The sequence below is a fragment of the Paroedura picta genome, chromosome 7 (genome assembly GCF_049243985.1).
Source record: "Paroedura picta isolate Pp20150507F chromosome 7, Ppicta_v3.0, whole genome shotgun sequence".
NCBI lineage: Eukaryota > Metazoa > Chordata > Lepidosauria > Squamata > Gekkonidae > Paroedura > Paroedura picta.
In genome coordinates, this window is record NC_135375.1 from 55,877,759 (window position 1) to 55,949,847 (window position 72,089).

At 40.1% G+C, this 72,089-nt stretch overlaps 2 long non-coding RNA genes across 2 annotated transcripts; both read left to right on the forward strand.

Moving 5' to 3' along the window:
- Positions 1–591: 591 nt before the first annotated feature.
- Positions 592–6,326, forward strand: LOC143840946 (uncharacterized). Its single transcript, XR_013232485.1, has 3 exons — positions 592–654; positions 2,167–2,281; positions 3,216–6,326. It is a non-coding gene; the product is annotated as an uncharacterized LOC143840946 (long non-coding RNA).
- Positions 6,327–6,332: 6 nt separating this feature from the next.
- LOC143840944 (uncharacterized) lies at positions 6,333–17,524 on the forward strand. The gene is made up of 2 exons (XR_013232484.1): positions 6,333–12,676; positions 14,432–17,524. It is a non-coding gene; the product is annotated as an uncharacterized LOC143840944 (long non-coding RNA).
- The last annotated feature ends 54,565 nt before the right edge of the window (positions 17,525–72,089 follow it).

Consider the following 72,089-nt stretch of genomic DNA (forward strand, 5'->3'; position numbering starts at 1 on the left):
AGTCACCTTCCACCCCAATTAGCCTCTGAATTGATTTAGTGAGGGAAAAACATCTATTACTGAACAGTCCCACAGATTTGTGTGGTACTATTTCAATACTTTTGGGGGGAGGGATGTAGAAAAAGGACTTTTTATGGTCAGGAATGATGGATATAATAAGGTAGCAAATAATAGCCTTATGTAAGCTGGGAGTCTCATGTGCAGTTTGGTAAGCACTGGTTTGACAAAACTGCATATGAGGAATTTGCTAATAAGGTGTTTGCCGAATATTCATTTCCATGCCATCTCCTTGTTTCTGGGAGAGATTTATTCACGATGAGCTGCTTGGAATGAATGCAGCAATGCGCCAAAAAAGTTTTTTTCTTTCTGCAAGCTGGCAAATATCAATTAAGATTTTAAAGTGAAGCCTGCTTCTTAAACAAGCCCCCCCCCCATGTCTCAGTTGATTAAATGGCAAGTTTTCTCTCTTTGTAAGAAGAAGGAAAATAAACATGCTGGCAAGAAGTCTACTGGTGGGAGGGCTCGTGTGGGAGAAGGGGGAGGAGATTCTCTGAGAGGACAGTTTACAAGGTAGCAACAGTTGTAGTCCTGTAGTCAGAAGAAGGAGCTCCAACAACAACAAAAGAGCAGAAATGTCCATGGACACATTTTAAGGTGGATTTGTTTAATTTATTATTGCTAGTACAAATGCTGTTTATCTAAGATGGAGTTTATTTTAGCTAATATTGGATCAATACAGCTATTTTCTGGCTGTAATGTAAATAAGCTGCTCAAGGTAAGAAGTTCAGCATGAATAAACAAGAATTGCAAACAATACGGTCACATTGCAGTAAAATACAAATGCTGATTAGGCTTCAGTTCCGTGAAATGCTTCTAACAGAAAGCACATTGATTGCCATGTCCCTTTTCAATTATGCTAGTTTTAAAAGTATGCTTAAGTTATCTTTGACAACTTTTGAGCTTAATGTTTAAAGATCCACTAATCATCATAATGAGTAAGTAGGATACAACCACACATTTAAAATCTATTTTCTGTGAGTTTAAAACCAATCTTGAAATGTCATTGTTATTCACATGTTGGTTTCTGCATTGGTGGTCATTAATAGAACCAAGCCTGTTTCTGTGTGACAATGTAGTGCTTTGGGGTGGGGCGAAGGGGAGAAGATGAGTTTGAAGTGACATGTTTGCTTTCCCAATTGTGGGTTGAACAGAAAGACATAAGGCTGATCATGAGAAAATGAAAGGTAGAGAACTTAACTGTATAAAATAAATTATGCATAAACATTGTTTGACTTTCACCATTTGTTGCTGGGAATGGAATGAAGTGAAGGGGGAAACTGTAGTATGGTGATTAGAGCATCAGATTAGACATCAGATTAAGATCTGTGAGACCCATATTTGAACCCTCATTCTGTCATGGATGCTGTCATGGATGACCTTGGGCCAGTTGCACACTCTCAGCTTACCCTACTTCACAGGGTTGTTGAAGGGTAAATTAGAGGAGAGGAGAATGATATAAACCATTTCAGATCCCGACTGGGTAAAAAGGCTGGGGTATAATGAAGTACATGACTTTATCTCATTGGAGCAAGGCATTTACAGCAGGACTTCCTGGTAAGCAAAGTCCATTTTTATTGGTGCCTCCTTCCTTCAGCAGCTCCCTAAATTACTTATGTGGGTTAGTAAATATTCCAGAACTGTGTGGCAGGTAAAGTGGGAGTCTAAAGTAAGAAAAAGTACTTAGCAGGAATCTTCCTTTCCTTGGGTTTTAGAGTGGTGTAGTGGTTCGGAGCACTGACTTCTAATGTGGCAAACTGGGTTTGATTCCCTGCTCCTCCACATGCAGCCAGCTGGGTGACCTTGGGCTTGTCACAACAGTGATAGAGCTGTTCTGACCAAGCAGTCATATCAGGGCTCTCTCAGTCTCAGCTACCTCCCAGGGTATAGGGAGAAGAAAGGAAAGGTGATTGTAAGCTGCTTTGAGACTCCTGGTAGAGAAAAGCAGCATATATAAAAAACAACTCTTCTTTTTATTGAGCATGGGATTCTAGAAGACTTGGAGTGAGCTTTGGAAATGCAAGAAAGTACCATTTTCCCCTTTCTCATGGAGTCTTCCAGCTCATGTGACATATTTATTCATATAAACATCATTTTACCTTTCTTCAGACATGTGAGTATCACAGCTTCATGATATGCATTGGACATGCACCTCTGGAGAAGTACCAACCACCAGTGCCAGTTCTTCAGGATTATGTTCAGCAGACAGTTACAGGAAGAAGAAGTAATTAATAATCTCTTCTATGAACTCTTTCCATTGACAGGAATATTGGATTCAGCTCATTGTCTATCAAGGCCCCAATGACTTGCACCTATAATAGACAGAGGCTACTGGATAAGATCCATTATGTTTTATTTCGTTTCATACATGTAATAAAATGTATATCACTAGCAATAAGTAATATTTAGACAACCACATCTGTGCCATTTTTAAGATTTAGGACTACCAAATTATAAATGTTTTCTTTGAGATACCATCAGCTAGTGAAGAGAGTAGAAAAAAATATTCAGCAGGTTTGTGAATTTAAGCAGTTTATTCAGTCAGAACAGTTAGCCCATGTTTTCTTCAAACAGTGTAATCTTTCAATGTGGAAATTCCATGCACATATTTTCTATTTCTTGTCAATCATAGTAACATTTTATTGATTTTGGAAGACCTTTCTGATTCAATATAGTTTGTATAAAGTATTATGTTTCTTTAAGGCTGTGTCCACTGCTAGGCAGGGACAAAGGGTCTGTATATCCTGGTTGGCAAAGATTTAAGGTGTCACTCATTCATGATGGGGTTGCACTCAACTGGACCATTTCCGCATTAGGAGACATACCTTCTTTTAGGCTCATTTTTGATTTCCTAAAAATGCTGCAAGTTGATTCTAGTCTTTCTGCATTTGGGCTTTTCTCTCCTTATTGCACAGTCTGAAATTCGTTACATGCTTTCCTTACTGAGCCCGATGAAGGCAGCCTCCCATCATGCTTTGCTCTCTTCCCCTTTTCAAAAAAGGTGAAGTTTTTTTGCAAAATGGTTCTTGTGTGCACTTTTGTTTTCATTGGATCCCTTAATCCCACCATTCTGCACCCTTGCTTGCCTCCCATTCTTCTCCCCCAAAGTGTCGTGAATGTAACCTGGGTTTTAACGTTATAACATTATATCATTACAGGGAAAATAGCCTGTTGAATCCAGGAATGCAACGAACGCTAGTGGAGGGCCCTGATGGAGGAGCGGGCTTCAACCCTACCTCAAGTCATTGCTGGCGGCTGGGGCTACGTGGGCGGAGGCAGCAGGCACATAACACCGGAGGCACTGGAGGCACGTGGTGTGCTGGTGGCTGGGGTGAGGGTATTGAGGTGCAGGGTGGGCAAGCCTGTAGCCCTGGTGGAGAGTGGGCCGACATCTCTGGATGTGGGTGGGCTGCCGCGGCCACTAATGGGCATGGCAGCCAAAGCAGGGCAGTGGAGGAGCGGTGTCCTTGGCAGCCAGGCAGTGACCAACTTCTGGAGGTAGGCGCTCCAGGGGCTGGCCCAATCTGGTCATACCCAGCTTTGTTGGGCATGGCCGGATTGGCCCATGTGGGCAGAAGCACAGTCCGGACATCATCCAGGACAGTGCTCTTCCCAAAGGGGCCTTTCCCGAATATTAGGGAGAACAATGGTAAGGATAATAGTGCTATGCAAAACTTTTAAAACTATTTTTTTTAATTCAAAATTTATTCACTCCTTTTTTTAAAAAAAGGTTAGATTTTTCAGAAGAGGGACGGGTGAGGAAGGGAGGGGGGAAGGGAGGATTGCAAGGAGGAAAGGGGTGTGCCCAAAGAAATGGTGAGTGGGGGAAAAGAAACCTGATTGCATGCATTTCCAAATTGGGCAGCCCCAAATTAGACCCTGTTAGATCTCATTTGAAGAGATGAAAAGCAATTTTCTGGGGATTCTTTGGTTGGTGAACAAGTGAAGGGACAGTTTGGGAATGCATCTGAAGAAACAAATTTTAGTGTGGAAATGAATGAAAAAATTGACCCTTTGAAAATCCATATCTGAACAATATTGTTAGTGCTCAAATAGTCCTTGAAGGAATAGGTCCATAGTCTGGTAGTCTGGGTATGCTCTTAGATACAGCTCTGCTTCTCGAAAACCAACTGGGAATGCCCTTTACTAGCTTTGACATTTTAACCAGCTGTGGTCTTTCCTGGGCAGAAAAGATCTGTCCAACTGTGGTCCATGTGTTCTATGTGGGGCTGTCCTTGAGAATTATTTAATCGATGGAGGGACCATATCATTCTAGTCGAGCCCTCCCATCTTCTGAGATTAGTTAGATGCCAACTTTGGAGAGGGCCTTCCCAGTTATGAGACCAAAGCTCTGGTACTCTCTCTGCATGGAGATTTGTTTGGCCTCTTCTGTTGCTATCTTGCAGCAGGTGATTTTAATGGCTTTGACATGTGGCTTTATCATGTGTTAAATTGTTAGCTATCTTAGTGGCTTTGTAAGAGCAGAAAAGGAGAATGCAATTTTTGTAAATAAATAATAAAAGAAGAAAAGGAAGAAGAGGAGGAGCTGGGGTTTTGTACCATACTTTTTATGACCCAAAGGAGTTTCAAAGTGGCTTACAATCACCTACCATACCTCCCAAAAGACAACCTGTGAGGTAAATGAGGCTGAGAGAGCTCTAGAACTATGACTGGTTCAAGGTCACCCAGTTGGTTGCATGTGGAGGAGTGGGAGATCAAACCCAGTTCTCCAGATGAGAGTCCATTGACCTCTAGACCAAGCTCATGAACACAGAGGTTATATCCCTGGCTTCCCTCAGAATCCAGGGAGCCTGGAGGTCCCCGATAGTGTCATGACCCCTCAAAACAACTTTCTTGGGAATTCAAGATACTGTCTAAGAAAAAGAAGAAAAAGAAAGATCCTCAGTCATTGACTCCTTCCACCAATAAATTTATAATCTAACCCATTATCTACACAAATTCTAAATTCCTACTTCATTTTTTATCCATCCTTTCTTCCAGGTAGTTCAGATCTGTATTTGTGGTTACTCTTTCCTTATTTTTTCTTTACAACGTTTCCTCGCTGTTGTTACCTTACACCAGCATACTCTGGCACTTTTAGCATGTTTTCCTCATCCTATATCCAATACTGGAAAAGAGCTGAGTTGGGGAAAAACAAGGTAGGTTACTCCCGTCCCTGCATCCACATGCTCCATTGTAGTTTTAAAAATTAGAAATACATGTGGATCTTTCTGTCATGTCTAGTTGGACCCCAAAATGTCTTCTGGATAACAATGTCATGAGGCTGTTTCTTTATGAAAAGTATGCTGACATTAAAGTACATTAAAATGCAACAGCCTGAACCCAGATCTGTATATGGCAATCTACCTGGTCATAATCATACAACATAGATGGTGCATTTGCAGATTATGTTCTCTACTGTAGCCCAAAATATATTCAACTATCTTGTTAGATTATTCCATATATGCATTTACTGGATATGATTCAATTGCTGTCTGGTGTGGGAAAGAGAAAGACATTTGCTGAGTAACTAAAACTTAAGAGTTCTTTGATCTTTTCACTGATCTTGGAAAGATACATTACTACGATGAACATTCATTGAACAAGAAAAAAATTGTGTGGGAAAACTTCAAAGGACTGTCAGTCATGCTTGATGTGCTGCCTCACAAGGTCTTAATTGCCCATGAAAATAATGCCATCTGATCTATTATGATCTCCACCAATACCATAAGAACCCACCATCTAACAGCTTTGTGAAAAGAGTTTACAACCTTATGAATGACCACTGGGTTATCCTGCACAGACTTATATGTATGTGGAAAGTATGAGAAAAGTGACAAAAAAGGAGATGACTTGTAATTCAGAATGACTGATCAGAATGACTTTTAGGAGAATAGTTTGATTTCTACATACCGTATACAAGCTGAGCTTTTCAGCCCTTTTTTTAAAGCTGAAAAATTCCCCCTCGGCTTACATGTGGGTATAAAAAAAAAGCCGCCAGACAAAACAGGAGGGTGGGGTGGGAGAAACTTAACTGAAGAAGCAGGAAGCTCTGAAGCCTCTGTCTCAGAAGGAAAACAGAGAGCAGGAGGAGGAAATGCCCCTAGAGGAAGAAATTGAAAGTGGATGGAACAGAACACCCAGCTAAGAAGAAGGGAATCGGATAAGAAGAAGGATTGGATATAAAAAGGCAAGAGAGGTCAAAGGGAAAGAGGGAGGAGGAGGGGAAAGAGGGAGGAGGAGGGTGGGAAGAAAAGGGGAAAAAAAGATCCTGCCCGGAAGGGAAGGGAAGGAGAGGGAAGGGAAGGGGAAAAGCCACTATCCAAACACCAGCCTCAGCTTATTGTTGTTGTTATTAGGTGCGAAGTCATGTCCGAGCCGTGACCCCATGGACAATGATCCTCCAGGCCTTCCTGTCCTCTACCATTCCTCGAAGTCCATTTAAGTTTGCACCAGCTGCTTCAGTGACTCCATCCATCCACCTCATTCTCTGTCGTCCCCTTCTTCTTTTGCCCTCAATCGCTCGCAGCATTAGGCTCTTCTCCAGTGAGTCCTTCCTTCTCATGAGATGTCAGAAGTATTTGAGTTTCATCTTCAGGATCTGGCCTTCTAAGGAGCAGTCCGGGCTGATCTCCTCTAGGACTGACTGGTTTGTTCGCCTTGCAGTCCAAGGGACTCGCAAGAGTCTTCTCCAGCACCAAAGTTGAAAAGCCTCAATTCTTTGACACTCAGCCTTCCTTATGGTCCAGCTTTCACAGCCATACATTACAACTGGGAAGACCATAGCCTTGACTAGACGCACTTTTGTTGGCAGGGTGATGTCTCCACTTTTTAGGATGCTGTCTCGATTTGCCATAGCTTTCCTCCCCAGGAGGAAGCGTCTTTTAATTTCTTTGCTGCAGTCCCCATCTGCAGTGATCTTGGATCCCAGGAAAATAAAATCTGTCACTACCTCTATTTCTTCCCCATCTGTTTGCCAGGAATTGAGAGGGCCGGATGCCATGATCTTCATTTTCTTGATGTTGAGTTTCAAGCCAACTTTTGCACTCTCCTCCTTCACCCGCATCAACAGGCTCTTCAGTTCCTCTTCACTTTCTGCCATTAGAGTGGTATCATCTCCATATCTTAGGTTGTTGATATTTCTCCTTACAATCTTTATCCCAATTTGTGACTCATGTAACCCCGCCTTTCTCATGACATGCTTCGCATACAAGTAAAATAGTCAAGGAGACAGTATACAGCCTTGCCGAACTCCTTTCTCAGTTTTGAACTAATCAGTGATTCCATGCCTGGTTCTCACTGTTACTTCTTGACCTGCATATAGGTTTCTCAAGAGACAAATAAGATGCTCTGGTATTCCCATCTCTTTAAGAACTTGCCGCAGTTTGTTGTGCTCCACGTAATCAAAGGCTTTAGCATACGCAATGAAGCAGAAGTAGATGTTCTTCTGAAACTCCCTAGCTTTCTCCATGATCCAGCGTATGTTGGCAATTTGATCTCTAGTTCCTCTGCCTCTTCAAAATCCTGCCTGTACTTCTGGAAGTTCTTGGTCCACATATTGCTCGAGCCTAGCTTGTAGGATTTTGAGCATAACTTTGCTAGCATGAGAAATGAGTGCAATGGTGCGGTAGTTTGAACATTCTTTGGCATTGCCCTTCTTTGGGATTGGAATGTAAACTGACCTTTTCCAATCCTGTGTCCACTGTTGAGTTTTCCAAATTTGCTGGCATATTGAGTGTAGCACTTTTACTGCATCGTCTTTTAAGATTTTGAATAGTTCAACTGGAATGCTGTCACCTCCACTAGCTTTATTGTTGCTCAGACTTCCTAAGGCCCATTTGACTTCACATTCCAGGATGTCTGGCTCCAGGTCAGTGACTACCCCCTCGTGGCTATCAGATACATTAAGCTTGTCCTTGTATAGTTCTTCTGTATAATTTTGCCACCTTTGTTTAATCTCTTCTGCTTCTGTTAGGTCCCAACCCTTTTGGCCCTTTATCATACCCGTCTTTGCATGAAATGTTCTCTTCATATCTCCAATTTTTTTTTGAAGTGATCTCTGTTCCTCCGTATTCTATTGTTTTCTTCTATTTGTTTGCACTGTTCATTTAAGAAGGCATTCTTACCTCTTCTAGCTATTCTCTGGAATTCAGAATTCAGTTGGGTGTATCTTTTTCTTTCTCCCTTGCTTTTCACTTCCCTTCTCTCCTCAGATATTTGTAAAAGCTTCCTCAGACAGCCTTTTGCTTTCTTGCTTTTCTTTTTCTTTGAGATAATTTTAGTTGCTACCTCTTGTACAATGTTGCGAACCTCCGTCCATAGTTCTTCATGCACTCTGTCTATCAGATCTAATTCCTTAAATCTATTTGTCACCTCTACTGTATATTCATTAGGGAATATTAGGGAATTATATTCATTCACTAATTCCTAAAATGTCGATGTCCAGTCTTGTCATCTCTTGTTTAACCACGTCCAGCTTGCCTTGATTCATGGATTTGATATTCCAGGTTCCTATGGAATAAAAGTCTTTACAGCATCAGACTGTCTTTTCGCCACCAGTTCCCTCCACAACTGAGCGTCCTTTCGGCTTTGGCCCAGTCGCTTCATTCATTCTGGTGCTACTCGTACTAACTGTCTGCTCATCCTCAGTAGCATATTGGACACCTTCCAACCTGAGGGGCTCATCTTCCGGCGTCATATCGTTTTGCCTTTTGAACCTGTCCATAGAGTTTTCATGGCAAAATACTGGTTTGCCATTTCCTTCTCCAGTGGATCACCTTTTGTCAGAGCTCTGACCTGTCCATCTTGGGTAGTCCTGCACGGCATAGTTCATAGTTTCACTGAGCTACGGAAGCCCCTTTGCCACGACAAGGCAGCGATCCTTGGTTGGCTTATATGTGAGTCAATAAGGTTTCCCAGCATTTTGTGGTGAAATTAGGTCCCTTGGCTCATATTCGGGTCGGCTTATATGCGAGTATGCTAGTTGGAATTACTAACAACAGTTATGATTATTGATGGAATGTCATTTGGTTGGATCCTGTCTAAAATGCATGCATGAAAGCAGAATTTCCTTGATTTACTCCTGAATATCCCTTGAATTTCTGCACCTAGAAGATGGGTACCCCTAGGAACAACATGGGGAGAGCTTTATGGGAAATTTCATTTCCATGTAACTAGTTAAGCATAATCTGTGCATGCTATTTTCATATGATACTCTTTCATACAAATGCACTATTTCCCCATAAAAATACATACTGTTATCATATTTTGCTATATATTTATGTAAATACATGTTTCCCCCCTGCAAGCAGCAGCATGTTTATCACATCAAATGTCTGTTCAATTCTCCATTTTTAAAGGTCTTTTACAGGTCTTTAAAAAGTTAATAATTACTCCTAGGGGTTATTGATACAAAGGACTGTCACTCAGTGCTGTTCTTCCTGATCTCAGTAGTGAGAAAATCTTGCTTTCCCATAGTGGGCGAATATCTGTCTGCCTGTCTGTCCTTCCGTCTATCCACCCCCTCCCTCTCTCATCATTTCCAGGAAGCCAATTCCAGGGAAAGGGTAAAGGTATGTTATACTTTTTTAAACTCATTGAGGTCAATGGGCTTGGAAAGGTATAATTTCTATCAAGAATTGTGCCATTTGTTTCCTGTTTTCTTGTGATTTTCTGTTCCAAAGTGAGGGGAGTGCCCAGACATTTGTAGGACAGTGATAATTTTAGTCAATTTGATTTTTAAATTTCTCTTGCCCAAAAGACATTAAAAAGATATTTCCTTTTCTTTCTTTAATGTTAGGCTCTGTTTTCTACTTATCCTTATGAAATTGTACTATCTACAATTAATTTTGTAATTTATTTGTAATCTGTTGTCTTGTTACATTTTTCTCTTGCTTCTCTCTCTTATATTTTCTACCAGTTCCTTTTTTTCTAATTTGGCTGAAGTATAATTAGGTGTGCATTAATCTTTTGTTTTCAGTCAGCTCATTTGATTGGTGCTTGTGAAGAATTTGTTTCCATGGTAACAAGCACTTGTAGGGGGAAACTATTAAGTGTGTGATTTAGGCTGTTGCCACTAAGCTTAATTGTATGTAAAATATGGTAAAGTTTGGACAGCTGAGAAAGATAAGATTTTGGAGTGCTGGATAAAACAATGTGCACATTCTTTCATTGTAAGAATATTTCTATACAGTCAAATACGGCTTCCATTCAGCTTTCATTTTTGGTATCTGAGGCAAAATGATCTATGATAGGATTCATGGTGATTAGTAATACAATTCATGATCTGTCGAAAAGCTTATGATATTCATGTTAATAAGACTCCAAAAATGTATTTTAATAATTTTGATATAGCATTATAGAGTTCTTCATGTTCTTCATTTTAGTATTATTGTTATTGCATTGTGGTTTGGGTATTCAGTTCAAACTTGATGGCAACGTTGTAATATATAAATTTACTGGGATAAAAAACACTTTCCTTTTGCTTGTGTGAGGCTAATTTCTGCTGTGATTTTCCCCATATGACATCCTTCACCATTTCCATCTAAACCTCAGGTGATCTCTGTGGCAGCACACAGGGAGTTGCAGCAGGAGGAAGAGGTGGTAAGGTCACATTTTATGAACAAAGTTTGTTGTGGAGTTGTCAGATCTAAGTTAATATGTTGCACAACCCAGCATATTTTATTATGGATTTGTTAAACACCCATCAAGTCACTTCCCACTCATGGCAATACTATGAATTAATGCCCTTCCAAACATCCTATCCCTAATAGCCTTGCTCGGGTCTCACAAACTGAGGGCCATGGATTTCTTTATTGAGTCAATCCACCTCAAGTTGGTTCTCTCTGCTGTCTTGGACTTTTCTGAACATTATTTTCTTTTCCAGTGACTCTTGTCATCTCATAATGTGACCAAAGTATGATAGCCTCAGTTTAGTCATTTTAGCTTCTAGGGAGGTTTCAGGCTTGATTTGGTCTAGAACTCACATATCTTACTATGCCTTGCTATTCAGCTATACTGGACATTTTTACATGCAACATTTCTCAGAGTTTCCAACAATACATATTAAATTTTTCATTTTACTGGTTTGTATGTGGGTCTACAATGGTTTGTTATATGGAAGAACAGACATTTCAAGATAAATTGTGCTTTTAAAAAAATGGGAACTATAGAATGTCTTTCCTCTTTGTGAATTGCTAGTGAATAATCAGTTCATGGAACTTTATCTATCTATAAGACCTGAATTTGTTCCCTGTAAGAGTGTATTGGTCCTTGGGGCTGAAAAGAAGCCACTGTTGACAGTAGAGCTTAAATCAGTGTGGTGAGCTTTACTACAGGTAATTTTTCTGTTGTAGACACATAATGGCCATGCTGCTGAGCATTTTACTAACCACCTACTGTTGTAAGTTACTGTTTTTGAAAAAAAACTTAATTTGAAGCAATCAGCTCTTAAAAACTGTTCTGCAAAGGAAGTTGTGCAGGAAGAACAGATTTAGAAATCTTCTTAAATTCTTATATACTATTAAAACACACAATAGCTTATCTAAGCTTATATTGTCCCAGGTCAGTAGGCATAAAATAGGTTATGACTTCTTTGTTTTAATTCCCACAGGATGTGCAAGATGGGCACTAGGCACATTTCATGAGACTACAAAATGCCTTGGGCCACCAGTGGCAGGAAACTGAGTTGCTTTTGCTGTAGGGAGTATTCAGTATGCACATTTTCCTATTAGAATCCACAAAACATACATGCCGCTGGCAGTGTTGTGAAATCTAAAGCTTTTCTTCATAACAATGGTTTGTTTGGGTAACTGCTGGGACAGCAGTTTGCATCAGGAAGCATAAACAGCCTGCTGACCATTCACTCCTATTTCTTTGCATTCTAACACTTACCTTCCGGCAGTTTTTCCCAAAAGTTCATGTAATGCAGTTTTGGTAGCCATACATTCTAAGTTTAGAATTCAGAATTAATATATTCATGACGATGTGCTGATCTTTTTAAAATCCACTTTGCAATGCACTAAATATGATTTGGTATTTATAATCCTATCCTAAGCTGAATTATACCCTTCTAAGCCTCTGGATTTCAAATGGTGTACCTGTGGTTAGGACAGCACATTAATTGCTTGTTGCTCTGAATGCAGGTTTTTGTATATATAAAAAGTAAAAGATTGTTTACTCCCTCACTCACACACTTGAGTGTTGGTGTGTTATTCACCTGGTGGTCTTGAATATTGTTAGTTATCAAGTCTAAGGAGATAAAATGAAATATACACATGTTGAATAATTAAATTAAGCAACTGTGCTAAAAATCTGCTGAAGATTCAGAAATGAAATAATTTCCTTTTATTTAACTTGACTTCTAGGGAACAGTTACATCCCTTCTTGAAAACATCTTGGTTGTCAAAAGGTATGGTTAGAACAAACGTTTTAAGAGACTCTGACACTTTACAGTATCTGGACAGAATGGGATGGATCTACTAGAAGAGTTCACAGATGAGGTTGGCAGAGGGGAACTGTTCCTACCTTCTCTTTCCCCAAGCATTCTGCCACTAGTTTGGAAATTCTTCACTGCGGGTTGGAGAACCTCACATTCAAAATGAGTCAAAGGAGAAATCAGGTAAAATTCTTCTCTTTTCTCCTTTAGTTAATGGCTTACAGATGTGGAAGAAAGAAATACAGACAATTTAACATGATTCCCTTCCCCTTAGGGCAAACCCCTCCCCCCCTCAGCAGTTCATTTTTCTTGCAAAGCTTTGCCAATCAGAGACAAATTTTAGGACAAATGATTGGTGGCCTGATAAAAGCAGAAGAGGATGGAGAGGTCTACTCTGCCAACAATTCTGCAATCTTGGTGTAGTGGTTAGCAGACTTCTAATCTGGTGAGGTGGGTTTGATTCCACACACTCCCCCACATGCAACCAGATGGGTGACCTTAGGCTGATAAAACTGTTCTACCCAAGCAGTAATATCAGGGCTCTCTCAGCCTCACCCACATCACAGGGTGTCTGTTGCGGGAAGAGAAAAGAGAAGGCGATTGTAAGCCACTTTGAGTAGAGAAAAGCAGCATATTAAAAAAAATGATTTCTTCTTCTTCTTCTTCTTCTTCTTCTTCTTCTTCTTCTTCTTCTTCTTCTTCTTCTTCTTCTTCTTCTTCTTCTTCTTCTTCTTCCAGTGCATTATAAAACAGAAATGATTAACTTCTGCATTATATACAACCCTCCCACCCCCCCAGCCACTTCAAGGTATGTTGTCAATCTAAGCAATTTTGCCATCTCATATTAGCTTGTAAACAACAACAACAAAGTTAACTGAAAATAATGTACAATTGTATAGGAAATAATTTTCTTTTGATTGCTTTAATTAAATATATCGTATTAATTACTTGTGAGTGATCATAGCTCCATGACAGAATGCATTTTAATGGCTATTGCAACTAATCTCTTTTCTAAACAATTCCAACCCCCCCTGTGGCATAGATAAATGCTGAATATATTATTCCTGGACTACATGTTAACAATGTATACATGAACCAGGATTTAAACACAAACAATGCATTTCTACTCAACAACTATTGTTAGCTTAACATATCTGTGTTATCACTCAATGTGCCTATAAAACAGACACTATGTTGATCAGATATGCTTTTGAGTTTTGTCTAGAAAGATCACAAAGGAGACCTCCTGCAGACGTTAGTCTGTCAACCTTATGTTCACAGTTCCCCCCATCTGTATTGATATAGATAGCTATTCCTGCTGACCAAAAACATACTTCATTTCTTAAATAGGCTAAGGCTGTGAAGTTTAAGCTTCAACAGAGTTATTAGTTTTTCAAGTGTCAGCTTGAAACTGTGTCTGCTATGACAGACTAACATGGCTACCCCTCTGGAATTAATTACTTAAATTAGATCAAACCTTCACCAGGGTTAGCCTGGAAGATTGTTTTCAACACCAGGGCAGAATTCAGGAAGGAAAAATACTTCTAAATATCCATGGAATATCTTTGGTTCAGCAAAGAATAAATACAGTCTCCAATTTCTCTACACTCTCAATAATTCAGAAGCAGGTGCCTAGTTAGCATTTTGTATAAAGGGGCTGAACACAAAACCCCTGTCATTTAGTAAAAACAACTAAAACTCTTTCTGCTCCTCATTTTATCTTTCTTCTTTCAACTACACATTTTTCAAATATATTTTTGGAATTATGTACCCAAACAGTGTAAAAAAGCAATTTCATTTTGAAATGTTTATTAATTAATTATATTTGTATACCACCCTCCCCTGAAGCTGGATACATTATCCATCCATCAAAGAATGTGCAGACATTTAAAGAAAGCTCTTTTCTTACCCAAACTCCTGCTATCCTTTATTTCACAGATGCTTCCATTGTACCTCCTAGTAGGATTTCTCAGGCAGAATGGGCTGGACTGGAAAAAGAAGCGGTCATGTAATTTGCATTTAACATGGACTTTTGTGGGTTGAAAATTCAGGGGAAAATCAAGACATTCAGTCAACACAATTTATGTAATTTTCTTTGCATTACTCATCCTTATCCATGGTTCCTCTATATATTTGTGAAACAGCCTTGGGGGTGGAACATGCCCGGATGTCCAAGTTGGAATAGGGTCAATCAGGGTGCAGTCAGCAACGCTCATTCCCTCCTATCGCTCCTGCTGCAAAGGAGGCAGAGAAAGACACAGAGAGAGCTGCCCCAAGCTGCTGACCAGCCCTGCTTCCCTCCTAAGAATGAACCCTAAGTACCTGCTATGGCTCTTGCTGCCACAGAGAGAGACACACAGAGAGAGCTGCTGCGACGGAGGGAGAGAGAGAGACAGACCGAGAGAGCTGTCCCAAACTGCACACCAGCCCTGCTTCCCTCCTCCAAACCAGCCCTGATTACCTGCTATGCCTCCTGCTGCGAGGCACACCGAGAGACATGCAGCAAGAGGGAGAGAAAGAGACACAGAGAGGGATCTGCACCTCCCAGTGTCCCCTGGGTCCTAGCGCCCATTGTATTCCTGGTTGCAATGGACTTTCTTGCTAATTTAATTATGAAACTATATAGGAAATTGTGAGAAGGGATTGTTTCACCATAAACCATCAGATTAGCAGTGGAAAAAAAGTTTTTTTTTTTTTTTGCAGTTCTGGGCTTTTATACGCAGATGAAGAAAACGTTTTTTATATTCTCCTTTCCCCTACCTGAAGGAGTCTCAAGGCTGCATACAATCACCTCCCTTTTATCACATCCTGATCACCAGGAATCTGGGCCAGTGCAGCACTTGTCTGGTTACAGGACTAATTTCCAATTCCGGACAATGTCAGCATCAGTCTGAGGCAGTCCCAGGCCTGGCATGATGCAGGCCCTCATTTGCCCCATGGCAAGGGAACACAGATATGTTCACTTTGCATCAGGAAGCCTTTATCTCAGTACGATGCCTGAGTGCCGTTTGTGCAGCTTGTGCAGAGAACTTGAACCTATCGAATGTAGGGTTGTCATAAAAAAGGAATAACTATACCAGTCCATTTAAAGCACTACATTTTTAAAAGATGTACATATCAGGTCAGGGAATCTTGTCCAAAAGCCATGACTGGTTGCAACTCAGATTTGTTTGGGTGTAATATGTGAATGTCCATGTAAATAATATTAGATCCATTTTTATTCTACACTTCTTCCAAGAATCTCAGGGTGCTGTGCATGTTTTCCCATCATTTCAGTCCTCACAACAACACTGTGACTATGTTTAGACTATGAAGGAGCAACTGACCCAATATCAATCACTGAGCTTCGTAGCTCAGGGTATTTGTCCATCTGTTTAGTACCTTTTTATACTATCCATTCCCCAAGACTTTAGGAGTACATGCTCCTCTCTTTCATATTTTATGTACTAGTAGTAAAGCCCGTTGTGAGCTATAATACAATGGGCGCTCGTTTATGGTTTGGTGTGGGTTTAGTGCCTCACTTGGAAGCTGGCAACCCTAAGAAGAGGTCTCTCTGTGCGCAACAGTCCTGACCCAAGTCAGGTTCAAGCGTATCTAGGAAATGTGGACTTCTAGAATCTATACCTATCTGGCAACCTTACCTCCTATCTGCAATGTTTTCTTGACCTGGAATATGCCAGGGGACACTATGGGAAGGCATTATACCTACTATGTGGGGCCTGGAAATCTCCTGGAATTACTGCTCATCTCCAGACTTTAAAGATCAACTCCCCAGGCAAAAATGACTGCTTTGGAGGAAAGAATCTGTAGCATTGCACCTCACTGAGATTTAGGGATGACAGCCCCCAGGTGAGATATGAGGATCCTCCATCTCCAGGCAGTTAGGCTGAAGGGGAAAGTTCTCCTGTCTCATGTGCACCCCTTCAAAAGTGATGAACATGGCCACCGACACCCCTTGGCTAGTACAGTCTGTCAGTTGACTGCTCTTCTTAAGCCTGAGGCCTACTGCTCACAACTGCAGTTCCTGTTGATGTCTGTGGATCACTTAGAGACAGGCTATGTGAGACATCTCTGAGGACTTGTATAGGAGAATGGCTCTAGGGGGCACTAGAAGGTAAACAAAGAGGGACTCACTGCTTTCCTCCACCACCTCCAGCCAGCCAACAGACAGCTACAACCCAGATGCCAACCATCTGCTGAAAAGACACCCTGTGATCTTCATCATACAGTGGTTTAGAAAAGTGGCCTGCTGTAATTTGGGCTCCCCATCCTGTGATCAGTACCTAGGAAGAAGATGGAAAATAGTATTTTCTGAACCAAATTCATGATGCTTGATCTTTCTTTGCTTTTCGCTATGATTTGTCAAAAGACTCCTATGCAAATAAATTTTTTATTATTTATTTTTATGTATTATATACTGCCCTCCCTTGAGGTTCAGGGCTGTTTACATAAAACAGGGAGTAATGCAGATAATTCACTAGTTGTAAACAATAATAATACAGTGATTAGAAATAGAACAATATAATAGAACAGTAGAACCATGGTAAGAACAGCATACTGACACCCCATGGGTTGGATGAATTGGTGGTGGATTTCATGGGAGGGAGGCTTGGGGGCCAGTGGGATGTGGCTGGTTCAGGTCGACCTCAACCAAATGCCTGGCAGAGGAGCTTTCTTTTGCAGGCCAGGCAGAACTGTTCAAGTTCCATCAGGGCCTTGATCTCCTCTGGGAGCTTGTTCCACCAGGTGGGGGCCAGGATGGAGAAAGCTCCAGGCCTGGTTGAGGTCAAGTGAGCTTCCTTGGGGCCAGGGCTTTCCCTCCTCATGGGTAAGCAGTTTTTTCTTAATCTGTTTAAATATTTTCTCTTATTCTCAGTTATTTTTAGGCTTATTATTTTCCTCTCTGTTTTATGAGTGGTTATTGTATTAGAATTTCCTGAACTACTGTGGTTTTAATGATATAGTAAACAATTTTTTTGTATTCAGTTTTGTATTTGCATGTACTGTATTACAAATAAAAAATGAACTTGACTTGACTTGGTACAGCTTTGAACCAAACAAAGAATAATATTTAGTTCCCATTTGTTATTTTAAGTGCTTCTAAGATAATTAAATAGGTTTTGGACAGAGTATTAAATGATTGAATAAACCTGATTTCTACTTCAGTAGCATGTTTTAATAGAAAAAAACATTTCCCCAAATCATTGCAGTATTTAAAGTTTATGGAACATCTATACTCCAGATTTAAACTTCTTCAATAGTAACTTATTTTCACTAAAGATTTCAGAAATTGTGACTCTGTAAGACGGGATACATATATCAGAACCATCACAATTTTTATTTTCCTTCTCTGGGGGTGATGGAAACCATGACAAACTGGTACAAAGCCAGATTATAAATTTAGAGGTAAATGCGTCCATGTGCACATGACCATTATCAAATCCTTTAAGAAAAAGAAAATGTCACACCAATATCTATTATACTGCATATTTAGTTTTATTATAAAGCTCTCTGCATTGTTTTAGATTACGTGCAAGTTGGATGGCAATGTAGAATTGTTCCATAGCAAGCTAAGACCTCACAGCACTTTTAAGCTTTCACTTCAATGTGATCATCCAGGCACTATGTAGAGATGATGATTTTATTATTTCTTCCCCTCATGAATACATAAATGAACAACAAGTTCAACAAATAAGAGTTTCCTACTGGGCATGTCAAACAAATCATTCCGTACAGTGCTTTGAATTCCAATCAATCATTCTCAGTGCCATTTGTTCTTCAGTGGTCTCTGTTTTAACAATGTCAGCATTGGAAGAGTTATAAATGGGCTTAAAACAGAATGGTCAGAATCATAGGGTATGAGGATCCTTCATGTCTATTAGTATTCTGGACCTGTCTGCTTTCTCTGGGTAATATTGTTTGGATCGAATTAAGGCACTCTTATTATTTCTTTAGGTGATTTCCCATATTTGAGATTATCAGAAGATTAGCAATTATGTTTTAATCACTGTATTGGTGACAGCATATGTTTTGAAGTTAATGTTTTAGAGTAATTCAGTAAAGTAGGACTAAAAGAGTAATATCTTGTTTTGATGGTTAATGTCTCTGGTTTCTAATTTTGTAAGACTTTGAAAGGTCAGTAGCTGCCCACAAGCCTTTATTTTTGAATTGGACAAGGAAATGTGACTGCAGATATTTTGATTTTGGATATCTGACCCTTGATTTTGAACTGGTGAGTTTTTAGGGTGGGGTTCATGAAATCAGCTCTTCAAGAAAGTAAACGGAAAAGCACAAGTAGACATGCACAGTGAATAGGTTTCCCTTAATGCTACTAGACACAAACAACCCACCCCTAGTTTGCCTAATGTTTAGGAGAGCAAAGCATAAAAAGCCTTATCATACCGTTAATATTTCAGGCACAATGCTGTATATGTGGTCAGTATTCACTGGCTCATATGCAAAATAGTATTTAATAAACAAAGTCAAAGGTAGTGAGGGAAAGATGCTATTGATATGCTAAAAGCATTTTATTCTTCAATATTACTTCACATGTCTTACAGCTGAGTCTGAGCTTCACAGCAATCTAGGGCTATGCCATAGATCAGTTTTTCTCAACATTTTTACCATTGAGAAACCCCTAAAACATTCTGCAGGCTTCAAGAAACTGCAAAAGTGGTGTGATCATGTAGAATATCGTTGGGAAACATAGCTGTATACACGACCACCCAGGGACCCTCCTCTTCCCACCTCCTCCAGTCCCCTCACTGGCCATTTTGGAAATGGGAGGCAGGTCAACATGGCCATGTATTGCCATATCACCCAATAAATATTTAACAATTTTTAAAAAAAAGATAAAAAGATAACTAACTCCCACCCATTCAGGAAACCCTTCCAGGACTGTCAAGAGTTTCATGAAACCCTGGCTGAGAAAGCCTGCCATAGATGTCCTTTTCTGGTTTAAGTGGAATAGGCTATATTTTTTCTTTTATTCTTGTAATGGTTGGTTGGGCAATCCTAGATTTAACTACTGTTTTTCTAGGGGCAAAAGGTGTCTCTGAAGTCAGTTCTTATGTACACTTGCTGGTGAAGGTGGAGGCTGTATGTCAGCCAGGTAATTCATGGGGAGCTGGATGGACACCAATACAGTGTATGGTTTCTACACATGGAGAAGTTATCATTGAATACTTTATTTTGAAAACCTCTCTCTGTATTACAGATTTCAGCCCTCCTTGTTTAATCAGAAGCTGTACAATACATTTAATTCACTTTAGGAAACATTTATGGACATAAGGACACCAGTCTCCCGGGGGGACCTGGGGCTCCCCTGTTATTATAGCTCATCTCCAGATTAAAAAGATCACTTCCTTAGGACAAAATGAATGCTTTTGGAGGGTAGACTCTACAACATTGTACTCCACTGAGGTCCCACTGAAATCCCAAACACTCCTGCATCCCCCCCCCCAAGTCTTCAGTTATTTCCCATTCCAGAGCTGGCAACCCTATATGCACATGGTATACTTTGTAACATTTTTATTTTAAAACCTATCAGTTGTTTTCCTGCCAGTGACTACTACTACATCGGAGTCAAATATAGCATTAGGTTCTCTCAATGGATTTCATCTCTGACTCCTGTGGATGACTCCATGCACCTAGAAATTGTGACGTTGTGAATAGACATTGTGAATACTGTGTAGTGAGGGAAAAATTTGCACGTGTGCAGTGTTAGCAGTCCTGACATTCAGAGAGCTGGTTATCCTTGGACCAGATTTATTAGATCCTCTCCAAATCTTGTTTTTCTGTAGTGAGTGCTGGTGGCTTGCACTCTACCAACAAAGAGGGTGGCCTCAAATCTGTATAAATATTACTTCAGTTAATTTTCTTCCCAAATATTCTAACATCACAGTAGACAGACAAACAGACGAAAGAAGTTTATGGAACTGAGCACAACAGAAGGACAGAAGGAATTGGACGTGAAGGACTCAGAGCCAGATGGTTTGTCACTTCGGTCCATGGACAGTCTGGATAAAATGTGCTTTGCATATATTACCTTATAATACAAAAGGACTAAAGGCTTTGTTTTTATGAACAAGTTAAAGCTAGGAATCCAGTGATGTATATGACATATCTTTGGAAATATTGCCCTCAATGCCGCTGCCTGGCTAAATGGCCTGGTGAACCATTTGGTCACAGTCTGTAGATCTGAGATTGCCACTTAAGAGTTGGGTAACTAGCAAAACACAGCTTATACTCCATCCACAGAAAAACTGGATACATCTAGTTTGCACAAGTTCTTAATTGCCATGTTTGCAACAATTGCCTATGATAGCTCAGCTAAATTTTTATACTGAAACATGGAATGCACTGAACTGTCCTTGTGTACTGTTTATCTTCTAACCCTTTTCCAGGTATAGTAAATGACGTATTTGTTTGTTTGGGTTTTTTTTTAAAGAAGGTTGAATTCTTTTTCATGTCTAAAATGGTTCATATTAAGGCTTTCATAATACCCTTCAGTTTCTGTGTTAAATTGATGTTTAAATTGGAATAAAAATACAAACCTTGGCAGCTGAGATAATTCACTTCATCTGGTGGCCAGCTATGTTAACAATCACATCATATGCCAGCACTTACACGAGATGAAAGGAGTCCCTGGGGCACTGGAACTGCATTTTAGAAGCAGAGTGAAAATACAGTTATAGTCTGTTTCATCATTTTATTCTGTAAAATGATAAATTATTTTAACTGGAATCTGAAAGGTTATGTTGTGGGTTATTGAGGGCAGATTGGTTTTGGAAAACTGAATGTCAATTGTTGATCAGTATTCTGGACAGGAAGTGTTCAGCACAATGTCAGCAAATTGTCTTTTATTCCAGCATATTGAGCACTTGGAGGAAATGGCATATTGTTAGCATATGAATCACATCAAAGCCTAACATTGCATGATAGATTTCAGCCTCCTGAGATAAAATGCAAGGACTTTGCTCAGTAGATTTAAATACCTCCCCTGTTTGCTTAAGTTCAGAAGCCCAGAGGAACTGGTTGGCCAGTGGGAGACATGATGCTGGACTAGATAAACCATTGGTCTGATCCAGCAGGGCTCTTCTTATGTTCTGTAGTCAAGCAGGCCATGGTAGTCTTCATATCCTTGTGTAGGGTATAATATATAGCACGACTTTTCTTCTTGATCTTCCATATCCCATAGAATTTGTATATCACCTCCACCTACTACCAGGAACAGACAGATTCTAAAAGGAAAATTATCTATGCAGTGCGGAAATACATAAGTTATGAGTCAAAATGAATGATCAAACAAGGAGAACAAATACTGCCTGTAGTAATGTCAGAACATATGTTACTGTGATTGTTGTTTTGCTTATGTATGGAGATTATGTTAGGGGATTACAGAGTTTCAAACAGGGTATGTATTTGGCTCAGCTGAACTGAAAACCACCTAAAAATAACTTATTGGTATTTGGGGGGGGGGGGGTATTAATTCTGCTGATTTTTTTTTTATAATTTTAAACTATCAAAAATGGCCAAGCCCAGAAAACTCTGAAAATATTTGAGCTTTTTCAAAACCACCAGATAGCTGCAGTTGAAGTGCATTTAGAATTCAGAATGAATTCTCAGCTTGGAGAAGGCATTTAAAGGGACTATGAGCTCTTTAAATGATTTCAGAGTTCACTCATGCCAGTGCTGCAGCTTGCAAAAAACAATTGAATTTCAAAGGGACCACATCTCCTTTCAAGTTTAAATGCCTTCTCCCCAATTGAAACAATGGGGGCACCTTCTTTGGAGTTCCAAAGGATTGGTCCAATCCTCTGGTCCAATCTTTTTCAAACATATAAATTTATTTATTTGATCAATTTGTATACTACCCCTCTCAAATTTTCTGTCTCAGGCTGGTGAACACCAATGTGCATCAATAAAAACAATAAAATTATAATAAACAATAAAATATATGCATGATCGATAACACTAAAACCATTTTCAAAAACATTAAAATGATAATTTAAGCAGTTATCAGCAACCAGTGGTTGATACAGTAGTTTAAAAGATAGTAACTGTAGGCATAGAATGTCACTAGGAGGTGGGAGTTGGGGTGGCGGTGGAAACAAGGGACAGATGGGAGGCCCAATTAATTGTTGTTGATGGGTTTGATGAGGTTTTTTTTGAGGAGAGAAACCAACAGTTATGTTGCAAATTTGATGCCTGTGTCTCACTGCCCTCCAGTGCCCCAGAAACCCCCAGATCAATTTTCCACTATAGCCTATAGGGACCATTGATCATAATGGTCCCCATAGGCTATAATGGAGATGAAAATATTTGGGATTCCAAAATATTTATCATCATCATAATCATTATGATTTATTGCCCACCACTCACGGCAAAGCCGGCTCGAGGCAGGTTACAAGATAAAATAAGTAAAATACAAATCCCCTACCCCCCCCCAAAAAAAACAGAACAATTAATAAAATACAAACCCAGCAAGAACATGACAGCAGACCATCCAAATCCAAATACCATGATGGTAGTGGGATTGGGAATATTAAGAAATACTGATTTTTTTTTGTCCAATATACCTGAATCTGAAAAATCCCAGTTTTTTTTTTAATACCGCTAGCTAGAAGCTCTGTGGATATATCTTTCTGAAGAGATTGGGAAGAATCCCTCAGCAGGGCCAGAGGACAGATTAAAAGGTGATCTGAGGCATTAATAGAAACCTGCCAGGCCAATCTGGACATTCTCCAGCAGTAAGTCTCTGAGCTACTGGCAGGAATGTAGGAATAGGGTAAACTGGCCTTTCAATTTGAATGGTGACAGTTACTATTAGAGTTTCATCTTGGCAACAATCCTTTACTGGGGGGCAATGGCATATTCAATTGATTTGCAGGGTTTTTTAAAAATCTACTGAAGGCTGAAGTCTTTCCAGGAACCTGGCTGACAACCTGATGAGGCTTACAAATTTGGGGGTTTTATTGGGTCATCACAGACAGCACTTCATACTACTAGATGTGGGACAACAAAGCCAAAGCATGCAGTAACCTTCAGATAGGAGTTTTAATGTGTAGATTACATCTCAGTGTAGTTTGCCAGTGACTTACTTTATGATAACAGCCACCATAGAGAGCAGTTTTAATATAGTAGAAAAAAATGTGAAAATTTTGAATATCTAAATGTTGCCATACTTTGTAATTGCTTCATATTTTCTGTTTGAGTATGTGGTATGCCAGTTAGAATTAGTTTTTTCAGCACTCAGAATTGTAGAGTTTATTTTTATTTTATTAAAATACTAGTAATCAAGCCCGCTATAATAAAAATACAGTGGGCGCTAGGCAAGGGAGCCCCCGGCAGCTGCGCGGAGCGCGGCTGCCGGGGACTCCCTTGGCAGGCGGCCTGACGTGGTGAGAGGCGCTTTGTGCCTCTCGCCGTGTCAGGCCGCCGGCAAGGGAACAACTGTGAGCCGTGCTCTGCGCGGCTCCCAGTTGCTTCATTGTCGGCAGGGCGGGAATCGGCCGGGCCAATTGGCAGGCGCTTTGCGCCTGCCGATTGGCCCAGCCGATGGTCTGTCCGGAGGAAGGGGCCAATCGGCACCCTTCCTCATCCCGGACAGAGCCCGCCCTAACTCCTCCCACTAAGCCCTTACGGCTTTATTTAGTCCGCGGCGCCCGCGGCACAGCGGGCTGTGTTAAGATATTTGTACCCTGACTTTCCACAGTTCAAGGCAGCTGTACAAATTATTAATTACATGCATCTAAAATATACACATTTCTACATCACTTCCTGGCTTGTGCAGATACACGGCTTTTCTACTACTAGTGTCACCAAACTCGTTAAATTGAGTTAAGGGGGAATTTGTTTTAGGGCTGTGCTTCCATTTGCCAATTTCTTCTGCCAGGATGCCAGTATTCCTGGTATAATATGTGACAAGGATTATCTAAAAAATAAATGTGGGGACAAATGAGAAAGGGTTATAAAACGATTCTGCTGCTTTCTTTTCTTGTCTTGATGTTACAAACAAGTTAACAAAATAAGGGCTTTCTTTTCATGTTCTCCTGATAATGAGAAAATCATTCTCTGTCGGGGGTTGCTTCAAGACTGAGGTGAAATCTGCTTGGAACGTTGCACTTGTATGCATCCCAGGCTCTGAATCTGTTATGACTGGACCTTAGCAAACAGAACTATTCCCTCCATTGGCTCTTATTGTTTAAATCAGCAGGTGACCAAAGAGGACAAGATTACTGCTCACTGATGTGTTGAGAAAGCCACAATCTTGTCAGTTCTGGTCCCTGCTGACATGATGAATGGAACCAAGACAAGAGAGAAGTGGAATAGCAAATACATCTTTTCTGTATGAAACCCTCAAGCCAAGATTGTTATCTAAATATCTGTGGAACTTGAAATAAGGTGATGTTACAGTCTTTTATGGGGTGCTTACAGCACCTTTTAGGTCTTCTTTGCAACTCCCAATAACTGCTTTTAAAAATGTGTTAGGGATGGCTTGTCATGTATGACATTTGGATGGGGAGGGAGGGGGGCCAGGTCAGAATGAACAGTATTGTAAATGGAAATTATGCAACCCCAAGAATAAAAGGCATCAAATCCAAACCACAGTTCTTTCATGGTGACAACTTTTATTCACACATTTTTAAAAGATCATCTGAGTAGATTCTTTAAAAAGTGGGTGCTCGTTGGTTCTGATACATGGGGTGCATACGAGGCCTCCTCCATCCCACACAGCATTTTTTTAAAACGACTTTGTCTGTTTTTTAGAGAAAATAATGAACCTGATCATGTTTCCATGCTCTGATAACTTCCAGGCTTGACCACTAACTGATTTGTTGATTTACTTTGTGTATGTAACACCTTTGTCCTCAGTGGGGTCCCAAAGCAGCCTGCATCATTCCCTCTTCCATTTTATCCCCACAAGACCCTTCAGGCTGAGAGTGTATGACTGGAACAAGGTCATCTAGCAGTCAGGGTTTCCAGTCTGTATTTTGCTGTATTTCACCACATAAGGGCAGGCATTTCCAAGGGGTTAATGATATAAAGATGCTATTTTTCTCTCCAGTCTGCCTATTTTGTACTACAGACCCAGCCATTTAAAAACTCTTGTTCTTCATCTGCACTCTGAGACTGGATATAAGCTAAAAATGGTCTGATAGGTAGAGGAAAGGGATTTGCAGGGGAGGGGAACTGACCTCCTGCTGGTTCTTTCCTGCAAATGCCTACTTCCACATTTCGATTCAAGTCTGGAAATATGTATAATGTGTATATTTCCCCATCTGGCATGTACGTTTAGCCACATTGTGATAAGTACAGCACCAAATGGTCATGACATTTGTGAATAAGCCACCATGGATCAAAATTGGAGAAAGAACATTTTGTTAAGACCTCAAGCAATGCTTTGCAACCATAACAGTTTACAAACATTGTTACTGCCTAATCAAATGATCAAAAAGCAAGAGATACATGTCTGTGTGTGAACTGCCAAACTTCTTTCCTTGTAGAAGTCACCAAATGTGAACATAAGTTTGGAATTCAAAATTATTGTTCAGCCCCTTATGTTCAATTAACAGCTATTCTATGTATGCTCTGATCTAGAACCTTCTGTGTTCCTCATGAGGCTTTCTGAATTTTAAAATGACATATTTCATGAATCAATAAACTTTAAATAGCACTGCCCTCTTGAGCACCTGGTTATTGGACAATAGCATGTTCAATGTCTTTTGATGACATTAAAAGTGATGCCTACTACAGACGCTCATGGAAAGGCTATTAAAGTTAAGAGCCTATCAGCATTTCCATTATGAGACTTGATTTTAAGGGGCTTATAACTGTGCCTCTTTACAATGTACCAATGTCAGCCTTAAGTATGCCACACAAGCTGATCTTGGCTTTTGTAATGTTAGATATATCAGCCCCCCCCCCCCCCGGAACTGTCAGGGTTTTCTCTTATACAAAGGCAATTCTCTTATACAATTTTTCAGGCAATTGCTTCTATGTGTGGGTTTGCTTTTCTTTATTGAAATGTTTTAAATAAATGCTTTTAATAGAATTTTAATATATTATTTGCCGAATTTTTAGTTTTGATTAATGGTGATTTTGAATAATTCTAGATTCTAGATTCCATTGACTTGTAGGCGGGCCTGATGGGTGGAAGGAGGACACTGAGACATGAATGGCTTGAAAATGGCCACAGCTTTTATTTTCCAATGAGTTGGCATCAAAATAGGCACAGCTGAAGAGAGCCTGACCCAATGGTGTTAATTGCTGTCCTAAGGTCCCAGCGCATGATCATGTCTCCTGCTTCCTCCCAGGGTGATAGGTCACCCATAGATGCTGGGCCACCTGCAAAAATAAGTGTTCCAACCTAATGTGCCAGAAAGAGGCCTCCTCTGACACATAGGCCACTTGGCTCAGTGAACATCCAGCCTCCCCATCCAGGTTGGCCTAACTCGCTCCAAGCTGCCTCTCGAATGAAGCCCCAACTCATCAATGCACCCATCGAACTCCCTAAGAGGCTCTCTCACCGTACCATTTCCACCCCACAAAAGCTGTGACAAAAAGATATGAACAATCTTAACAGCAGATTAATGGTAACACCAACTTTATAACAGGGTGGGTAAGTCGGTGGATGGGATCCGACCGTTCGCTACCTCGATGCCTGGGGGAAAGAGGGAGGTGCAAGCATTGTCTGAGCCCACACACATCTCTTTCCCCCTTCCCCCACCCTCCCTGATTGCTGAGGATGCCTGGCGTCCCCTTCCATCCCCTTCCAAAAGTATAATATATAATTAGCTGACAAAATCTTTTGATCACAATATGCTATAATGCTGGGAGATAGATTCTAGGAGCTTTGTATTGGTAGTCTGATGAAATAGTCATAGAAATCAACTATGATCAGGCATATTTGCATTCAATATCACACTAAGTCACTTTGTTGTGTGACCTTGGCTACACATTTTTATTGTACAATAAAAATGAAATAATTTACAGTGAGATAATGGCTCAGTTCAAACATAAAATCAAACCATGAGTTAATTTAACTATGCTTAATTTATGAGCCTCTTGTGGCATGAGCCTCTTGTGGCGCAGAGTGGTAAGGCAGCCGCCTGAAAGCTTTGCCCATGAGGCTGGGAGTTCAATCCCAGCAGCCGGCTCAAGGTTGACTCAGCCTTCCATCCTTCCGAGGTCGGTAAAATGAGTACCCAGCTTGCTGGGGGGTAAACGGTAATGACTGGGGAAGGCACTGGCAAACCACCCCGTATTGAGTCTGCCATGAAAACGCTAGAGGGCGTCACCCCAAGGGTCAGACATGACCCGGTGCTTGCACAGGGGATACCTTTACCTTTACCTTTACCTTTAATTTGTGAAAGACATCATGGATATTATGGTCAGGAACAATAGGTACCCTCAAACTTGGTCAGCCACACTCCACAGAGCACACCAAGCAGCAATTTCCTGTGCAAGAAAGAAATTTTCCAGGAACATAAACATGTATTTTAACTTTCTTGAAAGATGTCTGCATCCCACACAACACATATGCAACAAGAATACATATGGTCACTATAAAGAACATGTCTGCCTTTTCTTTAAAAAGATGAAATGTATAATCACAATTTTATATTTCAAATACTCAAATTTTACAGTGTATTTACTATGTTCAGAATATGTTACATGGGAAAATATGTCATTTGGTAATGAAATGTGGAAATGATCTGGGAATGAAACATACACAGAACCAAATGTAGCTCTGTAGCCATCTACAGATCCCATCTGTTTTCGAGCAAAAACTAAGCTTTTTCATGGACTCCTAGAGAATCTATAGTTATTTCCAAAAGGGAAAACATTTTACAAAGATAACAAAAAAAAAATCCCATTAGTCCAGAGAGAATTTCCTCCAGGAATTGGAAGAGAAAGGTTAAAACAAACTTTCTCCTAAAACTCAAAACATATGGTATGATTTGGGCTGATCCTGCGTTGAGCAGGGGGTTGGACTAGATGGCCTGTATGGCCCCTTTCAACTCTATGATTCTATGATTTCAGGCAAAATAGTAAAATCAGGGCATGTCCTCTATGAGACAGGAGAGATTTTAAAAACAAACAACAAAACACTCAATTTAAATGATTTTTTCACACTAGAGATGCACTGTGGGCTTCTACATTTTCGGTGTGAAACACTGAAATACCTTCTATCACAATTTAGCTGTAACTAAATGTGTTTACAAATGTTTTTCCCTTGTAATTAATAATAATTAGGATTAGGATGGATGAAGTCTGTATTATTTTTTTATTTTTAAGTATCGGATTCATCACCTCATTTGTTTAACTGCCATGGGGGCAGTTCTAGGGATGCATGATGACCTGGCTAGCCAGCAAAGGTCCCAGGTCTATCCCACCATGGCCTCAACCAAAGAAATAAGTAGAAATAGTGATGGCCTGGTGGTGAAGAAAATGATTGCAATCTTCTGATTGATCATACAGTTATTAGAAAATGACTATAGTTCTGCATATTGGTTTGACTGTTTTGAGTCCTGGTTCTTTTCAAGAGAGCAGTATGTTCCTCTCTATAATGTAGCTTCCCTATGAGTCATAGGAGGGAATGTTTGAGCAGGGTCAGGCCAGTCTTATCTTGTGTGTCAAGGCCAGAAGGAATGAATAAGACATTACAATATGTAAATCTTGGGGGCAGGGAGTGATGCCAGGCAAAGACTTTGATCTCTGTCAGCAGTTCCTGGAGGGCATAATGGCTATAGGGTGTTCCAGGGAGGTGTAGTGGGGAGGGAGAGACTCCAGGCTATTGTGAAGTGACCAGAAATCTGGGGCCACAAGCCAGGATGCAGCGCTTCTGCGACGGCGGCAGCAGCGGCCATGGCAGGTGGGCCCTCCTACCCTCCCCCCGCCCTTACTGGCCTCAGAAGGGCAATGGCAGGGCGATGGTGGAGGCGGTGGTGGCGGCAGCAGCAGCGGTGGTGGTGGCAGGTGGGCCCTCCCTCCCCTCCTTCCTCCTCCCTCCCCTCCCTCCCCGACTGGCCTCAGGGCAGTGGCAGCCCGAGAAGAGCCCGGCGGATGGGTCCAGGAGGAAGCAGGAAGGTGTGGAGGAAAGGACCGCCTGAGCAGGCGGCAGCAGAGCCAGCTGGGAAGCCCTGCCCCAGAGCCCGCGTGTCTGCATGGGGGCCTCCTGAGCCTAAGCTGCCTGCTGGGCTACCTGCTGGGCTGCCACCCGGCATGCAGCCATAAAAATATAAAAAATTAAAAATAATATATATATATATATTTAAAAATGGAGAATTAGAAAATGACGCAAGATGTGGGGCAAATGCCCCAAATGTGGGATTATCCTGCCAAAGGTGGGACCTTAGGCTATTGGCTCATCCTGCAAGTGGCATCATTTTTACCAGCCTACAAGGAAAAGGTATTTAAATATTGGTTTGACTGTAATCCTATTGTTCTCTGTGCAGATTTGGGAACTCTGTCTATATTTCTTCTACAGTTAAAAAAAAGTTTTTCTCTTTGTGTGATTAATTGGGGGCTAGGCAAAAGAATCCTACTTAGGCCATTTGGCTATTAATAACATCATGATGTGATTATTTAAAGAACTGATTAGATGTCAGTTTACCATATGTCTTCTCCCAACAAGAAATATGAAGTATGTAGTAATGTACAGCCTTATCACATGGACTGTTTCTGCACTGGGAACTTCGCTGGCCCAGTTCTTATGTGGAGCACAAATCTGGGGCAGGTGAGGTACACGGGTCAAAATGCTACCCCTCGTAGGATCAGAAAGGGGGGCAACCTGCCCTGGCTCAAATTCCAGCCTGCAGCCTGCTATGAAGCCTCTGGTGCAGAAATGGTCATGGAGATCTTTCCCAAGACCCTTTCTCATTTCTTTGCTATTTGAAAACTGATGTTAAAAACCACCTTAAAATGGTGACTATGAATTTCCCCAAGTTTGCCTTCATTTGGAAGAGAACACAATTATGGAACATATTATCTTCATTTGTAGGTCATTCAGGGGGACTTGCTCATAGGAATATGTTTTTAGGATTACAGCTTAATCCTCATCTATATGGAAGTAAGTAAGTTTCATATTACTTTAGTGTGAAGATAGCATGCAATAGTCATTCCTTTATAGTCTGTATACTTCTAAAAAGCTTTGTAGACTTAGTTTAGAGGGGAGAGTTTCATTGTTTAAAGAAAACCTATTGGCAGTTTTTGAATGAACATTGTTTCCTCTATAATAAAAAACTACTCCAAGTTCCCTTCTCCATCTTTAGTTATATGTAAAAAATAAATATATGTATAAACCTAAATATAGAGTTGGGGTCAAGTATATATGTTTATTTAATGATAATCAGCCAACTGGTTATTAGGCACTCTCCATATTATAGCATACATAAAGCCTGAAGAGGAAATTGAATATAACTCAGCCAAAAATATTTCTTACAGTCTATTACATCTGGTACTCTGGACTTGAGAATGAATTTCTTGCCACATAATAAAGAAAACATGCACTGTCCTTGAATGAGGTAACATTTTGTGTTCAAAGGATTTATTAATGGCAACCATCTCTCAGCATTATAAAAATGAAAGGATTAATGAGCTCCATTTGTTAAATGTGGTTGTTAAATGAATACCGTGTGTTTGTGGACCTAGACTAGAAAACACTTTTCTCATTTAAAAAAATCAACTTTAAATTATATTAGTGTGATAAAAGAGCCTCTGAATGGAAACAAGTGTCATAATCTTCTACTTCCTTCTGAATCCAGGACCGCCATTAAAGTTGTCAGTTGCAGACACAAGCAAAATATTAACGCCTAGATTTAAATTGTAGCCCTTCCCCACAGCAGTGTATTTTAAGAACATTTGATGTGACTTCTTTTATATACTGCATAATTAATTGGAGTAATTTGATTAATATAGGATAGTTATACTTGTTTTTGAAGCAAAAGGATTTCTGATTTAGCATACATATTGGTGTGTGTGTGTGATGTGCTATCAAGTCACTCCTAACCCAATGAATTAATTGAGGCAGGGTATCAGAAGCATTATAAGACATCAGCAGTTTTTGTTGATCTGACTGCCTCTTATGACACAGACTGGATGGGTGTTCTGCTTTGTAAGTATTTACAAGTCCCCCCCCCCCCCGCAGAACATTATTATGATTCCTAAATAACATGCTGAGTGATAGGACTTTCCAAGTTATTATGGCTCACAATTAGAAAACAGAAGAAACTGAATAACGGTCTACCCCGTTCTTGCTTCAGTCCTTTGCAATCTGTACATCTCTGATATTCTCAAGATGATATCCAGGATGTTAGCTAACACCAATGACATGGCAACTGCAGTAAGGCACAAATTGACTGAAGAGACTGAAGAAATACTGACTAGGGACCTCAAATACTACGGTCAAATACTACCGTAAATAGTGGCTCATCCCATGTACAGGAAAAACAGAATACTCCTGTTTCCATCTCAATAGCAGTCTTGCCAACTGTGAACTGAATGTCTAGCTTAATGGCACACAACTTATACACAACCATATACCTAAGTACCTTGGACAGGACCTTGAGCTATAAGCACCATTTTACCAAAGTAGCAGTGAAAATACACACACAAAACAACATTTTTCAAAAATCTTGTGTTACAACTTAGAGTTTGTCTTGTACAATACTTAGATGCTCAGCTTTGGTGTTGGTGTATGTTATTGCAGAATATGGAACTTTAATGTGGCTCACGGCCCCCATGTCCACCAACTTGATGACCAGTTCAATAAAACAATGGGAACCATTAGCAAATGCATTCATCCCAGTCTGACTTATTGGCTACTTAAATTGTGTCATATTGCTCCCCTGCATCTCTGAAGGCAAGATGTTCTTCTTCATGAATACAGAACGTTAACTGAAAACAGAGAGCTGCCCATCCACAAAAACATGGCTGTCAGTGGATTTATCTAGACTAAACTCCGAACCCTGGCAATAATATTTGCACAAAATCTGCTTTCACAAAATTTTGATCTAAGAAATTAATGGCAGCAAACATGGATGAAATCAGTTTCCCCTCATATCCATAAGCAGATAAACACCTATGAGAGGCCTACAGGATTTGATCTGCCATATAAAGTATGGAAGATGGCTAATAGAATATGAATTGGCTTTGGCCATTGCGCAGATCTGATGCAAACATCATATCTGATGGGGCAAAACACCAGGTTCCGAATGTGATTGTGGTACAGGCTGCCAAACTATTTCCCATCTCTCACAGGAAAATGGGCATCGTATTTTTCAAGGAGATGTGACAGACCTCTTTGTACTCCCTGGCTGCAACTGAATGGATTGAAAACTTAAATATCCATATTTATGAGGATGGCCCAATCTGTCTGCATAACCGTTGTGCCTACTTGGCTACATATTTTATGTTATTATATGCTTCCTGTGTGTAGTTCTGCCATATGATAAATAAATAACAGTCAAAACCTTTGCTATGAAATACAAGCTGATTTTCTTCTGAAATTCTTTCATATGCTTCAGTAACTAACGTAAATTTGCAATATTATCTCTAGTGCTTCTTTCATTGCTGAATCCAGCTTGAATATCTGGCACTTCTCATTTCACATATGGTATGAGTCTTTGTTGTACAATTTTGCGCATCACTTTATTTGCATGAGAAACTAATGGGATGGTTTAAAGTTGCTGCAGTCTTTGATGTCTCTTTTTTTAAAAAATGGAATGCAAATTGATCTTTTCAGTTCATGTGCCATTGTTTGTTTTCTGTAGTTGTTGGCATATTCCTGTTAAAATGTTGATGGACTTCATTTTTGTGGGTTGGAATAATTATTACCCCATCAACTCCTGATGATTTGTTTCTCCCAGTTGGTCTCAGTGCACCTTTCACTTCACTTTCTAAAACTGTAAGTTCTTCTTTAAAGGATTCGTCTTGGAAGGAATCTGTTACCCTTCTGGTTTTTTTGTGTGTATTTTGTTTATTTTATTCTATTCAGTCAGTACATTTCTATGTTGTTCTTTCAGCATGCCTAACCTGCTTTAAATTTCCTCTTGATTGCTTGGATCTTTTCTTCCTTTTTTGTTGTTGTTCTATTTGTTTACACTGGTCATTATAACTGTTCTCTTAGTTGATTCTGTTTCTGTTAGCATTTACTTCTTAGCCATTTTAAGTTTCATCATTCATCTATTGATGCTTTTCATTTCTTTTAACTATAAGAATGGTATTTGTGCATTATTCCTTGAAAATATCTCTAAAAATTTCAACCTGTGGTTCTTCTGGTTCATGTTTACTTGAACTCAGTAATGCAAATCTGTTCTTTGGTTGGCTGAAATATGCAATGAACAAATTGTTGTCCTTGCAGAATTCTGTGAATCACTTTCTTGCTTAATTTCATCTTAGCCCAAATCTTCCAACTATATTTGATTGGCTTTGTTTCCTGCTTTTTAATTCCAGACACCCATGATTATAAGAACAACTTGTTTATGCGTGTTATCATTTTCTCCCCTGGAGACTTGTGTAAAAGCTTTCAATTTCTTCCTCCTCAGCACCTATACTTAAATGATCATTATACTGATAGACTTTTCTTGAAGGGGTGGGATGCATCTTAGAATGGTGGCTCAGCTGCAATCATTCTGCCTTGAGTGATGCTGCTAGGAGTTTATCCACTTGACAGAGTCTCAACTCCTTATGACATTGCTCTCAGCTTTGCTGATCCCCCCCCCCCACATAAAGATTTGTGTCCCAGAGGGGGATACTGGTACTTGTTTAACTGTTTATACCAATATACATTATCTTATGGAATCAACTGGTGAATGCAGTCCTTGACATGCTTAGCTGTGTATTTTCACTTCAAGCAAACTATGCAAATGTTGTGAACCTAGTATAAAGTAGAGACTGTCTCAATATTTTAGTCTCCTTATACTCTGAGCCAGGGAGACAGCTGTTTTCTCCCCTGCTATAAAGTAGAAGATGCATATTAAAACTGTGGTTTCTGGCTGCCTTCCAGAAAAATAAGAAAGTGCACACCTGTCAACTCTTGGCAAGCAACAATAGTTTAAAAAAAATATCACTAAGGGTTTTTTCCTCCACCACATTTTCTGCCGGATAAATACACCGCTGGCTTCATTTCATTCTCTCCATCACTCCTCAAAAGGCTTAGATTTCTCCCTTGAGGCACAGAAGAATTAAGTAATTTTACTACTGCTTCTTATAAATAGCTTACTTCTAGAGAAGATCGGTTTTCATGCTAGGGTTACTTTATCACTTCTTTTCTTCCTGAACATTTATATCCCCCCCCTCAATGTTTTGCATCTGTAAGCATTTGTTCCATACTACACCCTGTTTTACTAAGGCAGTCCAAACCCCCTCTTAGCTAATGGCTCGTTTAGCAATCAGTTTGTCAAACAACGTTCAAAGATCCCCCCCTCCAATTGTGCTGTATACTTTATCTGTAATATTCATATGAATGATGTCTTTTTTAAAGGTTCAATACAAAATTCTGAATGTGTTGTTATTCAGCCTAGCAGAACAATATTGATTCAACTGAAAATGTGCTTTACTGCCAGAAGTTTAATAAGAGTATTCCATTCTAAGCCCAGGAAAAGTGAAGTTGAAGGTGAAATGTTATTCTAGATTCCTTCTGCCATGTGCTCTACATGCAGGGTGATTCACAGTGCTGTTGTATATTGCCATTGTGAGCTTGCCAGGATCATGATGCCAAAGGAGAACTCGAGGACAGAGTTACAGTCCTAACTCTGCAGTTCTTGGCTTACATCCAGATTATTAATACTATGTAAATAAAGCCTCTCCCAAGTGCACTGAAGGATACGAAGTTCAACAAAAGGAGACAGTTTATAGTTAAAAGTGCTAATCAGGAATTCCACTAGAAGAGTCTCTTACAAAGGATTGTTGGAAACTTTGAAGATATTAACCTGAAATGATCTGTCAGAGCTTTAGAAGGACGAAGTCCAAGTGAATGTTAATGACTTTATCTCCTTAAGCCAAAACAGTACTGCTGAGTATTGCTGAGCAAGGCAATTTAAAGTTCCCACAGCAGCAATAGCTATGTTTTCCTCCATGGTACCAAATAGATTCTGTGAGCTTGAACCAGAGTCATAAAACCTAACCTCAGTTTGGTTTTGAGGGTACTGGTTTTGAATACTATTTAACAAGGCATGAAAAAAAAGTAATTTCTTAACATTCTTACATTTCTGCACATTCTTACATTTTGCATGAGTACAAGGTAATGCTCCCAAATGTCTTGCACAATCGATTTTTTTAATTTAGAAAATTCTAATACCCTGGGTCATCTAAGCAAGGATGACTTGCATCTTGATATTTAGAACTTCAGATTAGTTTTGAGAGCCCTTTCCTCTACTTGGTTCAGAATCAGCTCAAATTTTACGTTATCCTTTCACCATGACTTCCAGCTGCGATCTTTCCTGGTGCAAGTGCACTTGGCCACAATTATATGTACTCAACTTCCAGACTATATTGCTATAATGAACTCTATGTGGGGCTGCTTTCTGAAAAATTCTAAAAATATGACTGGCAACTTCTCCAGGACTGGGGTGACTTCTCCAGACCTCCTGGGAACTGGATCAATAATTGAATTTTTAATAAGCCCGATTGTGTCCCCACCAGAGGCTGAGCTGGACAGGTTAGAATGGGGGCAGATTGTCAGCATTTGGGAGATAATCTGAACCTGTTATGCAGCACAAGGCTGTAACCCAATTTATGACCCCTTTAAACTCTGTATACTAGTTGGCAAGCCAGAAACTGACATGGCAGCTGTAGACCCTATGTAAACTGCACGGAGCTTTTATTCCAACCCCAGAACGATTCAATCCCTGCCCCCTACACAGAACTGTGTTCCCAGTGAAGTTAGAATTTTGTTCACTATCTTAACAGTCGAAAACAAAACACACCTAATCCTGGGGGAAGTGGCCCAAAACATAATTTTCCCGTACATTTTCAGCTTGGAAATTTCAGAATGCACACCCCTAATAGAAGTGTAAAACTTCTTGTACTCTAGTAATAAGAAGGTTTGCTAGATTTTGCCTCTAGTGGATTTTCTTACTTGTTTCTCCCATTTTTTGATGTTTCTAGCTGAGATTCCATGCCAATAAATCAGGTGACAGAAGTGGTCAACAATATACCTGCCATGAGAACATATGAGCAATTTGTGAGCAATTTTCTTTATGTTGCAAAGTTTGAACTTTTTCCAAAACTTATAAATGAAAAAAAAAGTTTTGGTAGTGACCCTGACATATGTCCTTAATGCCTGATTTATTTTTACTCAGTAAATCTGATAATTCAAAACTGCTATGGTGTGGAAATATTGTCAGTGCTATACTGTTGACTCTACAGCTGAGGGTTTTTCATGCTACATAAAATATTTTAAATGACAAGGGACATTTTACATGAAAAGCCATGTGTCTTTGCTACACTCCAATTGTGTTAGCAAAAGGAGAAGTGTATAGCAAAATAATTACAGATTTTGCAACTGTATAGATATGAGACTAAAATTTGGTTCTGTGGAATTTTTGGCATCTGCTTTTTAATATGAAAAATGCTTGGAGACAGTAATAGTAAGTTTCCACAAATTATATGATAAACCTCTCTAGAAATGTAATGAAATAGTTATTCTTTTGGGATCATCTCTTTCAATAACATTTGTGAAATACATGATTTTGCTTTAGATTTCACATTGCCTTGCAGGGAGGATATTGACCACCTAATGAGGACACTGACAACCATAATTTGGTGTAAAATATTTGGCCACAGCCTTTATTCAACAATGAGCATGGCAAGCATGGGAAGGGATCTGGCCCTCTTGTGGTCAGCCGACCACAAGGCAGCCACCACAGCCTGCCCCTCAACGGATTGCATTGGCTATCCAGCCCCAAAACCCGAACATAATGGCAGGCTGAAAAAGGGGGGAAGCAACATGGAGTGACCCTGCTGTGCACCAGCCTCTGTTGGGTTCTCCTGCCCCCCAGAAATGCTAGCCTTCAATGGCCCCCTTTAGGTGAGTCTTGGGGACTTTTTATAAAAGTAAAATTCTGCTGAATCTAATTCCTCATTTGAACATTAGCCTGCCAAATCCTTCTGAGATGTTCAAATACAAGAAACAACAAAGGTAGTCTTCCTTTATTATATTTAGCTTCTGGACATTTACTTGTCATAGAAAAACAAGAAAAATATGTTCACATCCATTCTGTACTATCAACATACTAGAGTGGATCACAGAAGCTAGGGTTCCTTCAGTTGTCCTGAAAAAGACACCTTTCTGTCCTTATGCATAGTGGGCCACTGTAAAAAGGAACTTCACATTCTCTAAACCCTTTATGAAGACAAAAAGAAATGCTTGCTCACCATGCCAGGGATTCAGGCCATATGTGACAGCCTCACACTGCATTTCTGAAACTTCTAGTACTGTAAGACGGTATTGCCTTTCATAGCTTGTTTGAGTATTCCCTTTAACCCGCTGGCATTCTTTTTGGTACATTTACTAATCTCTTTTATACATTTTATCTGAGCTTCTGTTGTAGTGGATTTAAATAAAATCCAATCACCTTGATGAGATCTGACCCTACTGAACTTCTGAACTTTTGACTAATCCCCTTGTATTTATGAAGTATCATCTTCTGAAATCAATTGTGACCTCCTGAACTTTCTGGGCAACCTTCCACTGACATGTATGCTGTATCTGATAGCATTATTGTCACTATTCCTAGCAGTTTCACAATACTTACATCAGAAACTGGATTCCAAGACTGCTTCCTTCTAATGGAGGGGTGGTAGCGAATGCCATCTGCACCTTCTTTGCCCCTTTCTCCTCTGGACTAGTTGGGAGACTTTGGTTCCGGGAAGAGTTTTTTGTGCTGCAGCCTCTTCCTTTATGGGGTTGATGTTTTATTGTGTATCTTATACTGTATTTGATATTGGTTTTTAAGGGTTGTTTGGGGTTTTTATATATGTTGTAACCCACCTCGAGCCTTCGGTAAGAAGTTACATAATAATAATAATAATAATAATAATGATGATGATGATGATGATGATGATGATGATGATGATAAAATAGCTACAAACATTTGTTTTTTATCACATCCTGAACTCAAATCTGCTCAAATATAGCAGTGCTAGATTAATGTATCATTCAATGTAACATTTTCTCTTGGATTACTTTGCATCACAAAGTGGGTTTCTTTCAGGAAAATAGCAGTATGTCGTCCCATCTTAACTTTCAGGCTTTTCATTATTTCACAGTGATTCTGTGGCAGACATCTTATTGGACATTGCTGAGTTCTACACTATCCCCACATGTTGCACTTTAAACACTGACACAGTCATCCATACATCTGACATTGTATCTGAGGAAGTGTCTGTGCACATGAAAGCTCATACCTTGAATAAAACTTTGTTGGTCTTAAAGGTGCCACTGGACTCTAAATTTGTTCTGCTGCTTCGGACCAACATGGCCACCTGCTTGAAACAATCATCTCTAGCGATTAAGTATCCTGAGCCAGCTGTTTCCCAGCTTCTATCATTTTCCAGTAAAAGTCAGTTTACAAGCTGCACTACAACCTTTTTGATAAGTGCTAGCACATTAATTACAATGTCTTTTGCATATTTTTCTGCAGTGCTGTCTAGAGGTTAAGGATATTTGTTTTGTGTATGCTGGAGTACACTTAGAATCATGCTGTCAGAGGCAATATTAGTGCCATCTCAAGCAATCCTAGATGTGCTGTGCTATGCTTATGAGCAGAGAGGTCTATGGTGCAACCCTATTCACAATTGCTCTAGTTTTGATGGACTAGGTTGTTGGTAAGCAAAGATTATGGCAGGTATTGACAATGAGAGAAAAATCTCTCAGAGATCCAGTACATTCAAATCATTCAAATCAGGATCTGTTTCCTTCTCCTTGCATGTGATTCATGTAATCCCTCTGCTCAAATCTGTTTCAATATACAGATAAAGTTTTCTGGATCAGGATATTTGTGTGTATTTAAATGCATATATGCCTTGGATTAAAAACAAACAAATAAAAACTGCCTACATAGTCCAACCTCAAACGGAATATAGTGACCAACTCACTTGAATGCCAGCCTGATTCTCAGCCAAGTTATTGTTCAGGAAACAAACTGACAGGCAATATATTTTTCACTGGAGAAGGAATGTTAATTCAGACTAGATCTGTGGAACTCAGATGTAGCTTGGGAAATGCACAGGAAATTAACTGGATTCTCTCATAGGTTCTAAAGTTTTGTTTGTAAGGCACAATCTATTTGGACTGAATCAATACTACGACATTTGAGAACGTAAATCATGCAACTGGAGTTCTCTTGTGTGTGTGTGTTCTGTGTTAACAATAGAACCAAATGTGAAAAGCTTTCAAGAAAGGATATGAGCAATGGCCAATCCGAGTCACTTATACAGCTCTGTCACATTCTGCCGTGCAAACAGCTATTAAAAACCCAAGCACACAAAGCCTTTACTGAGCTTAGTACTGACAAGCAGTGTCAACACCCTATAATTAACAAAGGGTGGTATAATTTATAAAGAATGCTCTGTGTGGCTTAGCTTCAGTGCTAAGGAGGAAGAGGAGGGAAAGAACCAATTGTTAGTTTAGGAGATTCAAAAGATGCTCTTATCTCTGGATGTAAACATCTTATTTTTCCCATGTTCTCTACATTTTCTTTCCTTGAAACAAAAGGCTTCTGTCAGTTTGTCTACCAGCTCAGGCAAGAGTGGATCATAAGGGATAACCTTTGCCCTTATGCTTCTGTATTAATCTGAAAGGGGCAGTCTTGGCAGACTGCTTTTACTGTGCATAATTAAGCGATTCTGAATGCTCAGTGAAACCTGAATAGGGATTGCTTTAGAGCCTGGTAATATGACAGTTAATGGGATGAGACTCACACACGCTGGAATAAGACCAAAAGCTTTTCCCGGCATACTGAGAGCAGGCGGGTACTGAAGTACATTTGTTAACAATTACCAAGCCAACAACAAGAGGCCCTTTGGGCCTCTCTGTTTTGTGACTTCCCCCAAAGCAATAAAGGTCTAAGATAAACTTTTTTGTAATTATATTTATCCAGCAACTGTCATACACTCTTGTGTTTTCCTTCACAGTAGGAAAACAACACCTTCCAATAAACCATAGGAGTGAAGCAGATGATTTAAGCTAGTCACTCATTCTTTCAACATCAAAAGCCAACAGAACAAACCAAAGTCCCTCGGTTTGTGTTTTTAAAGATATTTGAAATTGTTGATAAACAAAACAAGAAACATGCCCAGTTTGTTTTATGTTTCTGCTCCAAAATCCATAGACACTTGTGATTATTGGACTAAGCCAGCAATTCCTGGGGGGTCCATGGCCTTTCCCATCCAGTTTTAATGTGCATTGGTACAAGCTATGGAAATGGCTGCTTCCATTGCTCCCCTTCCCACCTCCCAAGCGTGAGTGTGTTCTATCTTAATTTCTGTGTCTGGGAGGGGGTGGAGCCTGCATGCCTACTCCCACCTTAAATCACCTCCTTTCTCTCCCCCCCAGTCCTCCACAAATCTGTCTGTTAATGCAATGATGTCACTTCCAGTAACATGGAACTTCTGGGGGCAGGGCAGGTAGCTGTGGCCAACTGACAATTTCTGGTGTTCCCTGAAGCCTGTCAAAATATTTCAGGAACTTCTCCATGGTCAAAAACTTGAAAATGGCTGCACTAAACTGAATGAAGCCTTGCGATCCCTGAGCTCAATTTGGGCATGCAGGAGAGTACCACATGTTTGACATCAATGCTATCTTTGCCGGAAATTTAATGTGAGATATATAACAAAGTTTGAGTCCAGGTGGCATTTTTGAGACCAACAAAGTTTTATTCTGGGTATAAGCTTTAGTATACTTCTTAGTATGCATGTATACTTCTTCAGATACATTGAAAAGAAATCACCAACCATTACCTATCGGTAGCAGGTGAAGAGGGTGTTGCCAGGAAGAGCCAGTTAGAACTATGACTGGATTAAGGCAATTAGGAACAATGTTCCATAATGTTTTATGTAAATCACCCAGAGACGTAGGGAAAGGCGGTATAAAAATTCAAATAAATAAATAAACAAACAAATAAATGAAAATGTGTCCTAAACTGCATATATAACTAAAATTGATTCAAGCAATTGGTAAAACCTGTGAATAGTAGTGGATTTAAATATACCTCTCTTGTGGCGCAGAGAGGTAAGGCAGCCGTCTGAAAGCTTTGCCCATGAGGCTGGGAGTTCAATCCCAGCAGCCGGCTCAAGGTTGACTCAGCCTTCCATCCTTCCGAGGTCGGTAAAATGAGTACCCAGCTTGCTGGGGGGTAAACGGTAATGACTGGGGAAGGCACTGGCAAACCACCCCGTATTGAGTCTGCCATGAAAACGCTGGAGGGCGTCACCCCAAGGGTCAGACATGACTCGGTGCTTGCACAGGGGATACCTTTACCTTTACCTTTAGAATATAACACCATAAAAGAGTTTACACAGAGATGCAAGAACTGAGAACTCAATGACTTTAGCATGTGTCTATATCCAGGTGGGTATCCATGTTGTTCTGAAGCAATAGAACAAAGTTGGCATCTTGTGACACCTTCAAGACCAACAAAGTTAGATCCCAGTATAAATTTTTGTGTGCATGGACCTGTCTTCAGACACATTGAAACAGTCTTACTGAAATCTTATATAGAGAGAGGCAGTAAAAGAATGAGTTGTCAGGAAGGGCTAGTTAGAATCAAAATGCATGAGTAATTGAGTAATAAGACCTGTGAATAGCAGCAAATTTGCATATAAATAGAGGAATTAGCAAATAGCAACTAATTAGCAACTAAGTTTAAGTCCAGTGACTTAACTTAACTCCAAGATCAATAGTGTTCAAGCCTGAGTATAAGCAAGAACTGAGTGACTTGGTATGTGTGGATGCACACTTCTTTAGATACATTAAAACAGACTTTCTCAAGCGTTACATAAAGGTAGAGAGAGGATGGGGATGGGTTTAGTTACCAGGAAGAGCTAATTAGAGTCAAGATGCATATGTAGCTAAGCAATAAATACAACAAACATTGGATTAACACAGTTGGTAAGACCTGTGGAAAGCAGCAAATTATTTTACAGATAATGCAAGAGTTGACAACCGATTTGAGAACTAAGTTTGAGTGGCAACTTTAAGACCAACAAACTTTAATTCTGGGTATGAATGAAACTGAATGACTTAACATGTGAGATAAAAACTGGATATCTCTGTTAAGCCCTAGGGTTTCCATTGTCCTGAGTTTTCTAATAATTTGTAATTCAGTGATGGCCCATTCCAGTCTGTTTCTGAATTTTTTTTGCAATAGAGCAGCTACTTGGGGGTCCCTCATCAAGAGCCATGAGAAGCTAAAATGTTCCCTTATAGGTTTCTCAGTTTTGTGATTCTTGATGTCAGATTTGTGTCTATATATCCTTTGGCATAGGGCTTGACCTATTTGTCCCATGTAAAGAATGAATGGGCATTGTTGGCACTTAATGGCATATACAATGTTAGAAGATGAGCAAGTGAATAAGCCTGAGATAATGTAGTTGATATTATTAGGTCCAGTGGTTGTGTTGTCAGGATGTATGTAGCAGCAAAGTTGGTGTCTGGGTTTATTGCAAGCTCCATGTTCAAATTAGATGTTATATTCTTGTGGGTGAGAAGTTGTTTGAGTTTGAGGGGCTATCTGTGGGTAAGAAAAAGTTTGCCCTCCAGTACCTGTGATGTATGTTTGCTACCCAGATAGTATAGGTATAATCACAAAACTTATTAGGAAATGAAGAGTGAAAGGAAATGAGAATGGCTAGGGAAAACTGTATTGGTGACTCCCATAAAGGAAACATCTGCTGAGACATGACTATAATATATGATAATTTAGCATGGATAGCAGACCCAGCAGCTGTTCTAACAGATTTGACTTGTTTTACTTTATTTTATCTTTATTTTATGTTATTTATATTCCACTTTTTCACTGGAACTCAAGGCAGATTTCATAGTCTAAATCAATATTATCATAGAGTAGGACATCCAAAAGACAATGCAGTAGGCATTGGAACTTTAGAGACCTGGAAAACCAACCTGACACATTACTGGCTTGTTTTAATGCCTTTTAAAAGAATGTCTGTCTTTTAATGGATTTGTTTTATTGTTTTTGTTGGAATCTTTCTTAAGCAAATCTTGAGAGATGTGGCATATATGTCTACTAAAGAAAGAAAACAAATAATGGTGGTTTGCTTTCTTTATAGATCTCTGACATTGATAAGAACCATAGATTTCATACAGAAGCAAGCAATAGTGCGAGTCTGGCCTCGTCTATTTGTATCAGTTTTTGAAGTGCCAGAAACATATCCAAAATTAGGAACCTTAGGTTTCCCCAATTTTTTTTGCATACACTTTAATATAAACAAATATACTAGTTGCTGAGATAAACGGATAAAACTGAATAATAAGAAATAAACAACGTGAAGTGTTGACCTCCTATGTTATACATAAACCAGAAATATTATTTATTTGGTAAGAGCACCAGCTATTTATACCCATTTAATGTTCTGGGGGGAGGGGAAGTTGAAACAGCTTTCCAACCATAAGGTATAGGAACCTGACTACTTTGAGAAAGCTGCGTCTGAAAATAGTGAATGTTGTACTAGAAAAAAAGGATGTAGATGGGGGCATAAATATAATATTTATTTGTACTTCAGTGCCAACTGGTACACATTTCAACACTCACTAATTTCCTTTTTTCATTTGAAGATATTTGTTCTTTAATGTAAATGTCACAAGCAGCAAGTGAATAGGGAGGGGAAAATGAGCATTTTGTAATTCTTGAAAGGTTAATTGCACTATTTATAGAGCTGGCTGTATAGGAAAAGCCCATCAGCATGACCCTGTGGGGTCAACATAGTAATAGCAACCTAAATGGAGCTCTGACCAGTCATGAATTACTGTCTGATACTGAGAACGCTGACAGTTCAATCACAGCACCGTTTCAATAGAGAACTCTATATATTTAAAGCGCTGATACTGTTTTCCCTCTAAATGACAGCCTTGACAGATGGGCCGAAAGCACTGCAGACGTTTGAACAAGGAAATAGAGAGGGAGCCTGCTGGAAGCAGGGCTTCACGCAGCCAGCCGAGAATGATGAATAGAGTGTGATTGTGTCTGACAGGTAGTAATATAACTATTCATTCACCACAGAACACCTGGAGCACACTATATTAAATGGTACAAGATGGAGAGATTCTGTGACAGGAATAGGAAGTGTGAATCCCATGCTGACTCCAGGTACTGCAATATAAAAGGTCAGAGGGCAAGCCATATAAGCTGCCTCAGCAAAGACTGTAATTAAATTATTTGCTTACTAAAGTGTTTCTAATGCTTTGCTAACATGTTGCTGGGATCATTATTTCAGCAAGTCTGCCCAGCTGAAGAGTGGGGGGGGGACTGCCTCTTTGCGAACCAATCAAATTGTGTGTTTTTCATTTACTTGGAAAATATTGTGTCAAGGGGGTGGGGGATAGAAGAAAAGGCTAATCTCCTTGTAGATGAAACACATCCAGCTACTGGTTGACATTTGTGAAGATTTTATTTTTCATCTGAAAAGATTATTGGACAATGTATTGTAGAGTCACTATGTGAGTTTATTTATTGTCACTTAAATGTTGAAATGTCCAGATATTTGCTATCTGTTATGTTACGTCATTCCATCCTTTATAGCAAGTTCTTTGTGATGAATTGTGTAGGTGGAATACCAAAAGGAGCACTAGGATTAATAAAGGCTATAACTTCAACAAAGCAGCTGAACAGGCAACATCACACACCAGCAGCAAAGAACTAGAAAAAAAAGATTGCCTTGGTAGGTTACTCCCTCCCTCATAAGCAACTGCTGTTTAGCAAATGTCTTATAGGATCAGTGGGGAAGGTAAGGAAATAGGAGTATATGAAATAATGGAAATAATGTTCTTATTGCAATCTCTTTCAAGTCACTAAACAGGTCAGAGAGACTTTATCATACCTCAGTTCCATTCTGAACTTCATGCAGATGTTTTTTGAAGGGCTGCCATTACAAATAGTGCCCCTTGCCTTGAGCAGAATAGCAAGGCAGGCTACATTCCAGGTTGGTATTCACTAAAACAGAAACAATTCCCCCTAGAAGTAAAAATACTTTGCTCAATTTGAACCAGTTTGACAGATTCAGAGAATTTATTCTTAGCCTCATCAGAATAATGGGCTTTCATCAAAAGTTCTGTTCACTTGATAGCTATTATTAGAGACTATCGATGGAAGACTTTATTGACAATCTTCTTAGGGTATTTTAAGAAATACTCCTTTGGACATTCTTTCCAGAATTCTTATGAACATAATCTTTCTTAAATGTACCAAATGTTTCAACTTTTGAAAGATATTTTGAAATTAAGCACTTTATGGTTAGCTTTCCCAAAGGAGGCTATAGACTAATTACCATCAGAAATTAGTTTTGCTTGCCATTTGCTGTGTTCACAAAAATCCCCTTTTCCTTCTAGTGCTCCCTAAAAAAATCTCTTCATGCAAAGGGTTACTGAGCAGCTTTCCTTGTCACCCTAATTTTTTACCTCTGGGAGAAGATTCAAAAGAAAAATCTACAAGATGAAACACTTATGCTGATATATATATTGGGATCATGAAGCGTTCTTTAAAACATACCACAACGCATACAGTATAACTCTATGCACCTATACTTAACCTAATGTAACATCAAAGTAGAATTCTTCGTTGAGGATTTAAGTTGGAATCTCAAGATATTTATCCTTCATTAATTAGCAAAAGCAAGAATCATCAAATTGCAACCATCTTGTTCTAACTTCTTTTAAATAACAGAAATAGGCACCACCATAAAATAATACACAAATAGACGGAAGACATTTTCTTCTCTGTGTGCACTGAATATGCAGAGAAGGAAATTGGGCATAAGCATGCTAGCCCCACCTCTCTGCCTCCTCATGATCACTGGCTTATGAACACAGCACCTACCTATGGAGAACATATCTGTGTATACACTCCCTCTCTATGATTGTCAGTGTTCAGAAAACCACGTACCCAACTAAGTGGAAAGAGCAAATGTGCAAACTCTTCCTTTGTGAGTTTGCACCATGCAGATGAACCAGTGATCCCACATGAACAGATCAGCATATTCATGCCCAATCTCTCTCTTTGCATTCTATGAGGTCATCTGTGATATGTCCCAGGGATGCCCTTTGATGTGCAGGGAAGAAATGCGGCTGCTATCCTCCATCTTTGTTTCTGACAACCAAACATAGACTAAGCCAGACATGGTTACCCACAATACATCCACAGACAGACTCCATGTGAAAATTGGACCTTTTAGAAAGAAAGCATGCTTCCAAAAAGTTAAATCTTTTGATATATTTTATAGCCTGAGGTGTGTTTTATGGGGTTTTTTTAGGTTGAGAAAAGTGTATTTTCATGCCCCTGGTTTGTTTTTAATGGATTTTGTTTATATATTGATAATTTATAATGCTTTTATGGTATTGCTTTACATGTAAGCTGTCTCAATAAAGACTCTGGAGAATGGTCTATAAATTTCCTAAATAAATAAACAAGAGCCCCAGAGACATAGCTGTGTGCATCATGGAGCATATATTCAGAAATGGCTGCCTTCATCACAGCAGGATACTTGGCTGGCAGCCTTCCATTTTCCTTTTGTTATTGGCTCCAGCACTTCATATTAGCCATTGTGCCTGCAAGGTCTTAGATGCAAGTCAAAGCCAATGTATATTTATGTACTTGAATTTCTGATTTGAAAAATTCATATGAAAAAATCTCTTTCAATTCTTCCTTTGAAATCAGCATCCTATATCTGATATGTATATTTTTGAAACACCCAGCAGTTTCTCATGATCCTATAATCAAGCTGTTATTGGATAAGATGGCTTTTGATGCATCAACCTGCTAATGTTACAAATGAAGAATTTTTATTCCTCTTTTTCTGCAAAGCAGAGTTCATTGCCCAGCCGGTAAACCTGGATTCTATATTTGCTCCTGGATTGTTAGCAAGAACCCGTTTCAACAATCCATAATCGGCTCATTAGCATTCTGCTCATGCAAGGAAGTGTGAGTACAATTTTCAATGGCCTAATGTGACAGGTAATCATAAATTAGTATTTGCTTTAAAACAACACCAGATTACACAGCCTGAATACTTAAGGAGTATGACTCAGTAAGTAGAACGGAGCAGTAATGAAGTGGGGGCTCATTAAACAGATGCTGTCTCCTTCAGCAAGTGACACAAGCAGCAAACAAAAACCAAATGGAAACGTTTCAACAAAACCCTGCAGTCAACCAGAACAAGTTCAGGTTCATTTGTTGTGTCACCATCTACAGGAATTAGTCACAGTAATAATTAAATAGTCGCTTGCTAATTTATCATTTTACATTTGCTAACACATTTGCATAATGTGTGTAGGGGGGGTTTCTTTGCTTTGAATGCATTAAAAAAACCCTTGTATCTGTTTATACTCCTGTAGTTCCCTTAAAAACACAAGGTTATTTCAAGACTTCTCAAACTGCTGGCATCTAGCATGTGGGTACCTATAACTGCTGTTCTTTCTTTCTTTCTTTCTTTCTTTCTTTCTTTCTTTCTTTCTTTCTTTCTTTCTTTCTTTCTTTCTTTCTTTCTTTCTTTCTTTCTTTCTTTCTTTCTTTCTTTCTTTCTTTCTTTCTTTCTGACAGAATTCATATGAAAACATGGTATCTTATAATGCTCATCATAGCCAACCCAGTGAGAACACTCCTTTTCAGCTGGATTCAATAAATGATTTAATTTATTTAAACACTTAGTGCCAACCACATCTTTTATCACTCACAATGACCAACAACAAAAACAATGCAACCAACCATAAAACCAGCCTGTAAAAATGCAAAGAAGTGTAACTTTTGAGAGAAAAAGGACACAGCACTATAAATGCAATCTCAAGCCTCTTTTTAACGTGACTGTACCATATTAGTACTGGAGTACATTAACTGTCTATTCCTGACATCTGCATCTTTCTTTCCTGTTGCTTCAGACCAAGACCTGAATCTATTTTGTTGGAGGCCAGAGCTGGCCACTTTAAAACCAAGTGCAAGGTGCTTTTGTTTGCAGCAGCAGGCTCAGCAGCAAAAGGAGGATGCAGTCTACATGGCAAGAAAGTAAACAGCCAAATCAAACACTTGCTGCCATAATCTCCCAGAGAGCTCTAGCTCCTCTTCCTGCCAGGAAGGGAAACAGAAGTGGCCCACTTCAGGCTCCCAAGTGATGGCTCAGTCACCAATAATGAGAAGATCTAGCATCAGTGGAGCCTTGAGCCAATGGCTGTAACATATATGATTCAATGATATACAATAATTCCATAGGCATTACCAAGAGATCTCAGAGCTGTTCTGTATGGAGGCTAAAACAACCAAAATAACAAACAATAACCACTAAATCCAACCATATTGGAACACCTACTTTTTTTATTAAAGCAAAAAGAATAGGAGGATCAGATAAAGCAGTATGGAGGCTATGGCTGTAATACCGGAAGCATTACCTATCCTGATTCTCTATGGAATTTTTTTCTTCTAAATTCTGCTTGCCAGTTCTACCCTAGCTTCAACCAAAGCTCCTTCTCACAGGCCTTGTAGAACTGGGAAAGCTCCGACAGGGCCTTCAGTTCTCCCGGGACCAAAAAGGCTCTGGCCTGGATTGATGACAGGTGTACCTCCCGTGGGCCACAGATCGCCAACAAATTCTTACCCACAGAATGCAAAGCCCTGCAGGGGGCATAGGGCTACCCTGAAAGTTTGGAGTCTCTAACTCAAACTCCTACCCCCCCCCAAGGCCTCAGAAAAGACAGAAATGTGAAAATTCCCATTGAATTTAATGGTGCCATTGACTTTAATGGACAAATCACTTCAGACATGTCCGAGTCATGATTCAGACGGCTGTGATTCGGCCATACAAATCTATGGTATTTGCCACTTCGCAACATATTCGGCTGATTTGTCCGAAGCAGCCCTGATTCAAACATTTTTCAGGTGAAGCAGTCCAAAAGACACATGCCTACTACAGATGAAAATATGGAAAACAATGCACTAACTTTTTGATGGAAGCATATATTTTCTCCTCTCTAGGATTAGTAAATTAATTGCATATATATAATTCCATATATAGAGAAAACATATGTAGACATGGTTAATTCTGAGAGTTTCCCCCTTCTCAGTCTCTCTGAATGTGGAGACTGACCAAAATATATTTCTTCTAAAATTCTTGCATTTAGCTGAATATAATCTAATTCTTGGCTATGTGTATTGAGTTAAAGCATATTTACAGTTGGAGTTTACTGTTCCTCCATGGTGATTAGTCATGCTTGGGTTCATAATTTTTTGTAAGGAAATAATTTACCTTGTCTTTGCTATTTTGTTTTTTTTTTTGAGAAATGAGCAAAGGCTCTCAGAATAGAACTGGTCAACTAAGAAAAAAAATCTGCATGTTGGAAAACGACAAGATTTTTTTTATTATAATGATGAATTATAGCATGTGAAAGAGCCTTAAGCCTGCTGTCAAAGATTAGGGTAAAGCTTTTCTATGTTAGAGTAAAAGAAAATATTGTGTTCTCTTAGGACTCACTCACTTTTCTCACCTTGCAACAGATTTATCGTGAATTCCTGTAGTAAAACAATAGTCTCAAATGTCACCAAGCGGCTACTGGAAATTGTACAAGAGCCGAGCACTTGACTTTTCATTTTGACTTACACATCGTTTAATGTACTTCCAGTGTAAGGTTAAAAATGGAACACCTTCCAGTAGGTTCTACATATGCAGCTTATGTATCCCTCTTTGCTGAGTTTATTTTTTGTATGCTTAGAAACATAATAAAGAATTCAAACAGACATAATAAAGATCATGGAACTCCATTTATCTGTAAAAGGCAAACATCATCTTCACACTGGCCTGATTTGGACTGTGGCTTCAAAAGACAAGGGAGAAAGTTTCACATGATCAAAATTTTCCTTTTAAAACCAACATATATTTTTTCCTTTGAAATGCTAATATCAACATGAGGAGTTCTGTTTTGATCAACGAAGAAGAGTAGGCTTTGAAGGGTGAAGTATCTTCTGCCCTCAGCACACAAATGAACAGAACTCTTTGACCTTCCTCACATCTGTTGTGCTTTAACTGTAACTTCCTTGGGCTTTTTCTTCTGTTGTGTCTTCTGCTGCATCTTTAAAATGCCCGAGGCCATTTTTGTTCCTTGTGTTTGTAAACATCTTATATCTTATTGCAATGGGGCAATGAAAAAGCCAAGAATGTAGGCTGCAGGAATATGAAAGTGAAATATTAGAGTGCGTGTGGGGGAAGGAGATGACAAACTTATATAGAAATCATATCATTGTCATCTCATTTGTATCTGTAACATATATAAAATGTGACAGAGGTTGTGGGGGGAGTTCTTGACCGACTCAACACCTACCTGATTGGCTGTCCGTTGAACAAATGGCCAATCAGGTAGGCTGTCCTGGTCCTGGCCACCTCCCCCTCTAACTTCTTCTATGGTGAACACAAACCAACCACTGTACTGGCTTGCCTCCAGATGGTAAGCCAGCTGAAGAGTGAGGGCTCAAAGGCTGAGAGAGTCAGGGATGTGGCTCAGCCTTAGCTATGGCACTGCCCATTGTCGGGAGGGGGAGGGCTGGAAGGCCATGAGGATTGGAGGCCCTGTAAATGCCATATGCTGCCTTGATCAGGTGTGCTTTTTTGAGGCCTCAGAGGGCCCACAACCCAGCCAGCTGAGTGGGGAGGGAGGAAGGAAGGGAGAGCCTGGCCTCTATGGCTGCCATGGCCTGAGATCTGCCCAACCTTGACTTTGGCCTCCACCACTCATCCAGGTCTGGGGGAGCGGGAGGAAAACACTCTAAAATGATGCATGCTTCCCAGACCATGCCTGCAGCAGCCTCCAGAGCCCTAGGCAGCTGAAACAGGCCTCAGAAATGCTGTGCACTGAGGCTGCCATGGGGCCAGGCCAGCAAGCTGCTTTCCTGCCTCCTGCATACCTGCCTCTCCATAGCCACAGGAGCAGCTCTGGCAGGCCCAGGCCTAACAAACGCTTCTGTACCACCCATCCGACTGCCTCCTCCTGGCCCAGGAAGCGGGGCTGGTATGGCATCCAGGCCGCTGCTGCCTTCCAGCCCGGTGCTATCAGAGATACTGGGGAGGGTTGCTGGCCTCCTGGATCCTGCATGGGGCCAGGCTCACTGGAGGCCTCCATGCCACCTCTCTGCATGACTCCTCATCACCCCATGCCAGGGGTGCTGACACCTCCCACACCAGTCCTTCAAGGCCAAGGTGGATGGAGCCATGTATGCTGCCTGCCCACCTGCATCCACATGGTTTGGGGAGCAGGGCTGGTGCTGCATAAGGGATGCTGACACCTCCCAGCCCAGCATGGTCAGGACAGCCTTCCCGGTTCTAGCGCCCCATGCAGTATTCCATCTAATTCAGTATCCAATCAGTTCTTTTGCAGGCCTAACAATAGAATGTAATGCCTGAGGCCTTCCCATTATAGCCTCCTGGCACCAGTATGCAGAGGTTTATTGCATCTGAATTCACTGGGCTTTGCTGCTAGTACTATATATATATATGTTTGGTGTAGTGGAGGACAAGTCACTTCTTCAAAAAGGAGGTGATTGACTCTGAGTGGAGGGTACTTCACCAGTAGAAAAAATGGCAGCCCAAAGGACCTGCCCAGAAACCTCTGATAAAAGCAGACTGCCTTTTTCCTATTGGTGGAATATCCCTCACTCAGGGCCAATTGCAGTTCTTGCTCAGGATTCCATACCTCCTTTCCCTTCACACCTGCTATGATGGATGCCCCTAAAGTAACTGTTTGAGGTGAGAAACATGTTTGTGTCACACCAAGGGGGCACCATTGTCAGTCACTGCTCTACTGAGTGCAATGCAGGGTATCTGCAGGTGCACATTCGTATTTTTTTTGAAGGAGCACACATTAGGGGAGCCAGCTTTTCCCTTCTAACTTCGATCGGCTAAATGCCTCGGTGCCCTTGGAAATGGGGATGCTAAAAATGAAAGATGGGGTCAGCATGTCATCTATCGCTATATGGCTTAAACACAATCATAACCCCAAGACTTTGTCATCACTTATCCTAAAGGATAATTTCCAACCAGCCAGCCTTAAATCAGTAATATCCAATGTAGAATAGCTTGGGTTGTCAGTGTAATCATTACGAGTTAATCCCTGACCAGGCTGTTTTTCTCCAGGCTGAACATTCCCAAGTCCCTCAACCTATCTTCATAGGGCTTGGTCCCTTGGCCCCAGATCATCCTTGTCGCTCTCCTCTGTACGCTTTCAATTTTATCTACGTCCTTCTTGAAGTGAGGCCTCCAGAACTGCACACAGTATTCCAAGTGTGGTCTGACCAGTGCCGTATACAATGGGACTATGACATCTTGTGATTTTGATGTGGTGCCCCTGTTGATACAGCCCAAAATGGCATTTGCCTTTTTTATCGCTGCATCACGCTGCCTGCTCATATTTAGCTTACAATCCACAAGTACCCCGAGGTCTCGTTCACACACAGTGTTACCTAGAAGTGTATCCCCCATCCAGTAGGCATGCTTTTCATTTTTCTGACCCAGATGCAGAACTTTACACTTATCTTTATTAAATTGCATCTTGTTCTCATTTGCCCATTTTCCCATTGTGTTCAGATCTCATTGAACTCTGTCTCTATCTTCAGGAGTATTTGCCAGTCCTCCCAATTTGGTGTCATCTGCAAACTTGATGAGTAGTCCCTCCACCCCCTCATCTAGATAATTAATAAATATGTTAAAAAGTACCAGACCGAGCACTGACCCCTGAGGTACCCCGCTACTCACCTCCCTCCAGTCTGCTGAAATACTATTGACAACATCACTTTGAGTTCAGTTCTCTAACCAATTCCCTATCCACCTAACTATCTGAAAATCCAGATTGCAGTCCTTCAATTTATCCATCAGAACATCATGGAGAACGTTATCAAAAGCTTTACTAAAATCCAAGTAAACAACATCAACCGAATTTCCATGATCCAGCAAACGAGTTACTTGGTCAAAAAAGGAAACCAGGTTGGTCTGACAGCACCTGTTGGAGGCAAATCCATGCTGACTTCCTTGGATCACCAAATTGTCCTCCAGATGTTTGCAGATCACTCCCTTTAATATCTGTTCCATTATCTTCCCCACAACACAGGTCAGACTCACTGGTCTGTAGTTTCCCGGGTCATCCTTCCTCCCTTTTTTGAAGGTCGGAATAACGTTTGCTCTCTTCCAGTCCTCAGGGACATCTCCAGTCCTTAAAGAGGTCCTGAAGATGATGGACAAGGGTTCTGCAAGTTCTCCGGAAAGTTCTTTGAGCACTCTCAGGTGTATTTCATCCAGCCCAGGGGATTTGAACTCATCCAGTGCAGCTAAATGTCTCTCGACAACCTCTCTGTCCATGTCAACCTGCCACCCAGACACTATCTCTTGGCTGCTGCCATCTCTAGACGTGCCTACACCCTTTAACCTGTGGGGAAAACAGGTATAAAATAGGTGCTGAGGCTTTCTGCTTTCTCTGCATCCTCAGTTAGAGTTTGTCCATCCGCACCCAACAGCGGGCCTATTGCCTCCTTTACTTTATGTTTGCTCCTAACACAACTGAAAAATCTTTTCTTGTTACAGTGGGGTTCCCTGGCAAATCTTAGCTCACTCTCAGCTTTGGCCTTTCTGATGATAGATCTACAGTGCCTAGTAACCTGTATGTACTCTTCTTTAGAGCTCTGTCCCCTCCATTTCCTGAACATTTTCCTTTTCTTTCTTAGTTCCTCTTGAAGTTCTCTGTTCATCCAAACAGGCTTCTTAGAGCTCCTGCAGTGTTTTCGTTTTTTTTGGGATAGTCATTGATTGAGCATGCAATAGCTCTTGTTTGAGTAGCACCCACCCTTCTAGAGCCTGTTGTACTTTGCACACAATGGGGTTCAGTGCTTGTAGTCACAAAAATACACTGTGTCAGGAGTACACTGTGTCAGAAGACACAGTGACCAAATATTGCCCATACATAGAAATTAAGACAATCTATCATTCAAAGAAGTATACATACAGCTGCTTTAAAAAAAGTCTTATATATTTGCCTAGATAACTGATAACTCAATAAGTCATATAACTCAATCATATAATTAATGTCTATTGAAGTAATTATCCAAGATGACAATTTGGTATTGCACAATTCAGTTCCCAATTACAATTGATTTATTTATTTCTGACATAAAGATCAGTAAAAGCTGATCATGCTCAGCTCAAAGTATACCCATATACTCTCTGTGTCCTTGGCATGGTAACCCAAAATGATGTCTGGAAATATGAGATGGGATAACTTGCCTTAGCTAAAGCGGAAGCATGAAAATATGATATATTATTCTCTAAATGGTCAGCTCTGTGGATACTTAAATCCAGAGACTGGGACCATGAATGGATAACACTGATTTTTCTACAAACCTGAAAAAGCCCCAGATTTGGGGGAAGACTGGAAATTTAAAAAATGCATTGAGGGGATTAAAACTCTTCAGAATAGAAGCAGCACTTGTTACTTAAGAAAATAATGTCCTTCATGCTATTGCTGTGCAATGACAACAAACTTCAAGCCTTGATTTGAGTCAGTAAAAGGCAGTGGGGAGGGGGCAGGGTCCTTTCCAGGCTTGTTTGATCCACTGAGAGGGGACTTATCAGGGCTAGGCCTACCAGCAACAACCAAGCAACTCGCTACCACAGGATTTGTGTGATTCCCTCAGGACTGGCCACCCACAGAAGCCAGTGTGGTATGGTGGTTAGACCTGAGAGATTCAGGCCATGGAATCTTACTGGATTACTTTAGGACAGTCACATTCAACCTAAGCTACTTTACAGGAGATGACAATGATGTAAACTGGAGAAAGCTTTACAGGAGATGACAATGATGTAAACTGGAGAAAGCTATAATAAATATTGTTGAAGGAGGGAGATAAAAAAGGTAATTGGTTGGTGAATGGAAAGGAGAGAAGGGAACAGGGAAAGCTGAGTATATGGGGATTGCCAGGAGAACGGGAAAAGGAACTACTATGGGGAAGGAGATACAGAAGCATATGAGGTACCCTCTGCAAGTCATTATAGGTTCCCCACCATACAAGTGGGCTTGGCTTAGAGGCTGGCACCACAAAACTGAGCCATAGTTTTCCTGGGTAAAGGATGTGGGGAAGGAAGAAAAGAAAGCTAAAGGCAGAAGAATAGATATTGGTGAGTTCGCTGGTGGGCAAGAAGGAAACAGGAAAAGGACTTTAAGGCTTTCAGGGAAGAGAAGGGAACAAGAAAATACCATTGGTAATTAGATGTCCTCCATAAGGTCTTGACTGGTCACTTACTCATTTTCATTTAATTCAGAATGCTACTGCTGAAATCTTATTTTATTTCATTATGAGTACAGTATTCATCTCCATCCTTTGACTCCTGTCATTCTACATCATTTTCAAAGAGTTAAGTGTACCTTTTGGAGTGCTCTACTGTCTGAGTTCCCATATCCCGATTCTTACTGCTGTGTTTCATTCCTGTTTAGCTTCCCTTGAATATATCCTGCAACTCACACCATCTCTCATATTGCTGCCTGGGTCTGAAATGGAGTCTCCTTCAAAGTAGCTTCTTTGTTCATATAGAAATCTTGATTATGCTGTACACAACTTTCAACCCATGAGGCTTGGAATAAGGGCAAGAACCATAATAGTGGAAAAGAGGGAGTGAAGGAATTCCAAGGTATATCTCCTTGCAATGAACAGTGAATTCAGTTCATATTGCAGGTTATCTGCATGCAAATGGGGAAAGGGAAGTTCTGTGTAAACCGCCCAGAGCTGCAAAGAAATGGGCGGTATAGAAATCTATACATAAATAAATAAATAAATAAATAAATAAATAAATAAATAAATAAATAAATAAATAAATAAATAAATAAATAAATAAATAAATAAATAAGTAAGTAAGTAAGTAAGTAAGTAAGTAAGTAAATAAATAAATAAATATCATGCAAATTCAGCAGTATCTCTGGCTGAAAGTATGAAGTGGTGCATTATCCCAGAAGGAACTGAAGAAATTTGGACTCAAATAATTGCAACCTATGCAAAGTCATTCCTGGAAAGAATTAAGAAATATGCGCTGAAGTAGACAAATAGCTTCAAGGAAATGACACATTAAGAAAAATGAATGAAGGAAATATTACCTATCAGACCACCAGCATTACATTATATAAGCATCGCTCCCTGGATAATCATTACATCCACCAAATGAACGGATAATGAAGGAATTAGTAGAAGTCTAAATTGACCAATATAGGAATTGAATTTCAGGAAGTAATTTTGGATAACTCGACTGAATTTGTGTGAATAGAACTGAAAATAAAGCAGGGAGGGTCCTGTGGATCTGTTCTGCTTTGCAGAGATACTTTTCTCCATTGTAAGAAGCCTTCTCCAGGTGCAAGAGAAGGCTCTTTGCACCAATGGAAAATGCCTGTGATGTGGACTTCAAGTCAGCATACTTAAGAAATGTCCATTATTTATAGATTTTAACTTGATAAACTGAATTAGGGAAGAAGGTAAGTATGAATCTAGAACACAATGTAATCTGGACATTGAACTGAGCTCTTTGAAGAGAGAAATTGAGCCTTCTTGTTTCAGCTCATCTTTGCTATTGCTTTTGCTTGCCCAGAGATTCTCGAATTGGCTGTAAAGTCAAAAACAAACTTTAATGCTTAATGTTTTGTTTCTTCACCATAATATTCTAAGTCATATTTTAAAAATGTTCTGAATCATTTGACCATTGTCAGAAATCATAGCAAGTAAGAATTCATATTAATTATGCTACCATCATAACCTTTTTCAAAGAATTTATTATTATAGGGAGGTCTGAATGTCGAGAGGAATGTAGATGGGCAACATTTTTTAAAGGGCAGAGGAGTGAATATATTTTACTACTGATAGGAATTTGGGAGCACTTACCATTTTCCTTTGTAGTCCCACAGAAAATGCAAAAACTGGGGTATTCAGTCAGTGAAGCTTAATGAGCTGAATATCAGGAGGTGAATAAATGAAGTCATTGTGAAAGAAAGATTTCACATTTGCCCAAATGAACTGGCAGACATAAAGATAAATTTTACACCAGCAGAGATAATCAAGGATGTGAAAGTGCTAACAGAGTGGAGTGGATAAACTACTGGAAACTGAAGACCAAGAAAATGCATGAGTGGCTGTAGGGCATAATGTGTAGGGTAAGGTCCAAGAGAATAATGCTATTTGCACTATTAACATAATAGAAGAGAAAAGGGAACATGATAGTGAACAGGATGTCTAAGGGCAAGGAAAGTCAAAATAAATAGATTTTTGGACTTTTTGCTACCAGAAATGCCTTGTAAAAACATTGGAAATAATATATAAATTATTGTTGGACTGAATTCAGTGATTACTATTGTGTGAGATAACAAGCTTAGAAAGATACATTGGTATGAGGTGCTAAGCTACATCCCTTCCATCAACATGCCATGAAAGAAACAATGGGTTCAGTTGATACTGTTCAGTTCATCTTACTGTAGAATAAGTGATGGACTTTACAGGAATAGCTCTCCATCATCTTTGATGCTTATTAATCTTAGCAAACTAGTTAAAAACATAAGAAGACTTCTCCTGGATCAGATCAGTGTTCCATCTAGTCCAGCATCCTGTCTCATACAGTAGCCAATCAGTTATTTTGCAGGTCTAACAATAGAATGTAATATCTGAGGCTTTCCCATGATGTTGCCTCCTGGCACCAGTACGCAGAGGTTTATTGCATCTGAATTCTGGGGGTTCCCTTTTGCACCATGGCTTGTAAACACTGATAGACCTATCTTCCATGAATCTGTCTAATCTTCTTTTAAAGCGATTTGTGCTTATTGGCCCACCTGTGAAAAACCAACTGGTCAATATCACCCAGGACCACTTCTAGTTTTTGTAAGCCTTGGACAAGACAGCATAACTGGGACGATGGCACTTATGTGGGCAGAAATACCAAAAAGCAGGTGAAAAATGGTTTCCCTACTCACCAGTCATATGGGAACCCAAAAATTCCTGCTTGGCTTCAAAGTGGCCCATTATGCACGGCTGCTGAAACGGCGATTTCGGGTCACATGGAAAACGCGGAGGGGGAAGACGCGACGCATACCGGTTATGTACGGGGCGGGGCGCGACGGCGGCAAAACCCAGAGTAACCGATTATGCACGTGGCGATCCGGGCGCCGCTTCTGGTTGCGCCCCGGTCACCCGGAAGCTGCGCTTTCTTCCGCGTTTCACTGACGCGGCTTTTTCGGCGGCATGCACCGAAGCTGCGGCCGGTTGCAGCCGGCTCCGTGCGTTATCGGTGATTTTAGTCGCCGCCATTCCACCCTGAATGTGCGCTAAAACCCCCGTGCATAATGGGTCAGTGACTGGCTAATTCCATGATGTCCTATAGGGAAGTGGATGGGTAAGCTGCACATGACATACGGCTGTGTGAAAAGGTACAGCTGTCTTTTAAAAGTATTATACTGGTCTAATTCTTACAGATAAATGCCAAAGTAACAAGTGGCTATTAGGAAAGAAAATGTTTAGGCAGAATTCAGTGGAAGTAGAAATTTATACATTCATATACTTTGCATCCTGGTTTCATAATCTTTCTCTACTATTTAGTCTAAACTCTTTTTCTGATACTTTGATGGAGTTAAATCACAAAGAGGTATACATTAATTCAAAATTTAAATACAGATGTAAGATTTTTATATTCAAGGCTTTTGAAGATGGTGTCACTTGTGCCACCCAGAATTTTTTTCTTTTCCATTTTCCTCCTGAAGGGAAGGAAATATAAATGGTCGAGTAAATACTGTTGCTGTCTGGTTCTCTTTTATTATCCTATTGAACTTTACAGATAAAGTCACAAATAAAGAATGATCAGCTACATCGTAGGTTTGTACTTCCAAAAGGGTATGAAGATTTAGGAATGACATTTATGTCATACAATTCCATAGTTAGAAATCCAGCAAAGCCTGGCAATTTAATATGAGAGAACAAAGTTAATGCTAGAGATAAATTAAACTCACAGTATAAAAGGGAAATGCTCTTTCTTGTTCAAACACGTAAAGGTTTTAAGTCGCTAGGTTTCCTGGGTATAGAATTTATTATGATTAAAACTTGCATGATCTTAAGGGCTATTAGGCAAGAGATCCTAAACACTTTCTATCACTTAAATGCTTCCTGATAAAGTTTGTCATTTAGGAATCTGGCACAAATTCAGAGTTTCATGACAACCAGTTTTGCCCCTAAGTGCCAATTATTTATCTGCATCTGGTTTGCTATGCAATTGATGGAAAAACCTGCCAATTATGACAGTGCTGCTCTCCTCTTTGAGACAAATGTTTTCAGTCTTATATAGGGAAGTGCATGTTCCTCTTAGAGAGATGGCACTATCTACAGATCCATTAGTATTTGTAAGGATGTTTTAGGAGTCAGGAGTCTCAAATAGTGAGGTCCTCTTGTCGCAGCTTGTTAGAAAAAGATGCTACTGGCTGTGCTGCACTACCACTAGTAGAGATTTCCAGAAGGTGGTATCATAACTACCAGCTAAGAATAATGGAAGGGGAAAATATAGTTCCTACTTGTCCTATCAAGCTGCTGTGATCAGGCTGGGTAACAATTGCACAGGTACAGACTGAGTGCCTTTGGATTGTTCATCCTTATTTGTTCACTTGATCTTTGATCTGGCCACCTGTTTTCATTCAGACCACCAGCCTTGAGAGAGAAAAAACAGAAGTGAAATGAATTAACACTCGCTTGAATCAGTAGGGATGTGGACCAAACTGCAATTAATGATGGAATTCCATTACTGAGTATGAAGCAAGGGTCTCAGATCTGGGTCAGGGCTAAAGCACTATAGAAAGGTAGGGGAATTACCTGTCCCTCTTCTATGCAACTCCAAGCACTTCTTCAGAACTCCCCCAAACCAACCTGATTTAACTAGCAGTGTCAGAGCAAGGTATCATCTGCATATTGATCATTCCTCACTGCACAACTCCAAAGGAGTATCCAGTATGCAAATATTCAATAGTATGGGAGACAGAAGATAATTGTGTGGGATCCCATAGCATGAGTGTCATCTGTCAGAGCATTAGTCCACAGCTAGGTAGGAGTCACCAGAAACTGGTGGCTATAACCCCTAGACTGGCTTGGCCAGTCTAATTGCAGAAGTTGAGGGTATTGAGAACCACTGAAATGTCCTGGATTAACTTCTTTTGCTATTTAGGTATTTGTTTTACTTCACCAATCAAGATAGGTAGGGCAACGAAGGCCATTTTAATCCCAGAATCTGTATTGAAATTGGTAATCTGTCTCTTCTAAAACAGCTGTTTCATAGCCAAGCCCTAAAATAAAATATTGACCTCTGGCTGATACCAATTTATATTAGCTAGGGCCAGGAATGCATTTTGTAGGAGGTTCTTCACACCTATCTTCTTCAAAGTGACCAGCCTGGAGAGGGAAAAAAGCCCTATTACTTTAATAGAAGCATAATGAAATATCATTTATTTCTGTGACCTGAAAAGCTTCTAGTAAAGGGACAAGACATTTTTCACCAGGCAGCCCTCCTTTTAAGGAAATCCCTTCTCATGCTCATTTGGCTAACTAAAGCAAAGACATTTTTTCTAGAAATCAGTATTTTTTTCTTACATAGAGCTGCTGCTGCTCTTGCAGTGTCATTCTAAAACCAGTTTCCTAAACCCTGTTGAATAGACCTGCTCTACAGGGAGCAATCCTTAGCAGGTTTATTTATTTATATTATTTATAGCTTGCCTTTCTTGTTGAGACTCAAGGTACATTAGACTATGTAAAACAATGCAATCCAATAACACAAGACATCCAATATGCAGTGCAATTGTATTAGATTACAAAAAATAAAAACAATGCATTTTTTGCAGACATATACTTTAAAGAATGAAGAAAATTCAATTACAAAAACAGAATACAAAGCAGTCATAACATAATAATACAAACAATAGTGGAATAGAACATTGCTGTTTCCCATATAAAAATTCCTTTCCTTTATAAAAATGCACTCTTACAATTCTAGTTTATATAATCTGTGAAATGACAAATCAAATTATAAATAGATAAATAGATAAATAGATAAATAGATAAATAGATAAATAGATAAATAGATAAATAGATAAATAGATAAATAGATAGTTTGGGAGCCTTCTGTGATAGACAGGAGAGGGTTCTGCCATCTTTTCTTTCCCGTACAGTTCAGACCAATCAGATTTGAAAGGCTGAATGGAATGTTGGAGACAGAGAGTGAGAGAGAGAAAAAGACTCTGCGAATGGGTAGTGGGAGTCCTCGGAGAATCCGGTAAGGACTTCAAGCTTCTTATTGTTTCTCATTGAGATTCTCCAAGCACATATTTTTAATCATTAAACACAAAGCACTTTTCAACTCTGGTATCTAATATGCTAGAGTGAGAAGGCATTAAATATTTCATTTACTAATTTAAGAAACGTAATAATATTTATTACTGTTTAATCCTGTGTTCTCATCAAGACATGTGGCAAATTCTATAGCAAATTCCCAAATTCCCAAATTCTAGGGAAAAGGGATCTTGGTTAAGAATCAAGGAATCCTGTTAAGAATCAAGGAATCAAAGAATCAAGGGATTTAGAGTAATCTAAAAACAAAAGAAATCTACTTTAGTTCACACCAGTAGAGTTGAGATTGTAGGTGGTGAGGTACTTCACAATACTCCAGGCTGATGTTGAATGACAATATAAATAAAGTAAAATCCTGAATCAGGATTCTTTCTTTCTCTCCTCAGGCAGAGTACTCCACAATAAGTAAGCAACAACAAAGAATAAGACAACGGGCTTACCTGAAGGCCTTTTCTCATTGGGCAAAATAATCCAAACTGGTTAGGTCACACCTCCTCTTGCCCCAGGCAGTGCTATACAAATTTTCTATATGACTCTACTGGACCAGAACACAGCTTATCGACCAGTCATTATATAACCCAGCTCCATAAGGAATCTAGATTCTCTTTCCCCCCCCTTTTTTTTGGTGGGAAGTAGATGACCTTTAGTTAAGCTCAATGTCTCATTCTCCTTCAATGAGGGAAGTCATACAAACTGGATATATTTTCAAGCTGTATGAAAAAGGGTGAGAATTTAAAGAATTATTAATATGTCACTCCTTGTTTGTAAGACTCTTCTCCTGAAGGAAGCCTCAATAGAATGTCTGATCTATTCTGTAGTCTCTCATGAAGGTAGAAATGGTAGACCAGGGTGTAAACAGCACAGAGCTTTTATTCCAACCCCAGACAGATTCAGTCCCTGCCCTCTACACAGAATGCGATTTCCGTTTGGATTTTGGGCGATTTAAATTTTCCTTCTGCAGCAAGAAGGATTGATCCGGAGTGATCCTACCTTTATTGTGCAATATCTCAGACTGCTGTTAATACTGAATAAAGAAAGCTCCGTGGTAGAGAACCTCTGATAGGCTACACCTGGTCATGTGACACGCTAGCCTTAAAGGAGAAGCCCCTAACTTCTCTCAACTTCTGTCGGTCCTGGATTTTTCCTCCCTCCTCTGCCTTTGTCGATCCTCTCCCCCTCCCCTTCAAGAAAAGAAAGAGGCTCCCTGCTTGGCTTCTCCCCCCCCCCCTTCAAGAAAAGAAAGAAAGAGGCTTCAAGAAAAGAAAGAAAGAGCCCACCCACCTTCTGAGCCTCCCTAACCGCGTGCAGAAGACTTTCCTGTTTCAATGGGGAGGAGGGGGGAGAGTAAGTGCAGACTCTGCCCAGGTTACTGCTCTGCAAATATCCTTCATCAGTGCTCAAGTTGAAAGAGTTGCCAATGTTGCTGTTGCTATCGTGAAATGTGTCATCATCTCTTTTGGCATTCTTAATTCCTGTATTTAGCATTCTTAATTCCTGTATTTGCTAATACAAAACTTAATCCAATGAGTGATGGTTTACTAAGACCTTTCTTGCACAGAGTAGCCATGTTGTGAGATACAAACAGGAAATCTGTGTACTTAAATTGAACTGCTTGGATGGAGTGCTGGTGACTACGTTCTACTTAACTAAATTTTGGGGCAGAAATAAGACAATACCAACTGCTGATTAATATTGTAAGATGAATTCACTTGTGGTACAAAGGCGGGAGTCATCCTTACAATTACTAAATACTTTCTAAAAAGCAGATTAACAGCTGTTTCAGAAATCCTTCTAGTGGAAGTGACAGTAACTAGGAAGACCAACTTCCATGACAGATATTTTAGCTGCATAGATTTTAGGGCATTTTGGTCAATGCTCATAGCACCTTTGAGAGACTTCAAGTAGGATGGTAACTGCATTGTTCCTTTTAGAAATCGTTAAATATGTCTGTTAGATCAGTGATCCCCTACCACCGGGCCATGGCCACGGCCACGGCTCCCTCTCCCCACCCCCTCCCAGTGAGAAACTTGCCAGGCTGTGAGCAAATCAGCTGCCAAAGCGGCCGATAAGCTTGCGGCCCTGCAAGCTTCTTTCTGTGGGAGGGGGGGAGAGGGAAGCACGGCCGCCGGTGGGGCCGCAAACGCGCATGCGCGGCGCCTGGATCACCCTTCCCCCCACCAGTCTGCAACCCCAAAAAGGTTAGATGATAGCTTGCACAAGCCTACCATAACCCGGAATTGCAATGAGAGCTGCCACCTGCCCTTTTAATGTATTTAGTGTTAAACATTGTGTCTAGCCATCATGTAAAAAGAGTTTATCTTTGTATGATGGATTTAATGGATCCTGGTTTCTGCTATAAACCCAGTTTTTGAACATAGTCCAAATGTGGTTATATATATGTTTGGACGCTAGCTTCCTAGCCTGTATCATAATATCCACTGTTCCTGATTTCCTGATTTTTCCAATCCCATCTGCTCAACCTCCAAGCTGTCAGTTGAAACAAGGCTGGGTCTGGGTGATGAATAAGCTCTTGTAATAGTAGATCTTACTTTACTGGTACTCTATATCTTTGGTAGGCTCCATCCATTGGATACTGCCATCTTTACGTGCTCTGTGAACTAAAGTTGTCTAGGCCAGTAGGATGCTATGAAAATGACTTCTAACTCTTTTCTCCTTACCTTGTTCAAAGTTCTGCTGATTAGTAGAGTTGGGGGAAAGGCATAGAAAAGTCTCCTTAGGCACTGACATAGCCCAGGTTGCTGTGCCAAAGATCCACACATAACTGCTACATTCTCTGGAAGGAATTTTGGCTCTCTGCCTTGAATTTAGGGAACTCTGACAGGAACCTAGGAGCCTAATTTTTTGTTGATGATGCAAATAAGTCCATTATTGGCATTACAAACCTCCTTGTGATTGATTAAATAATGATGCAGCTCAGACTCCATTCCCCTGGTCTATGTTCTTTCTGCTTAACCAATCAGCTTGGGTGTTTTCTGAACCCTTCACACACTGTGCTTTCAGATTGATGTAGTTCTTGTTATATCTATCCTCCGGCTTTTCATGGGAGAGTTGAGTTAAACTGATAATAGTCCCCCTCCATGCTGCAAAGTTATTGACATTCCTTTTGAACTATCCCCCCTCACCTCCTGTCACAATATTTTATGGATTGGAGAAGCCCCTGCCCCCCCCCCATTGTGAGAATTCGTTCTTATCTCCCTGTGTCCTTGGTCTGCCTAGTAGATGCTGGAAATTTACTGCCAAAAACAACAGGCAGGGCAAACTAAATGTCTCCCTGGATTCATGCCTTTTATATCAAAAGACTTTCCTATGTGAATCCATCTTCCCACCTAAACTGCCCCCTATATATAACCCCAAGGGGGCTACCACTCCTTGTCTCTGTCAATGCTCCCTGCACTTGCCATGCTTCGTTCTGTTTCAACCTCATGGAACCCTTCAATAAAGACTGACTTCTTAGCACCACATGTATCAGGAGGAGCTTTGTACAAGGGGGTCTCTTCTGGTCGAGTGGACTAGCCCACAGTTTGTGACAGACCCCTGAACTGGAGTACTGACTTCCTATAGTAAATATTACTCTGTGCTGCCCTGTCAATTTATATGTGCCTTGGCTGTTGTGTTGTTAATCCTTACTGAAATATTACTGCCTTGAAGTAAGTCAAGGAAGACCCTCATAGCTCTCAGAACTAAACTGATCACTCTGAATTTTAGCTGTTCTTTCTGCTTAACCAATCAGCTTGGATGTTTTCTGAACCCTTCACACATATGCTGTTCAATTTTTCTGACTGAGTCCACTTGCCCTGCATGACATGGCCTTGATACTATGCTCCCCATTCCCTTTTGTTAGCATCCTTGATTGCTACCAGGTGAGGAAACTGTATGAAGCTCATTCTTGTTTAAGTTCAACTGGAACATCCCACACCTCAAAGATTATCATCTTGATTAATGTGTTTTACTGATAGTGTAGAAGTGTTCATTGTGGTGTATGAAAGCAAGTGCAGGGGACCAGATCCATGGTTGATATCATCAACCCTAATATGGCAGAGAGGGGCATTAGTTCTGGCCATTTTTATTGCAGATATCTTTTACTCTTTGCATTATTATATGCATCTTGCTTTGTAATTTGCAGTTATTGCTGGTACTATAGCAGCATAGATGACAGATATTATCTTAGACAATTCTATGTGCTAATGGGTCTTGCTTTGGTGGTACAAATATCCATGGTACATTATGTATTGCTAATATTAACTGTAGTATTATCACCAGTGCTTTAAGATATTCTTCCTTTAAGGAAGTAAGGAGTTCAGCAAGGCTGTATACTGTCGCCTTGCCTATTTAACTTGTATGTGGAGCACATCATGAGAAAGGTGGTGTTAGATGAGTCACAAATTGGGATCAAGATTGCAGGGAGAAATATCATCAGATATGCAGATGATACCACTTTAATGGCAGAAAGTGAAGAGGAACTAAAGAACCTCTTGATGCGGGTGAAGGAGGAGAGTGCAAAAGTTGGCTTGAAACTCAACATCAAGAAAATGAAGATCATGGCATCCAGCCCTCTCAATCCCTGCCAAATAGATGGGGAAGAAATGGAGGGAGTGACAGATTTTATTTTCCTGGGCTCCAAGTTCACTGCAGATGGGGACTGCAGCAAAGAAATTAAAAGATGCTTGCTCCTGGAGAGGAAAGCTATGGCAAATATAGACAGCATCCTAAAAGGCAGAGACATCACTCTGCCAACTAAAGTGCGTCTAGTCAAGGCTATGGTCTTCCCAGTTGCAATGTATGGCTGTGAAAGTTGGATCATAAGAAATGCCGAGCATCAAAGAATTGAGGCTTTTGAACTCTGGTGCTGGAGAAGACTCTTGTGAGTCCCTTGGACTGCAAGGCGAACCGGTCAGTCCTAGAAGAGATCAGCCCTGACTGCTCCTTAGAAGGCCAAATCCTGAAGATGAAACTCAAATACTTTGGCCACCTCATGAGACTCCCTGGAGAAGAGCCTAATGCTCGGAGTGACTGAGCGCAAAAGAAAAAGGGGACGACAGAGAATGAGGTGGCTGGATGGAGTCAGTGAAGCAGTCAGTGCAAACTTAAATGGACTTCGAGGAATGGTAGAGGGCAGGAAGGCCTGGAGGATCATTGTCCATGGGGTCACAATGGGTCGGACATGACTTCGCACCTAACAACAACAACAATACATGTCTGCACAAAAGCAAACAACTTTCCTGATCAAAGTCTACAATAATGCAATTCCCCACCCCAGTGGATGGCATTCTGAAATTGTCATCTCATGAGTGGTATGGATGCATTTATTTAAATGAAATTGAACAGAAATTCATATTGCAGGCACCAGCCATAATGTGCTAACCAATATTAAATATTATTTAAAATATACACATGTACTAAAATAGTGATTGTAACCCCCACTGCAGTGGAACACTTTCAGGAAGAGGCAACCTATACAAAGAAATATACTTTTGTATGGATCAGAATTACTGTTTCTTCCATTGTTCTTTATGGTGCAATGTGTTGTAATTGGAGTTTTAATTGGGTGGTGAATGGGTTAAATCCTCTGTTGCTTGATCAGTAATGACACAGTGTCTGAGTTACAGAATGAAATGGTTGCCTGGCAACTGTACCTGTAGAGAAATGATGTATTGTCCTTTTGCCAAATTAAACCCTCACTTCAGGGAAAGGGGGCTGCTCATTTTCAGAGCTTCTGGGAATTTCTGTAACAGAGCCTTGAGGTGAACATCAAAGGTTTAAAAAAATGTAACACTATTTAAGATAAACAGCAAAAAAAATTCAGTGTATCTAAATATGTTTAAGTATTTGAAAATCTTTCTTTGTATTTTTTTCTACCGCAAGTGTACTGGTTATTCTCTTTCACGTATACACAAACTCTTAAACCAGACTCTACAATCTGCTATGTCAATTCTGCTGTTTACAAGTTAGAGGAAAGCAGTACTTCCTTAGAATGTAGGAATGTTTTCTATACTCCAATAATATAATTCTACCCAGCAAACTTTAGCTTTATAAAAAGAAATTTAAAAAATAATATTTGAATCTTGTACAATATATAATTTCAAAACCTATTTGCAAAAGGTATATAGTTATAGGACGATAGCAACACACTTCAGGTTCTAGCCTATGACAGTAGCAAGATAGTATCGTGGAAATACAATTGTTTGTTTTACAATTGCCACACATTAATTGTTTTTTGTGTCTTGCCTACAAAGAAGCCCACTAGATCATTGGTATTCTCCATAGGGTTATCTCTCTTTGGAAATATAGGTACATGTGGGCTGGAGGTTTGGAAATGTATTGGATGAATCCTTTCAATAAACCTTTGTACTCCTATGCCCTAACTGCATTACATATGTTTTTGAAGTCTTGGCTGGTGTTGAAAGAAACCCACTGGCATTTGCAGAGTGTTTATTAACTGATATGTGGAAACTAATATAAATTGTGACTAATGTATCAGGTGGGTTAACTGTTGCATTGGTTATTCCTAGAACAGTTTTTTGAAGATGAAATGGCTGAATTGACTATTCCATACAGAGATGTGTGGGAAACTGCATTCAGAATTGTGTGTGTGTGTGTGTGTGTGTGAGGGGGAGGCGGGTTGTAGCTTTATTACTGCAGAAATGCCTCACTGTTTCCCCTTATTCTCATTTACTCTCTCTCTAACCATATAATCTAAGCATGTACTGATATCATCTCACAGATGTTTTCTTTAAAAATACCTTATTAGTGTTGAGGCAAACCTCAAATTGATGCTTTGCCTTCGAGGCCAAAAGCATTTAAAGTTTGCTTCAAGATAGGCGAGACCAGAATGGAAGGTCTGGTATTTTCCTGGTGAATGCTGAAGAACTGGGATTTCGCTTCTGGCAGAACATAAAGCAAAGCTGACAACAAAGCTTTTCTTTCATGCTATCCAAATGAACCCATTTATAATCTGAAATTCAAATACTTGACAACAGAGAGTCTGTGAGCTGGGCTTTGAACAGGAAATTGCTTCATGGTTTTAGCATAATGAATTAGGCAGTAAGAGTAAATCCATTTAGTAGGCATAGAATATTTTCATATTCCTTATAATACCCGAATTTCTCATGATGTTCAGTAAATTCCTATATTTTGTGCAAACATTAGTGTTTCTTTCTGTGTGCAGCATACAGTTGGGTTCCTCCCTGCACATTGCTAGATGATTACATTTTACAAATTGTGGTAATTATTTAGAAATCATTGTGCCTTTAAAACGTCAGGATAAATAAATTCCACAAATAATGACAATGGCTTTCTCAGAAAAGCGGCACATTCTTCAGTTGTGATAATTAATCCTGACATTCTGTTCTGGTCAATTACAATTACGTATCATGGAGTGACTGCATTCAGCCAAACAAAATAGTCTGGCTGGCTGAACACCAATAAAATCAATACTGGTGTCACAGCCTGAGCTGTTGTGTGTCATACTAAACAACAGGCATTTTTCGTGCACTGCTTTTTTGAGCAGCAAACCAACCTGGCGTGACAAACAACGGCTACACCCCAAAATAACTAGTAACAGGCTAAATGCTATAGGTAGCTAAGGTGAAGAATCTACAGTACCTGTCATTTTTGTTGTGTACTGTCCTTGACCTTGAAAATGATTTCTCTGGTTTCTGGGGAGTGAGATGTTCCACAGTTGTATTTCACTCTTAAAATGGAGATGAGAAGAAGGAATATTTTTGTATTTCACTCTTAAAATGGAGATGAGAAGAAGGAATATTTTTGTAAAACAAAATCCCAGTCACTTATGGAAAAAAAATAAACATTTGCTTTTGCAGTGACCTTGAGGAGCCATTTTGGAGAATATAATCTGTTGTGTTTTCTGTGTTCCCTTTTGTCACAGTGACTTAGCTCCAAAGATTGGCTGAGAAAACAGACATTAGCATAATTGCTCTTTAACATCAGACTACACACATGTATAATAAAGCATGACACTTACTAGGACTCACTGTAGAACAGCCCCTCTGCTGCCCCTGGCCCCTGAGAAAGCAAATTGCACAAATAGGCAGATCTTTATTTTACTTCATTATTGTTTAAGTTCCCAGACAAAAGGTAATACAATGAAAGATTGTTTGTGATTAGAACAAAGATAAACAGGCACAGAATACTATATTCAAATGAAGCTTTGATTAAAAATGCCCAGCAATCTCATTAATGTTTATAGTCAAATATTGTATAGGAAACCAGTTTAACTTACAGCTTGTAAAATATAAATAGGAGATGGGGGTGGGAGAGTTTCCTCCAAGATACATGATGAATAAATGTATACAAGCACATGAGCATATGCATGATAAATTAAACTGTGAAACATTTGACATTTAAATGCATTAGAACTGTACTAAACCAGAATAATAATTACCACCAGCAGCACAATATAAATATTTAAAGATGCTGTTCATATTCTGAGGCACCAGCTTGAATTTATCAAAAATCAATTCTGAGCCCAACCTCCAGCAAAAGAACAGGAAGTCTCTTTGGCTCATTAATATAGGAGAAAATTTCTTCTTGAGCATTAAACATATTCCTAGAAGCAAACCCAAGTAGCAGGGTTCTTGCACAAATCTCTCTTGAATACACAGGAAAAACATAAATAGGAGAAAGGCCTGCTCAGTTTTTTTTCCACATATTTTTGAAGTTGTACATAATTGAGGCTTTTAAAAAAGACAGAAGTAGGTCCACAACTGTCAAGACAATACTGAAGCTGCTATGGGAAGTGGCAGCCAGAGGCCACCGCAAAAGCAACACCACAGTAGCACACAGCCCTCTACAAGGTGCATGCAGCATAGGAAGAAACCCTGGCAACAGCCACTAATCAAACAATGGTATTCAGTGATGCCTCTGTGAATGGCATGCACAGGATCAGCCACACACCATTTGCTGATCCAGCCACTGCCCATCATCACTAATCACCCATGGACAGGGAGGGAGAGCAATCCCAACCCCAACCCCAACCCCAACCCCAACCCCAACCCCAACCCCAACCCCAACCCCAACCCCAACCCCAACCCCAACCCCAACCCCAACCCAGCAACCCAACAGAGGCATGTGGTTCCTTCCCGGCCCACAAGAGACAGATACCCATGCAGCAGACAAGATGCTCTGAGCCACACACACCCTTCCCCCCACAAAGTAGAAAGAGAAAGAGTCTCCCCAAAACACACACCATCCAGGTCTGTACCTATAGCCCTCACACCCCTGAATGCCATCCTAACCCCTGGGCTAAGTGTGGCATTCAATGGAAGCATGCCATCAAGCTTTAGGCAACTCTGCCACAGCCCTAATATCACCATCAGCTACATGGACCCCGGTAGAGTTCTCTACCCAGACAGGCAAGACTCATAGGAAAGGGCTCCTGGTTCAATCCCCATATAAGGAGAAATGAGAAACAAGCAGCAGTCTTGGAGCTGGCATTTTGCCTCTGCAAACCATGAAAGGGAGAACTGGAAAACCCAGTGGAGAGACATTGTTTTGACAGGGATAGAATCATAGAATTATAGAGTTGGAAGGGGCCATACAGGCCATCTAGTCCAACCCCCTGCTCAAAGCAGGATTAGCCCTAAGCATCCTAAAGCATCCAAGAAAAGTGTGTATCCAACCTTTGCTTGAAGACTGCCAGTGAGGGGGAGCTCACCACCTCCTTAGGCAGCCTATTCCACTGCTGAACTACTCTGACTGTGAAAAACTTTTTCCTGATATCTAGCCTATATCGTTGTACTTGAAGTTTAAACCCATTACTGCGTGTCCTCTCCTCTGCAGCCAACAGAAACAGCATCCTGCCCTCCTCCAAGTGACAACCTTTCAAATACTTAAAGAGGGCTATCATGTCCCCTCTCAACCTCCTTTTCTCCAGGCTGAACATTCCCAAGTCCCTCAACCTATCTTCATAGGGCTTGGTCCCTTGGCCCCAGATCATCTTCGTCGCTCTCCTCTGT